General features: G+C 41.9%; 1 non-coding gene across 1 annotated transcript; it reads right to left on the bottom strand.

Annotated features, from left to right (window-relative positions):
- Positions 1–50,016: 50,016 nt before the first annotated feature.
- On the bottom strand, positions 50,017–50,091 carry Trnas-cga (transfer RNA serine (anticodon CGA)). Its single transcript has one exon. It is a non-coding gene; the product is annotated as a tRNA-Ser (tRNA).
- Positions 50,092–72,089: the final 21,998 nt, after the last annotated feature.

The raw sequence follows: 72,089 nt of genomic DNA, 5'->3' as shown, positions 1-72,089 counted from the left end.
GAATCATTGTATACACATAGGACACAGATCGTCATACTGATAAGTGGTATCATACCGACAAATTCCTTGATAATCTATCTTCATTTTGTAATTACTCAAATAACATCAAATACCCATCAAGCCGTGAAGCTTAATTTCACATCGGCCTTACCTTCTGGGTGTTCCACTTTTTTGTCAGGCAGTAAATACTGTAGTTGTGGCTGGTAGCTGAGATATTACAGCAATTTCTGGACATCAGATCGTGTGTATTATTCGACGCCTTGTCAAGCGAAGAGTGGTCTATACATTATACATTAATTCAAGGTGGAGGGCAGGGACCGGTGGAGATAGTCAAGGTGAATTAATGATGTCATCTGCATCAGGACATTAGCAGGATCAGCGACGACAAGTGAAAATGTGTACCGAACCGGCATTCAAAGCCAGGATCTCATGCTTACTAGCAAGGTGCGTTAACCACAGCACCATCCGGCACAGTGTTATCGCAGCTGTGCGGACTATCCTGGAACGCCTTACAACTAACTGAAATTCGCACTGAGCGCCACTGATCCACAGTCCCTGTCATGCTTGATACTATGAAATTCCCGCAGGAAGTCGGACGCACTTGTGCGCCCGCACTCAAGAAAGTGAATCCATTATCAATATACGCGAATCAGTTATATGAAAGCGTAGATCTGTTCTTTTGGACATGCCCGAAAGAACAGACACAGCAGTTGCGGTAATACTGTGTCCCAGATGGCGCAGTGGTTAGTGCACCTGCCTAATAAGCTGGAGATCCCGTGATGGAATCCCGGTCCGGTACACATTTGCAGCCGGCCGCTGTGACCGACCGTTTCTAGGTGTTCAGCCCGGAACCACGCTGCTGCTACTGTCGCAGATTAGAATCCTGCCTCGGGCTTAGATGTGTGTGGGGTCCTTAGGTTAGATAGGTTTAAGTAGTTCTAAGTCTAGGGGACTGTTGACCTCAGATGTTAAGTCCTATAGTGCTCAGAGCCATTTGAACCATTTGAACACATTTGCACTCGTCGTCGCTGGTCCCGCGTACTGTCCCGATGCAGTTGGCATCAGCAATCCCTTCCTTTTGCTTTTCTTTGTCCGCTCCATGATCCACCTTTACTTTGCATATGATGCATCACAGCTACGGGGTCCGCATTGTGTCTGTTCTTTCGAACATGTCTGATGGAGCAGACACCACAAATTCATACAAGTGATCTATACGTTAAGCACAACAGCTCTTGAAACACCGTAAGTCTTCAGTGACTGATGAGAGTTTCTCTTTCAATCAATCTCTATTCTTGCAGTAGGAGAACATTCCATGTATTTTGTTACATAAACTGTTCTCCCGATCCTAGTGTAATGTGAAGGCGCAAGCAACCGTAGTCAGTCCGAAGAACTTCTGATTTTAGGATACTCAATCTCCCCGAATTGCAGATATCGTGTACCTTAGTGGCTTCGATCAGCAGCTGCTGGAAACCGAAGCTCAAGATCTGTGGAATGGCGAGGGCGCATTTAGTAGTTGCGTTTGCTTGCGGAGCGGCATTAGTTCCGGACCTAGAGGCTGCCTAAAGGTCAGATACATTAACCCGCTACCCTGCAATTACAGGTGCTACGGGGAAGCGATAGTACATATACTGTAAATGCTCAACCTTTATTGTGACCATTCAAAAATCGTAGACAAGCATTATAAGCTGAAATAGAGTCGTGCTAATCAAAAATCCGTCGGTGCTTCGCCTAACACGATAACAATATTTAAAAGGAAAACAGTTACTAATATTCTGCTACATCGTGTTTACTCAGTCACGAACCGGCTTTCGGCTTGTCACGCCACCTCAGGTGACAACTGGATGTCGCAAACTCACATAAACGTAAACTGCGACTTACACAGATATTTTTACAGAAGACAGAAAAACGACAGAGTTTTTACATACGAAAACGTTACATTTTTGTGACGTAGAAATAATGAGAAATAAGAATTTTGCAGTCTGAATCTATCATTTGTAACGAAGGGGAAAATGGAAACTGAGTCTTATCATTTAATACTACACTGGCGTTCTGTGTTATCTGAGCGCTGATTCGAGGATTCCCTGTTGGTAACCTTTCTGCTTTCCTTCATAGCATGTAAAACGTCAGATTTGTACATCATATGAATGGTTTTTTTGCCAAAAGATGACCAACGAATGTCGAATCTACCTCCCATAATCTCCAGCTTCTCTCATTTTCACGTAGCCTAATAACTACGTATGACGGTCGTAACAAATATGTGACAGATTTTTTTTATGGGAGCTTACACTATCACGGATTCTGTACCAGTTTCCCATTTCGTCTCTCACTCTTGTTCTCTCGACGCTTTTGTTAGTGTTATAAAGTGTGCTAGTATAATGCTGTTAATTATCATGTACATGACATTACTGCAACAGAAGCTAACAGCTACGAAACATATTTGGTTCAACACGGTGTATTTAAGTCCGAACGTTACTCCAAAATACGTCAACATTACACAGAGGTGGCAAAACTCATGGGATGGAGAAATGCACATAATATACAGATGGCGGTGGTATCGCTTGCGCAAGGAGTTGTCACTTGTATTAGGATGATTCATTTAATACAGCTTTCGGTGTAACTGTGGCCACAGGACGGGAATTAACAGATTCTGAACGTGGGGTGGCAGCTGGAGGTAGACGCAAGGGACATAGCATATCAAAAAATTGTTTGGGAGCTCAGTATTCCGAGATCCACGTTGTCAAGAGTACGCCGAGAATACCATGTTTCAGGCCACTCTCACCAAGGACAATGCAGTGGTCGACGGCATTTACTTAACAACCGAGAGCAGAGGCTTTCGTGTAGAATTTGTTAGTGCTGATAGACAAGCAACAATAACAACGGAAACCAAGGTGGGAGGTACGACGAACGTATCTATAAACACACTGCGCCGAAATTTGGTGACGATGAGCTATGGTAGCAGACGATCGATGTGAGTGCGTTTGCTAAGAGTACGTCATCGGCTTAGCGCCTCTCCTGGGCTCATGATCTTATCAGCTGAATTTTACATTAATGGAAATCCGTGGTATGGTGAGACGAGTCCCGATTTTCGTTGGTAAGAGCTGATGATAGGGTTCGAGTGTGGCGCAGACCCCACGAAGTCACGGACCAAGTGAACATCAAGGCACTGTGCAAGCTGGTGGTGCCTCTATAATGGTCTGGGCTGTGCTTAAATCGAGTGGTCCAAATGAACCAATCAATGACTGGAAATGGCTATGTTCGGCTTCTTGGAGCCCATTTTCTGCCATTCAAGGACTTCTTGTTCCCAAACAACGACGACTTTTCTATGGATGACAGTTCACCATGTCATCGTGCCACATTTCTTCGCGATTTGGTTGAAGAACATTCTGGCCAATTCGAGCGAATAATTTGGCCACACAGATCACCCAATATGAATCCCACCAAATATATATGGGACATAGTCGAGAGATCAGTTCGTGCACAAAATTCTGTACCAGCAACACCGGGATTTTTGGTTGTAGAGGCAGCATGTCTCAATATTTCTGCTAGGGATTGGCAACGACTTGTTGAGTAAATGCCGCATGTAGTTGGCGCACTATGCCGGGCAAAAGGTCCGGCACGATGTTAGGAGGTATCGCTTGGCTTTTATCACCACCATCAATAAACAATTCCTCAGCTGCAGTGAAAGATTTAAAGTTGCCAGGAAGAATGCGTGATAACGTAAGTTCACATTTGAAAGTTTGTGACATGTCGTCGCCACACATCGTCAAACGACCCTCACACATTAGTGTGAGTTCGATCGTTCTGATCGCAATGTGTGCGAAGACATAAATGTAATTGTCTGCCCAATGTATCTACTGCAAAAAGAAAAACAAAATGTATACTGTTGGCAACAGCTGTTCACAACCAACAGTTTGCTGAGCGAATAACTAAATTTTCAAATATAGCAGTTACTGTGGACGAGCTCACAGTGATAAATAAAAGTATTAAATATGCTCCACATGCACAATCTCTGAAATACAGCTAGATGTGCTACAAGAGGATCTTGAATTCACGTTAGATGGCGTTGTTTCTACGAAACATTTGGTAGCCAACGATTGAGAAGTGGCTTCTGCTGTTAGCGACAAACTCTCACTCATCAAAATCAATAAGTTAAGAAAGTTCAAGAAGAAAATAATCTCCAATATTACCACTGCTATCAAAGTCAATAAATGAAACAGTTTAGTTTTTTTTAAGAAAGGTGATTACGTTACCAAAGTGAACAAGTTCCCTGATAGTTCCGTTTTCCAGTATCTACAAAAAGATCCGACTGCAACTTTCAATGAACAAACAGAAACCACCATGAGAACACATTAAGGTATTAAACATGAAGCCAACAGCAGTGAGCTAGTCATTATAAATTCCATCTTTCCCGGATTACATGACATACCCTAATTATATAAAGATCGCGTTTCAGTATGCCCAGTCAGTGTCAAATTTTCTGCGTCATGTACCTGCTAGCGAAAGAGCTTCATTATTTCATTAAACAGAAAACCATTTTTAAACCTTAGTTTGGGATCTGAAGTCCCGTTGCTCTTGCTGACGAAACAAAAGCTACACAGATCCCACCCACCTTCTAAATTAGTCTCGTTCGATGTCACTAGCTTATTTACAAATGCTCCTACTTATGAATCTAAACAAAACTTTTCCACAAATTCAAAGTAAATTTTGTAGAATTATATGGCGTATTCGATGCTATTGAAATGTGTGTAAAACATAGCCTAACTATGGATCCAGCTCTTACTCCTGTTCAACTATGTAGAATATGAAATTTTATATTCTGTCAAGCGAAGCAGAAATGGAAATGAAATGAGCGTATGGCATCGTTGGCCAGGCGACCCCATTCAGGGAAGTTGGGCCACCAAGTGCAAGTCTTATTTCAGTCGACGCCACGCTGGGCGACTTGCGATTCGTTGACAAAGATGAAATGTTGATGAGGACAACACAACACCCAGTCTCCGAGTGGAGAAATCTCCAACCCGGCTGGGATTGGAACCCAGGAACGCTCGTATGGGAAGCGAGCAGGCTATCACCCATCTACGTAGGCGGACAGCAAAGTAAAAAGCCAACCTTACTGTAAATGCAAGAAATCAATAAACACATTTACCCAGACTGCTAGCCTAACGTTAAACGATCAGACTCAGTTTCCATTTTCCCCTGTGTTAAATTTTCATTAGAAATACTAGACCTACACCGTATATTTGTTTTATTTGTCGTCAGCTGTTAAGCATATATCCACATAAAAACTTTGTTTACCTCCTTCATTAATTAATGTCATTAATTTCGTATGACAAACAAGTGTAATATTGTCCTATGTCAACACTCCGTCATTTGTAATTCTTCTGTAAAACATAATACCTGATGAAGCCATCCATCATGTCTGCCTGTTTTTGTGGCATTCAATTGTCACCTGAAGATAGCTTTAGAAGCCAAAATCCGGTTCGACTCTGAATAAATATAATTTTTCAGACCATTACCAAGTATTTTCGTTTCTTGATATTAGCATTAAAAATGGTAATTATAACAATGACAATAATTTCAGTATAATCAGGACTGACAAACGCTTGAATGCCAATTGGCAAGTTTAAGACCAAACATATCTTTCCCAGAGGGAAATTAACTTCTGGAAATGCTTCTCCCACATTAATATATTTAAGACAACAAAGTGACTCTTATCTTCACATATTTGAAAATATGCCTAGCGTAAGATACAATGGATCGGATTTCTTGCTTCCAAACTCTATGTAAAACAATCTGAACATCGAAAACGTTAGAGAAATTGAACCATTGTAAACGTCGCAAAATCAAAACAGTATGAGAGAAATTTTGGAATATTTGGACATGAAAACAAGACTGAGACCTGATGACTGACGCTCTCCAATCCTTCTCAACTGCCTCTGAGGAAATGTAATACGAGAACGTCAAAACTAAAATTTCAGTTCAACATTGCTCAACTAATGAAATCTGCAATAACTGACCTCGATTTCTGATGAATAATTTTTCTCTAATGTTTACTATTGTGCTCAATAAACTAGTGGAAAGCGCTGTTAAAATGTGCTTGGTACTAACACAAATGAAAGAAAACTGACCACTTTAACCTTGCGACAGAAGTCCGTTTAAGTAACACGTAAAGTATCTGTAACTGTTAATCTCTGTATTGGCATGAATTGGTAAGACACTACTCAGTTTGGGCTTCAGAGTTGCCTGTGTTTACTTGCTCTCTTGTGTCGTACTCAACTAGTATGGAAAAGTGGCAGTTCACAGTTACCAAACATTATGGCGGCAGAAGCTGGAAGAGGCGGTTCTGTATCCTACGTTTTTCACCTTTACTCTAGGGGTACTGAAATTCGGAAGCCGACTTTTGATGGAGAAGTACTCTTAAGATTTCCATATTCACTTTCGTTCTTGCTGCTTGCAGGTACGTCCCAAAAAGACTAAAAACATAGACTTCACAGAGACTGTAACTGCCAGCCACAGATCCAGCGAAAAGCTGTGGTATTCTGTCTCCATTATTACTCTAGTGGTATTTCTGACACAAAATTGCAATCTAAAAGACGAAATTAGGTATAAATTCCTTGTGGAATGCTTTTTCTGCTCTCAAAATCAAACTGTTAGCTTTATGTCGCATTTTGAATGAAAATCATGAAACTTATACCATAGAAACGATACGAAAAAGCAAGTGAATTTAGTAGGATTATTCTATGCCATCCAGGAAGTAAATTTTCAGTCCAGAGTTGGCAGACTTGTGCGTCAATGTTGCGGAGATTCAGTTATACAACCAGCAGGAAGAAGAACACCGGGATCAGAAGTAACTGCGGCTTGCATCTCAAAGATATGGCTACCAAGGTTCAGAATACCGAAAGTAAATGTCAGTTACTTTCATTCCCATTTCTGCAGCTAGGTTAGGCACTAAAGCATAGTCACTGATAATTCTTAGGTACACTAACTGCAAAATAAACGTTAAAACAATGACTGTTACAATTATTTTAGTTTTGCTATCATAAGTGTATGAAAACTAAAAAGCTCACTCTTGAGCTGGGTTCTCATTTTTTGAAGCGTTCCAGTGGTTATACTGTAAACATGTTGAGTAGACTATACCTTTTTTTATTCATTATAGAGTTCTATAAAGTTTTTCTTAAGAACACTTTTTGGCATCTTCCCCAAAACATAGGGAAGAAATGACTAGATGACAACGCAACATTGGTCGTAAAACGTGAATATCCACAGAGAGACGTTGTAAGTTAAAGTAACAACAAATCAAATTCCAAATCAGGGGAGTTTACTGTGCACGGTAACCATACGCCATGATTGCAAAAGTGGCCTGAGAAAGGAGTGGAAAAAATCTAATCCGCTAGCATGAAAGGAGAAGCAGTTGTTAACAGAACGTAGAACAAGGAACACAGAATGCACACAGTAGCCCTTATGCAAAACGGTCATTCAGACGATAAATACTAAAAGAATGGTAAAACTCATTTACTCATAATGTTTACAATATCATCAATTCTGATGCTTTGCCAATAAAAACTTCTGTTTTGAATATTTTTTCAACTTTCAGTACGGTTATAGAGGACCAAGATGAGCGTTAATTTTCTATACAGCACTGACAGATGCAGAGTGTTATTAATTTAGTATTTTATGGCTTGATACGAATGACGCCTCTAGGATACCACAATATTCATTTACCAAATATCTAGGTGTAATGAAGTGGTAGCAGATGGTTCTGACTCATGCTTGATGTCGGAAAGTAGCGACCCTGCCCCGTACGAGCACTTGTTGTTGGTCACCTGCATTTCCTGAGGGGAATATGTCATAGAAAACTTACCCATCCAAATCTCGATTAATTTCTACACAATCCTCCACCTCATCTCAACTCACATTGGACTAGTAAGGGAGGATTCGGTCCAACCCTTCCCTGGACGAATATGTCGGACTTTAAAGGAAGCACATCCTAGGAAGTGGAGCTAGGGGCTCGGAATCTCACACTGAAATGTCAGCCTCCTCCATGGATTCTTGGGGAGTGCAGGAGTCTGGGCTAGGAAGAAAGAGTGATTACATTAAACAACAAAATAAACACAAAGCAAATAGGAAAGACTTGAACAAAACCTTCGGTCTACGGCAAATAATATTCAGTCTACGAAGTTTGAAGAACATATTGGCTGTTTTAACGTAAATTGCAGAACATGAAATAGGATACACTCGGAATCAGTGAGACGAGGTTCAAATGCGAAGCGACTACTGTCCTCAAGTCTACGCACCACCTACTTTAGAGTAACTGGGATAGAAATTCGCATATTGGCGGTATACCTGTGCTAATTCGTAGCAGAAGTGAACAACTTTATCACCAGGACTATGTCCGTTTCAGACAGGGCGATCTACTTCATCCTTGAGTTGAGCGCTATGAATAGCTTTCAAATCATTTGTGCCTACGCATTTACTTCCACCTCAACTAATGAAGAATTAGAATAATTCTATGATGATCTGAGACCAGCAAAAACTGAGGAACTACCACCTTTTCCTTACTTTTTAGAAGGAAAACATGTTCCAAGTAGGTAGTCATCTGTTTATTATCTTTACAATCAGCCGATTTCAACTGTGGGTCATTTGCTAGCACGTGCGATACATTCATAAAATAGCGCTGCTTGTTTGTATATTAATTGTTTACATGCTCTCATATATGCTTCATAACTCAAGCGCCTTCGTATTTTAAGCTTCACGCATCGCTTCACATTTTACTACATAGCTGGTATATGTAGACAGGTGTACATCCGATTTCTGTGGTTATCTTGCAGAAAAACAATACATTAGTGTGCATGATAGCTCATTAGCCGAACACAGAGAAAGCTTCCACATCGTAGTACAGTCACAGCGGTTATGCTATGGCCAAAAATGTTTAAAATCCAATAATTGATGCAATATTAACTGGCATATGATGTTCGTTATCCACACATTTGCTATCTTATTGAAAGAAAAGGATCTAAACTCATGTCGTACCACGTGTACTATTAAAATTTACAAAATAAATACGAACTACTAAAGATTATGTTGGGCCTGGTGATGAGGCTTGCCAATCAGTCTATAAAATGAAACATTAGGTTAATAAATGAGTACACTGTCCATTGTAGGCTGACAATAGAGCCTACAATGGACATTGTGTGCATTTAGTAAACACTTAGTGGCTTTGGATTCCCACGGAAACAGTCCTTGCAACATTTGTGATTTAGTAACAAATGCTGTAAGATATTAACGAAATTTAAATTTTGTATGTCATGTGGTGTACTAGAAACAGTAACATTATACTTGTATATATATCATGCGCAGTTTCTTATATCCTTGTCTATGAATTGTATTGGCATTAGTGTTTTGTACTGTAAATTATAGTAGTAAACGTGGCATGGCATATGTTGTATGAGTTTCTATCCACTACTTTCAGTAAGGCAGCATGTGGGAGAATAACGGACATAATATGCCAGAGCATATTGCGCCAGCACCTTAATGATATTGTCTACAATCCGTAAATAGGATACTAAATATCTATAGTCATACCACAATAGCTGTGCCCGTACTACGATATAGCAGCTTTCTGCCGGTGTCTGCTAATGGACATAATCATAACAATATTGTGTTGGTTTCTGTCACATACGCAGAGAAATACGAGTATACCTATCTACATGTACGAGCGATGTAGTGAAATGTGAAATGATCGGAGCAACTAAAAGCAATATATATAAATCAATGTCACCATTTTATGACTGTATTTCTATTGCAAAAATGATTCACATTAAATTAGCTAATTAAGCCGATAATAAACAGGTTAAAGGGCACTAGGACCATGTTTTCGTTTTCAAGACAAGTTGAGACTGTGAACCAACCAAAAAAAATTTTTAAAAAGTCCTTAGTTCTTAGCGATTGTAATATAAGGGTGGGTGAAGTCCGTAGAATCAGAAATGTTGGTCTTTCAGCACTAAACCAGAATGGACAATGATGATTAACTCACTGAACGAAGAATGTCTATACTGCTTGAACAAAGAGAAAGAAGAAAGCCGCTGCAATCGTGGCCGATACGTTGGCTTTTCAATAGCAGAAGTAGTTTTTACATTATGACGCGGTAACAAACCCGGAAAACTTTTATGTCGACTGACTCTGGCCGCGGAAGCCTACACAATTATATTGCTTGAACAAAGTTTGCAAGAAAAATCCGAAAAAAGAGATTGACCTGGAGATGTACTGAAGGAGTGATTAAGAACGAAATGACCTATAAGCTCACATGGAACTGCCGAATTTGCTCAGAAGTGGCCGTCAGAAATCCCATCATTGCAGGTAGTGGCTATAGGCTACTTAGACCCAGAAGACATATTAGGACTCTGCTCGTGAGATAACATATGATGGAAAGGGAGAACCGATCTACAATACATGAGCTGAAAGAGAAAAAAAAATTGAGTTCAGCCAAGCAATTGCCAACGGAAAGGGAAGGGGAATGATACTCAACGATTCCTTGACAGAAATTAGCAGCACTATTCCAACCGCAATAGATGAAGTCAGCTCACTCCACAACCAGAAAAATCGGAGATTCGGATTCGAAAGAGAGCAGGTTACAGAAGAAAGAACAAGCAGTGACGGAGACGCATTTGACTGCGGAGAGCTCAACAAAAACATAAACAAGGCAAGAAAAAGACATCAGTGAACGCAAGACACAATACTCATGGAGGAGACAATCTATATAAACGCGGACATGACAGATCTTCGTTTACATTAATCAAAAGAAAGTTTATCATCTATAACATCGTCCCCTCCCCCATGAATCATGGACTTCGCAGTTGATGGGGAGGCTAACTTGCCTCAGCGATACAGATAGCCGTACCGTAGGTGCAACCACAACGGAGGGGTATCTGCTGAGAGGCCAGACAAACGTGTGGTTCCTGAAGAGGGGCAGCAGCCTTACCAGTAGTAGCACGGGCAACAGTCTGGATGATTGACTGATCTGGCCTTGTAACAATAACCAAAACTGCCTTGCTGTGCTGGTACTGCGAACGGCTTAAAGCAAGGGGAAACTACTGCCGTAATTTTTCCCGAGGGCATGCAGCTTTACTGTATGATTAAATGATGATGGCGTCCTCTTGGGTAAAATACTCCGGAGCTACAATAGTCCCCCATTCAGATCGCCGGGCGGGGACTACTCAAGAGGACGTCGTTATCAGGAGAAAGAAAACTGGCATTCTACGGATCGGAGAGTGGAATGTCAGATCCCTTAATAGGGCAGGTAGGTTAGAAAATTTACAAAGGGAAATGGATGGGTTAAAGTTAGATATAGTGGGAATTAGTGAAGTTCGGTGGCAGGAGGAACAAGACATTTTGTCAGGTTGTAAGTAGGCTGTTAAGTTTTCCAATTGGTAACGCGACGTAGTGCTCTGTATGAAAATCACTGGCTGTGCTGTGTGCAGTCTGTGGCTGGGTGGCATCGCCATTGTAGTGTTAGGCTGTTGGGTGTTAACAGCGCATAGCGTTGCGCAGTTGGAGGTGAGCCGCCAGCAGTGGTGGATGTGGGGAGTGAGATGGCGGAGTTGTGAGAGCAGATGATCTGGACAGAGACAGTAAATGTGTATGACTGGATGTCATGAACTGCTTTATATTTATTATGACTATTAAGGTAAATACATTGTTTGTTGTCTATTAAAATCTTTGATTTGCTAACTATGCCTATCAGTAGTTAGTGCCTTCCATAGTTTGAATCTTTTATTTAGCTGGCAGTAGTGGCCCTCGTTGTATTGCAGTAATTCGAGTAACGATGATTTTTGTGAGGTAAGTGATTTGTGAAAGGTATAGGTTAATGTTAGTCAGGCCATTCTTTTGTAGGGATTATTTAAAGTCAGATTGCGTTGTGCTAAAAAAATATTGTGTGTCAATTTAAGTACAGTCATATATAATTGTACAAAGGGGACATTTCAACGTGAATACAAGCTTATAAATACAAAATCAAATAGGGGAATTGCGGGAGTGGGTTTAATTATGAATAAAAAATAGGAGGTCGGGTAAGCTACTACAAACAGCAAAGTGAACGCATTACTGTGCCCAAGATAGATACGAAGCCCACACCTACTACAGTAGTACAAGTTAATATGCCAACTAGCTCTGCAGATGACGAAGAAATTGAAGAAATGAATGATGAAATAAAAGAAATTATTCAGATAGTGAAGGGAGATGAAAATTTAATAGTAATGGGTGACTGGAATTCGAGTGTAGGAAAAGGGAGAGAAGGAAACGTAGTAGGTGAATATGGATTGGGGCTAAGAAATGAAAGAGGGAGCCGCCTGGTAGAATTTTGCACAGAGCAGAACTTAATCATAGGTAACACTTGGTTTAAGAATCAGGAAAGAAGGTTGTATACATGGAAGAACCCTGGATATACTAAAAGGTGTCAGATAGATTATATAACTGTACGATAGAGATTTAGGAACCAGTTTTTAAATTGTAAGACATTTCCAGGGGCAGATATTGACTCTGACCACAATCTATTGGATATTAACCGTAGATTAAGTGTCTCATTTCCTAATCGAATTCCCCAGCATCACCCGACTTAATTCGACTACATTCCATTGTCCTCGTTTTGCTTTTGTTGACGTTCATCTTATATTCTCCTTTGAAGACACTGTCCATTCCGGTCAACTGCTCTTCCAAGTCCTTTGGTGTCTCTGACCGAATTACAATGTAATCAGCGAACCTCAAAGTTTTTATTTCTTCTCCATGGATTTTAATACCTACTCCAAATTTTTCTTTTGTTTCCTTTACTGCTTGCTCAATATACAGATTGAATAACATCGGGGACAGACTACAACCCTGTCTCATTCCCTTCCCAACCACTGCTTCCCGTTCATGTCCCTCGACTCTTATAACTGCCATCTGGTTCCTGTACAAATTGTACTTGAGGACAACATTATGGTAATGGCAGAGAAGGTAGATGAAGATGAAATGGGAGATATGATACTGCGTGAAGAGTTTGACAGAGCACTGAAAGACCTAAGTCGAAACAAGACCCCAGGAGTAGACAACATTCCATTAGAACTACTGACAGCCTTGGGAGAGCCAGTCCTGACAAATCTCTACCATCTGATGAGCAAGATGTATGAGACAGGTGAAATAACTTCAGACTTCAAGAAGAATATAATAATTCCAATCCCAAAGAAAGCAGGTATCGACAGATGTAAAAATTACCGAACCATCAGTTAAATACGTCACGGATGCAAAACACTAACGCGAATTCTTTGCATACGAATGGAAAAACTGGTAGAAGCCGACCTCGAGGAAGATCAGTTTGGATTCCGTAGAAATACTGGATCACGTGAGGCAATACCGACCCTACGAGTTATCTTAGAAGAAAGATTAAGGAAAGGGAAACCTACGTTTCTAGCATTTGTAGACTTAGGGAAAGCTTTTGAAAATTTTGACTGGAATACTATCTTTCAAATTCTGGAGGTGGCAGGGGTAAAATACAGGGAGCATAAGACTATTTACAATTTGTGCACAAAGAAGATGGCAGTTATAAGAGTTGAGGGCCGTGAAAGGGAAGCAGTGGTTGGGAAGTGAGGGAGACAGGATTGTAGCCTCTCGCCGGTGTTATTCAATCTGTATATTGACAAAGCAATAAAGGAAGCAAAAGAAAAATTAGGAGTAGGTATTAAAATCCATGGAGAAGAAATAAAACTTTGAGGTTCGCCAATGACATTGTAATTCGGTCAGAGACAGCAAAGGACTTGGAAGAGCAGTTGAACGGAATGGACAGTGTCTTGAAAGGATATAAGATGAATATAAACAAAAGCAAAACGAGGATAATGGAATGTAGTCGAATTAAGTAGCGTGATGCTTCGGGCATTAGATTAGGAAATGAGACACTTAAAGTAGTAAATGAGTTTTGCTATTTGGGGAGCAAAATAACTGATGATGGTCGAAGTAGAGAGGATATAAAATGTAGACTGGCAATGGCAAGGGAAGCGTTTCTGAAGAAGTGAACTTTGCTAACATCGAGTATAGATTTATGTGTCAGGCAGTCGTTTCTGAAAGTATTTGTGTGGGATGTAGCCATGTATGGAAGCGAAACATGGACGATAAATAGTTTGATCAAGAAGAGAATAGAAGCTTTCGAATGTGCTGCTACAGAAGAATGCTGAAGATTAGATGGGTGGATCTCATTAATAATGAGGAGGTACTGAACAGAAATGGGAAGAAGATAAATTTGTGGCACAACTTGACTAGAAGGAGGGATCGGTTGTTAGGACATGTTCTGAGGCATTAAGGGATCACCAATTTAGTATTGGAGGGCAGCGTGGACGATAATAATCGTAGAGGGAGACCAAGTGATGAATACACTAAGTTCATTCAGAAGAATATAGCTTGCATAAGGTACTGGGAGATGAAGAACCTTGCACAGGTTAGAGTATCATGGAGAGCGGCATCAAACCAGTCTCAGGCCTGAAGACCAAAACAACAACAAACGTACGATGAGGCTAAGGAGAAACTGTTACTGAAAGAGACAAAATCATAAAACTGTCAACGACTTTAATCGGAAACTCGACATTGAATCACTGTGCAACCAAAGCCTGCACGATGAGACATGAAAATGTGTTAACAGTTTGGGAGCGCAAAGTGGCAACACGAAAACTGAGATTTACAGTTTGACTTTTACCTGCCACTCAAACAGGCGACATTCCACAAAGCAATCAGTCTCTTAACGATATTCTAGCCGGCCGCACATTGATAAACATATGTGTGGGGTATAACGTCGGACAGCCGACATTCAGAAAAGCATTAAATACTTTTGACCATTTACAAGCCATATATAGTCTGTCAGAAAATTTTATGGGGTACAATGTCACACTTCACTTGGCCTTTAGACGCTCCCAGAAGGTCTTTGCCACTATCTAAACCGAGACGGTATTGAGGACGAAGAACATGGATATGGAAAACATCTCAAGCATCCTCGTTTCGCAGTGACAAAAATTTGTCAGAAACGATCCGACAGCTCAAATATCCTTCCCAAACTATAAACCTCAGTCAGGAGCCGTGTCGGTATTACGGTCTTCATCGAAAACCATGCTATGGATGTAGTAAATGAATGCCTTTCCCGGGGCATAAAATCCAACTTGGAAAAGATAAGCAGACAGTATAGATCACACGACGAATTATCCTCACCTGGATAACATTCAGGATACTTGGTTATTCCGTGTACCGACTATTTTCAAAAATTTAGAAAGAAAATTTTTTAACCAATGCGTCCTGCTCGTAACAACATACGTGCTCGAAACTATGACGCTTGTAACAATCAGTGCATATCGACTCCGCGTCTGTCAAAGGGCCATAGAGACAGCAATGCTTGAAGTGGGTTTGAGAGAAAGAATCAACGAATAAATAAGGAGAAGACCTTATTCTGTGACATAGTTGAGCGGGAAGAGAGTCAAATGGTACTGTGCAGGACACGGGGCCAGAAACAAATTCAGATGGACTACAACACTGCTGTAGTGATGCCCCAGGTAGTCAAAGTGGTTGGACGCCTTTTGACAACATGAAGGTATGTCGTCCAACAACACGCGGAATAAACCTTGATCCAGACTGTTCCTAAAGGATCTGCACAAAAACCTTCGGAAGCAATCTATGGCCAGGACTGATATCTAGTGGCTGAAAAGAAACAGAAGAAGAGCGCATCGGCAGGATGCACAGACGGTTCTAGAATTCGCTCAGACTATCCGTACGCTACCGAGTCATGACACCAATCTACCACTACTTTATTTAAACAGGGTCATTGTCAGCGGCATTATAGCCCAGACACTGAAAGAATTACACAACAATGTGTTGACAGCATCGGTGCCACTGCAGTCCACACACACCTCAGATTCATTATATGCCAGTTAATAGCAACAAAATTCCCTATGTCTGCGTCTTTCTGCAACGCACCTAATTTCTGCGACTACAGACTGTCACCTCATTGTGGAGGCGATAAACGAGTATTACAGTCTGCCATACAATCGTACACACCCACTTCCCTCCTCCCATCCGAACGTCCACAGTAGATGTTTCATAAATTATGACACCGGATGCACATTTATACTTACTTTAGCAGGTTTTCGTTGCCAACTTTTCTGACTGTGCATTCTGCTGTTACTCTGAAAATGCATATTTAAGTTAAATATGAATTTTCTATGAGTCGAACGTTTGATGTCTTCTTTGTTACAGCGCCATGATTCAAAATGTAGTGAAACTAAATATCTCAAAAGCGCCTAGTAACTAATAAGTAATAGTATAGAAATAATTCCTCATTTTTGGCATACCTTACATTGACTTCCTGCGGCTCCGCGATATTCAGTGTTGCAGTGTTGTGATCCATTTCAATATGTTCGTGCCCACATGCCCTGCCCAATGTCATAAATGTCTCGCTATCCTCGCGACATTGTCATAGACCCCCCCCCCCCCCCCCCCCCACCGACCCGTCCTCTCCTTATCGTTCTTCATTCTGTCTCTCACACTCAGACCAGCCATTGTTCTCCCTATTGTCATATGACAGACCGGGAGTCAATTAGCACTACTGGTCGAAAGTGTCATAGTTTTGAACCTGTATGATGTTACTGGCAGGATGCAAGCGTTATAAACATTAGTTTTAAAATTTGGAGAGAAACTCGTTGTGTTGAGCAACCAAGATTCCCTAATTACATTCTGCTTAGACAATTTCCTTGGGTGATCTCTGCTGTCTGGTTATCTATTCCAGTCTATGCTTTAGATACATGTTTTCATTTATTATTTCCAGAGCCTGGTTTTCAATCAACTGCGTAAAAGTGACACGTCTCATGACACTGGCCTTTTGAAAGTTAATACTGAGACGCAGATTTGAGAAGTATCTTTGAGTTGTTGTATCATTCCTTCGTTTGTGGCACTGCTAAAGAGAAAGTCGTCTGCAAACTACAAAGGGTTGGGACGTTCTCTATGTTGATACCTTTATGGCCCCAGGATAGAAACTTAAAAATTTCCTCCAGAGCCAAGGTGAATAACTTAGGTGAGAGTGTACGTCCTTGTCTGATGCTTCACGTTTCGGGGACCTATCCAGTGATCCAGTCTTCTTTTATTTTCGCTTGTAGAATGACAATGTCGTAAATGTAGCAAATTTATTTGATATATCTATAGTAAATGGAGACTCTGTTCGTCGTCCGCAGTACTTCCCCAGTTTCGATCGCGCTGAGAGCGTACTGGGAATGTGTGAAGGCCTTATGACGCGTGACATTACATCCCATATATACCTCTATCAGCGTGTGTACTCTTTGGATATGGTCAAAAGTACTGAATCCTTATCTGAATCCCGCCTGTGCGAGTGGCTGGTAAAAGTTCTGACTCAACCACTTCGTAATGATTTTTATCGGCACTGTGAAAATTATAGATAAGAGAGTAAGAGACCTTTAATTCTCAATGTAAGTGTTTCATCTTTTTTGCAGAGGAGAAATACTTCTGAATTTGCCGGGATTCTGGAATTTTTCCCTTTGTTGAGACATTTGTTTAGCAGGTTTAAGCGTGCATCGTCTGGCACGTGTTCTGATGTTCTCCTGGCACGTTACAGTTCTTGAGTTGTTTGAGAGCTGTTTCCACGTCGTTTTTGTCGGTAGATTCCAGTTCTTCCCACACCTCGTTTATAGCACATGAGGCCTTCGCCTGACAACAGAGCTTCCAATGAGAGTCTTCGATAGTTTTATAATTACGTGACTTGTAGTCGCTAATTGCGAATACGATATAACATCAACTGTGTGGCTTGCTATAGATACAAGAGAACCTGGGCCGAACCGGGACTCGAACCCGGATATCCTTATTATCGCAAGCGGTCGACTTAAGCACTCCTGTTATCCACTCACGTCCAACGGACCTTTCCAAACTTCCGTATGACGTAGTGCCGACGTCCTATGTTTTACCCGTTACTTTTTTTTTGCTTTGGCATGAAATGCAGTTAATACGATGTCTTTATTTGAAAGTGTCTGTATAATTCGAGGCACACGTCCTTCAGATGTACATTCATGCCAGACGGATGAGACACTGTTGACGATCTACAGCCGTATTACATTATGATATACACTGGTATCCAAAATTGAATGACCAAACGGAAATTTTGCAAGATTGCGTTTATATTTGGTTCAAATGGCTCTGAGCACTTTGGGGCTTAACCGCTGAGGTCATAAGTCCCCTAGAACTTAGAACTATTTAAACCTAACTAACCTAAGGACATAACACACATCCATGCCCGAGGCAGGATTCGAACCTGCGACCGTAGCAGCAGCGCGATTCCGGACTGAAGCGCCTATAACCACTCGGCCACAGCGGTCGGCAGACATTAAAACCCATTCTTTCTGCGGAGCTGGTCGGAAGTCTTGGACGGTAGTCGGTAGATGCTGACGTTATTCAACCAGTCTCCCTAGTGCATCCCACACAGGCTCTGTGGGATTCAAATCGGGAGAGCGAGCAGGCCACGCCGCGAGTGCAATATCTTCCGTTTGGAAGAAAACATTAACCACTAGTGCTCTAAGAGGTCGAGCATTATCGTCCATCAGTACGAAGTCAGCCCCCCCCCCCTCCCCCCAAGCACGTGGCAAAAACCGCAAATGGGGTTCCAGCACGCCGTCACGATACGTGATAGCAGTTAACCCTTGTCAATTCACCAGTACAATTTTATAGAGGCGTGTTCGAGTGGTCAACATAATCCCTGCCTACACTGTGATGCTGGCCGAGTCTGGAACCGCGCAACCGCTACGGTCGCAGGTTCGCATCCTGCCTTGGGCATGGATGTGTGTGGTGTCCTTAGGTTAGTTAGGGTTAAGTATTTCTAAGTTCTAAGGGCCTGATGACCTCAGAAGTTAAGTCCCATAGTGTTTAGAGCCATTTTTTTTTTCACCGTGATCCTGCTCGATACGGGGCTCTTTCCACAAGTTTTGGGTCCCGAAATCGTGTTCCAAGTTCTTCCTCATGCTAATCCGTCGTGAATGACTCTTTGCACCAAACAGGGACTCGTCTATGGAAAGAAAATTGGCACACCGCTCGACCGTTGAGGCGGCATTTTGACGACTCTATTGTAGAAGCTCCCTTCTGTGAAGACGTGTCAGAGGTACACATACAGCAGGTCTCCTACAATAGAGGCCACTTTGCTGAAGCCTTCTGTACGCCGTTCGCCTCGATACAATAGGTCCAGTGGCTGCTTCGAGGTCAGATGCTAATTTCTGAGAGTTGCTAAGGGGGATCGTCGTGCCCTTGCAGCCAAATAACAATTCTCCGTTTGTGATGTCACGCGTGGTCGGCCCTGTCCTGATCTTCGGGATACAGTTTCTGTCAAAGAAACAACAGAACAATACACATTAAGCCATCGGGACACTTCAATTTGCGGCTGTCCTACTTCCATTCCTCTGACGGCTCTCCACAGCAGAGAGTGTGTATTTGTCTTGTCTGTGCCATACTGCCTCGTCTGCGACTGTGAGCACAGCGATTGTGGATGTGGGGCTACCCGACAAACACTATATTGCTTCATGGTGCCCTGACGTCATCGTTGGCGTGGTTGTCCGTTGACCGTGATGCAGTCTTCCATGGAGAACACGATCGTACGAGCGTTTGTTAACAGTGTGTAAGGTTAAATCTCGAACTAAACACAGGGCGGAGAAATTGGGGTTTATTGCTTTAATTCTGGATTGCGAATACAATATTACATCAGCTGTCAAGTTCACTGTAGACGTATGAAAATTTGTGTGGAGCAGAGAATCGAACCCGGATATCCCGAAGTTCACTGTAGACGTATGAAAATTTGTATGGAACAGGGAATGGAACCCGGATATCCCGGTTATTGACAACACTCAGGCGTTCTCGTGGAGACTAGTGACCAGACCACTTCAACTGACAGGGATCTTCGTTACGCCAAAGCGACTGTAGCAGCCATTAAATATTTATATTCGAATTGTCTAAGCTTTCATTCGGCGCTGAGCCTGACTGGAGTGACAAAGTAGCCAGTTCCTTTATGATCGCTCCCATCAGCCACCGCGCTGAATGTCAGCTTCGAGTTCGCGAGTAGTGCAGTATCTACCGGGACCAAGTTGTTTGCTAGCTGAACGGACATCCGTTAGGAGTTGTTGTGTTGAAAATGCGAGATTTGGAAAGAAGTCCGAGAAAATCGGTGCGCCATTTAGCACTTTAGGCAGGTGAATCACTAGCATGTTCTCAGAGCATTGGACTGTATTATTCATAGGCCAATCAGAGCTACAGTTTCGAAAATTCTCATCTGTTACCTGAAGAGTCCCTGCATGATGTGAAAAACGATGTTTTCATAAAATCATAACTCTTCAAGGTCATTTTATGCAGGACATTGCAAACTCAGAAACTGGACATCCAGCTATGTCAGTATTACTATATGTTTTTTGATGATAGGATAGTTGACTGGCTTCCTCGTTCCTCATGTGTAAATACTTGTGATATCATGTTTTGAGTACGTTGAAAGGTAAGGTTTACGCAAACAATCTACCTATACTCGAGGTGTTAGGGGAAAGTATGTCAGAGTTTTGTACTTTGGGACTGTACTATCGACACCTATATTTTATTCAAAATAATATTCACGACAGCACTGTATGTAGAATGTGACTGAAATTTTATCCTATTCTCGTAATACTAATAAAAAAGACTTCGACATTAATAAAATAATAAATATTGTCAATGACGTAATTTAATATTTTGAATAAAAAATTATCGCCTACAATATCCATGTAAAAATATAATGAAAAAATCAATCTTTTGTTAGCTATGATTTTTGTAGAAAAATCCTTCTTCTTGTTCAAACTGTTGTACTCATAGGATGTGATTTATGTCTCGTAACACAGAGGTCTATAAAGAACTGTATTACACGGCTAACCGATACTTAAAAACAGAATTTACGTGTTCTTAAAATGAATCTTATTTGTTTTTAGTTTTATTTCGTAGTAGTTATCGTCCTATATAAAAGTTAAGTTTTCTGCTAACCTACAAAGGAGCGCAGCCATTAGCGCTACTGATGTACAGTGCAGCTTATAAGACAATGATGAATATTGATCTATTAACATTAAGAAATATTTTCAAATGTTAATGCATATAGTGAAAGACATTATCTTATCTAGTGATGTGTGAAGGTTGGTTATTTCGTAACAACTTTTATGAAATATTTTGACAGGTTCATTGGTGTTGTGTAAGTGTGGTATTGTGTGACAAAACTTTCGATTTTGTTTAAAGGAAAGTGTTGTCACCTCGAATAACTGTAGCGTTAAATTCGATAAACGATCTGCAACTAGCACTCAAAAACTAAAAATTATTACTCTTGTTTAGTTCAGATTGCTTGTCATACATTTAGCTCGTTTGCTGGTTATAAATGATAACGTTTGTGAATAAAATTAATAACATTTACACTGCTTGACAGACATCATGCTACACGTTTACAGGGGAAGATTCCTTTAAAAAAAATACGACCATTTGCCTGGAAAAGCAGTGATTGAATAAAACCTCATGTTACGTTAATAATAAGTAACTAGTTTTATTGTAATCTTGTTGAAATTCTATTACACAACACACACAGTCTCATAACAAGCCACACTGGTGCAAAGCCCCCCGGGGCCACAATACACAACTTTTATTGTAGTACTGTAATTGTTATAGGTGTAGTGTGCTATAATAAAATATTAATACGTATGATATTCTCTTTCCATGTGTGAATCTGACACGTGCTAACTGCGTTTGAGCCTGGAATATGAATATCTGTTCCTATCTTTGGTCCGGTTGTTGGAGGACAGATTGCTACACTTTAGATGCCTATAATTCCAATATATTATTGGTATCTGAAGTGTTGCAAGCAGCAGCCCTGTTAACTGCATGTGTGTGTGTATGTGTATGAGCCTGGAATATGAATATTTCTTCCTATCTTTGTTCCGGTTGCCAGCAGACAGCAAACCTCAATTGTTCCGGTTGTTGGCGGACAGTACAGCTCGATCACTGTTGCGTGTATGCAGTTAGAAACAACAGTTCAGTTAAACTGATAGCAGCCTTAAATATCAAAGATTCAGTATTTCGGCTGCGAATGTAGTGCTTTCAAATATAATTTTCTCGTAGATATTTCGTGTTCACATTCCACCCATTTGGCCACTGATATTTGTATATGTGTTATTTGTCATATATTTCATGGAATTTATTGTTACTGCCAATGGTATATTTCAGTTTATTATTTGTGTCAAACGTTGTTAAACCGAAGAAGGAAGAAAATTCAAATGAACATGCTGATGCAGAGATGCTTCAGGCCCTCAAATAGATCAACTTTCGCACACCTCAGTGCGAGCCCTTGATAATGTAAATAAAGATGATAACCGTTTATTATCTGATATGTAGTTGTTGTTGTGGTCTTCAGTCCTGAGACTGGTTTGATGCAGCTCTCCATGCTACTCAATCCTGTGCAAGCTTCATCTCCCAGTACCTACTGCAGCCTACATCCTTCTGGATCTGGTTAGTGTATTCATCTCTTGATCTCCCTATACGATTTTTACTCTCCACGCTGTCCTCCAGCACTAAATTGGGGACACCAAACTATTTATCGTACACGTGTCACTTCCATACATCGCTACACTCCATACAAATACTTTCAGAAACGACTTCCTGAAACTTAAATCTATACCCGATGTTAAAAAATTTCACTACTTCGCCGGACGAAGTGGCCGTGCGGATCTAGGCGCTACAGTCTGGAGTCGAGCGACCGCTACGGTCGCAGGTTAGAATCCTGCATCGGGCATGGATGTGTGTGATGTCCTTATATTAGTTAGGTATAATTAGTTCTAAGTTCTAGGCGACTGATGACCTCAGAAGTTAAGTCGCATAGTGCTCAGAGCCATTAGAACCATTTATTCTCTTCTTCAGAAACGCTTTCCTTGCCATTGCCAGTCTACATTTTATATCCTCTCTACTTCGACTATCATCTGTTATTTTGCTCCCCAAATAGCAAAACTCCTTTACTACTGTGTCTCATTTCCTAATCGAATTCTGCAGCATCACCCGACTTATTGCTTTTGTTGATGTTCATCTTATATTCTCCTTTGAAGACACTGTCCATTCAGTTCAACTGCTCTTCCAAGTCCTTTGCTGTCTCTGACCGAATTACAATGTCATCAGCGAAACTCAAAGTTTTTATTTCTTCTCCATGGATTTTAATACCTTCCTTTTTGCCTGCCTCACATACTGCATTGTTGCATTTTCTCCTTTCATCAGTTAAATTCAGTATCTCTTCTGTTACCCAAGGATTTCTAGTAGCTCTCGTCTTTTTACCTATTTGATCCTCTGTGCCTTCCCTACTTCATCCTTCAGTGCTACCTATTCTTCTTCTACTGTATTTCTTTCCCCCATTCCTGTCAATTGTTCCCTTATGCTCTCCCTGAAACTCTGTACAACCTATGGTTCTTTCCGTTTATCCAGGTCCCATCTCCTTAAATTCCCACCTTTTTGCAGTTTCTTCAGTTTTAATCTACAGTTCATAACCAATAGATTGTGGTCAGATTCCTCATCTGCCCCTGGAAACGTCTTACAATTAAAAATTGTTTCCCGAAATCTCTGTCTTACCATTATCTAATGTATCTGAACCCTTCTAGTATCTCCAGGGTTCTTCCATGTATACAACCTTCTTTTCTGATTCTTGAACCAAGTGTTAGCTATGATTAAGTTATACTCTGTGCAAAATTCTACCAGGCGGCTTCCTCTCGCATTTCTTAGCCCCAATCCATATTCACATACTACGTTTCTTCTCTTCCTTTTCTTACTGTGGAATTCCAGCCACCCATGACTTAAATTTTCGTCTCCCTTCACTATCTGAATAATTTCTTTTATCTCATCATACATTTCATCAATTTCTTTGACATCTGCAGAGCTAGTTGGCATATAAACTTGTACTACTGTCGTAGGCCTGGGCTTCGTGTCTATTTTGGCCACAATAATGCGTTCACTATGCTGTTTGTAGTAGCTTACACGCACTCCAAATTTTTTATTCATTGTTAAACCTACTCCGGCATTACCCCTGTTTGATTTTGTATTTATAACCCTGTATTCGCCTGACAAAAAGTCGTGTTCCTCCTGCCACCTAACGTCATTAATTCCCACTATATCTAACGTTAACCTATTGATTTCCCTTTTTAAATTTTCTAACCTACCTGCCCTATTAAGGGATCTGACATTCCACGCTACGATCCGTAGGACGTCAGTTTTCTTTCTCTGGATAACGACATCCTCTTGAGTAGCCCCCGCGGGGAGATCCGAATGGGGGACTATTTTACCTCCGGCATATTTCTCCCAAGAGGACGCCATTACCATTTAACCATACAGTAAAGCTGCATGCCCTCGGGAAAAATTTCGGCTGTGGTTTCCCCTTACTCTCAGCCGTTCGCAGTACCAGCACAGCTAGGCCGTTTTGGTTAGTAATACAAGGCCAGGTCAGTCAATCATCCAGCTTGTTGCCCCTGCCAACTACTGAAAAGGCTGCTGCCCCTCTTCAGGAACCATACTTTTGTCTGGCCTCTCAACAGATACCCCTCCGTTGTGGTAGCACCTAGGGTACGGCTATCTGTATCATTGAGGCACTCAAGCCTCCCCACCAACGGCAAGGTCCACGGTTCATAGGGGAGGGGGGATTATCTGATACTCAGAGCGAAAATGAAACGGAGGAGTTGTCAACACAGATGGCCATTCCTGCAGTTCAACATTTAGAAGAGAATGGTAACATTTCTACCCGGATAGGGGCAGAAATCAGCAATTCCCAAGCTATGCTATTACTGCATGGTAAATTGCTAGTATTATAATTTGAAAAGTTCAGTATCATGGAACAGGAAAAGGAAAAGCGTAGTTAAGAAAAGGCTGTAAAAGAACAACAATGCGAGCTCAGGGAACAGCAGCATGATAGGGAATTTATGGAATAAATAAACAATATTTTATACAACCATATAAGGAAATTGTCCAGAGAATTAATCAGGTGTTAGTCGATCGCGATACAGCAATTACTACTATTTTCAACAACGAAATCAGTGCAATAAAGACTAGTACTAAACCGTTCGCAAACATACCAACTCAAGTGAATAATCTTGAAACCGAAGAAGGTAAGTTAGAAACGCATTACTGGAACCAATACAGAATGATATCCACCCATAAGTGTAGAAATAAGTCTGAACGGAAGCAGTCAAGGCACTGAACATTGAAAATCACAATCTTGAAACAACGTCAGCACACAGCGATGAGGACGCTGGTACTGACAGCCAAAAGAACATAGAAAATTTGTCAACAACCTCTACTGCAGCGCATAATACAGCAAGTTTGGGTAGTCTATCTGTATTACCTCATTTTATTTCACCAGGAAACCTGAATTTTGAAGCAGAGTGTACTTGCAATAAAGTCAGTACACCGCCACTAATGGCAAAAACTCCAAGCACTTAAATACATTAATGCATGAAGAGAGCTTGACTAAACACCGCCAATTCCAAGTATTCATCGGAGGAGAGTAAAGAGAATATTCATCCCGTAGTTGTTATTACAAACTTTAGAATTGTTTTTCCAAAGTCTTGGAAAGAGGAACAGGAAATGCAGTTTCTGGTTTCACGCATTTCCGGCGACGCATCACTACGAACGTTGAACGCATCAAAACATGCAAAAGATTTAACGAATTTAAGAAGCTGTTTCTTGAAAAGTTCTGGTCAGTGTCGACTCACAAACAACTAGAGAAGATTGTATATAATGCAGATATACAGTATGTATACCGAAGACAGGCTCTTTGAGGAAATACATTGAAAATATATTAATATGACGACATACGTGGAAGAATCAGTAACCACACGAGACCAGTTAAGAGTACTGAAGGCTACATTGTCAGTAAATATTACAGAGAAGCTGTTAAACGTCACAGACACTGATCTTAAGGAATTCTGATCTGTAATAGACTATTTATACTTTGTCCAAAAAGACGCCAGAGAGAATTCTTGCGCAACAAATAGTGCCATCTGTTCTAACATAAAAGGTTTCTGGAACGGAAGCAATAGAAATAGGCGCGAGGAAAAGAAACAAAACCCATGGAAATGAAAGTATAATAAAAGTAAAACTCATTACAACTAAAAATCTGATCACTCAGCAATAATAGTAATTACCAGTGAACCAATGACTACCAGCATTCGAATGGTAAGCAAAGGCAATGTAGTAATGAAAATGCCGACAATAATAATAGTTCTAATCATAAAAGACGAAATGAAAATAAATGTAACAGTCGTGCAAGCATAAATTTAAAAAATTTGCGTGGTGACAACGAATATTGGCAACAACCAAGGTCAAGTCATTGGCAGCAGCAACAAAATTTTGTGAATCCGGGCCAGCCAGTAAATTACCTATGCCGAATAATCTTAATTCACAATGGTGGGACCCGAGTAGACCAGCTCTAACTGTAGAAACACAAAATGTGAAGATATTGGAGGTATTCTCGGACCTGAAAGAGACTATACCAAATTCAACAAACCAATCTCTGCCCCTGTGGGCCTTCGCCAGGGGACCGAGACCAAAAATGTAGGCAATATGTCTATGCAAGAGGACGTCAATATGATTCGCTACCTAGACGGTAAGAAAATCGAAGATGATCTCTATCTAGTGTTTACCTTCGCTGATACGGAAGAAAAGGAAAATATCCAGTTAAATGTCAATGGAACCATCAACGGCGTAGCAACCATTATCCTCCTCGTCCCAGGTGCGAGTGTTTCAGTGATGAATGCACAGTTTTTCAAGAAGGTAACGCAAATAAATAGACTGCCGATTTATCCTGCTACAGATTGCATTTCCTCTGGAAATGATAGCGTTATATGCACATTCCTATTAATGGAAAACTTGTAACAACCGGTGTTACTGGGCCTTGAGATTTTATGGGATAGTTAGGCTATAATAGATCTCACCCGGGGAACGTGTACCGGCAGCGACAAACAACGGTGAAGCTGAATCGGGAGTTCGGTGCGAGCCTTCCACTGGCAAGAGGATTAGACCTATTTGCCGGCAGACAAAAGTAGCTGGTGTTACAGTATGATCACCCGCAAAAGTGTCATGCTAACCGAAACAATAATACACCCAATACCGTGAGTGACAATGGCGCAAGGATAAAGCAGTAGGTGGAAGAGGCATCTTGCATTGACGCTTAACAGGCTGGATAATTAATAAAATTGCTATCAAGATACCACGAAGTATTTATTGATCGACTAGGTATCATATTATATGTTGATGATATGTATGTTCATCCCCATAAGACCCATTGTGGAGCTTCATTCTCGGTCCCCTGGACAAATAAAATGGGAATTACTGTACGGAGGACTATTTAAAATAATCTCAATCCCACATGACGGATGTCATGTAGTAGAAGGTGTCAGTACAGGGAACCTAAAGGGACTTAATTGTCATAGAGACATTGCAAAATATTGTCAGTAGGAAACCACTTTTGTGTCTCTGTAAAGAGAATAACACGTCCAGTGCAAATTCACAGTTGCACAATTGGAAATATGTAAATAGTAGTTGTAGTGAAAATGTTATCATAAGTAAATTCATAAATTCATTTGTACTATTCTGTAAGCTTACATGTCAGTACTTACACTGTAGTATTCATGAAGTGTAAATTCCGTAAGGGGAGAATAATATTTTTATGATAAAAATTTAAATTATTTCGAAACAGTCATTTACTCGGTAGAAGTTATTGTAAATACTACCTCACAGTCAGTAAGCATAATTTTCTTATCTTTTTTTATAATGGTTGTAGAAATTGCCATATACTGTGTTTATTCATGTACGAGGGTGAATGAGTCATGAATGTTTCTATGACCCTCACTTATGTAAACACGTATACGTGACGGATGTTAGTTGCGTGTTAGTTCGCGTGTTTGTCTGTATCCGCATTCGCTCATTATGGAACATTTTCTTTTTCGTGTACCGTTTTGGGTGCGTTTTCCTTACGCGGTTGTCTTTGAGGTTTACTCTCGTGAGTTTCCCTCTTGTTAGGTGAATTGGACATGGGTATCTGTCCCATAATTTGGTACTAATTCCAACAAGAATAAGCTAGCCGCACGACAACAATATAATGCAACGCTGGCTCCGCAAAGTGGCTGCTACATATGGGGAGTGCACGGAGTACGCCCCCCCCCCCCTCCCCACCCTCTTGCGGGGCCGACGGCATTGCCACCTGCCCCCCCCCCCCCCCCCCCGCCAGTCAGCCAGCACGCTATTCGTTCGTTTCTTTCGCCAGTCGACTCGAGTTATTGAGTACTTTTACTTTCCTATGTAGCACGTGCGTCAGCGTGTAAGGTGTCAGGCAAATCCAACACCTTACATGAAAACCCTGACATGATAAGCAAATCCAGTAGTATGTCACATAGCTCCGAATAAATCGTGACATTAAATTAACCAAAGTAATACGAGTAACGAGTGAGCAAATGGAATACCGCAGACTAACACAAGAATGCCTAAATGCATGTCGTACCTTCCCACCGTGAGGCAGACGCAGTTCCGAGGGGAGAAACGAGGACAGAAGCCGAGAGCAGAACCGTGTTAAGCTAGATAAGGGAGGGGCTGGGCACCCACGCCCCGAGCCTACCTGTACAACTATACAATCCGCACGTTTTAGCGTGGGGCTTTTTCGCGTCTCAGGTATGTCAAGGACAACCCCCAGCCCATGTTAAAAGCTAGAGCCCTCCAGAAAAACAGTATAGATCTTACGATAACACAAAAAGGGCCACTACCACCCGCAAGTTTTAGCGTGAGACTTTTTCGCGTGTCTGTTACATTAGGATCACTCCCCAGCCCATGTTAAAAGATAGAGCCCTCCAGAAGAGCAGTATAGATCTCACGATAAAGCTAAAAGGACCACACTAGCTGCAGGTTTTAGCGTGAGACTTTTTAGCGTCTCTGTTACGTTGCAAACTTTAAAAACATTGCCCCACCACGAAAAGTATAACGTTTCCCATTGTATAGACAGAATTTTTGTAGGCGGAGCGTAAGGTTAACATTGAGACCCTGATTGGTCAGATGAAAACACAGCCAGATAGCTTTTTTAAACTAACTTCGGTAAATTGTAGTAAGGAGAAGTTCGAGAGTTGGTTCCGAGACGGCGAGCTGGATGGCTGCTGCGCCGGCCGCTGCCGCCCTGACGCTGCTTAAACACCGACAAGGTAATGAACGCACGCGATGCCGCATTTTTGAGCGCATAAGGCTTCACTCAGAACTGCAGAAGTCTCATCTGTTACATCCCGTTTTTGAGTAATACTAGTGACGATCGTTAATTAAAACTCATGGTGTTCACATTTGCCACTTGAAGTAAAGATCTGAAACGCGATGATTTTTCTATTTTTATAGTTATTGAGAAGCCACATCAGCCACTGTAATTTACGACAAGTTAGATAAGTAATTGAAGATAATTGAGGGTCACTGTAGACCATTTTGATAGTTTTCTCTTTTGTGAAACTTAATTTAAACCTAGATTATAGATGTGATGTGGCATAGGTCATCCTTCGATCGATTGTAGAACTTGGAAACCCATTTAGGGAATATTCGTTCACATTTTTGTTGAACGCTGTTGGTTTTTACCATCCTGTATTAAAACATTTCCTTTTATCAATAGTGCAATTTATAAACGATGTTTTATGATTAGAATAAATTTCCAATGGTAAACGTAACTGCTTTTTCGACGTTAATTTACCAGCTAACTAAAAGTAGGAAAGCCTTGAACCCTTTCCACTATATTTAGTTAGTATTAAGATTCTTTTACAGGGAGTGCAGTGGAGCTGACGCTGAGATCATTTAGTATTTGGTTATATCATCGCTAGTCTCACTGAACTCTTCTGAATTCTACATGTCATGTGTGGTCTGGCGCCTCCTTACCAGCAGCAGGTCCCAGGTTCAAACTAGTTAATTCCCTAAAAAACACGCTCAGAGCGTCGTTGCGCGAAAGTGGTAGGGAGACACGATATAGTACAATCAGACACCACCATGAATATTTAGAAGCGTCATCGTATTTTGTGTTTCTGCCTGCCACATAGATAGCTAACATATACCTAGGACAGGGGCGGGCACACGTTGTGGCAGTGTAGTACCAGGCTATGCTGCGGAAAATGCACAGTTAATGAAGGAAACGGAGAATTGGAGATTTGCTGTCTTTTGAATAGGAATGGGAGAATCATTTTTTCTTTGTGCAAAAACGTGAAAATTCGATATGTTTAAATGTGGCAGTATTCTCTCTGGTCAGCGGATGTTTGGAATTGAACGCCATTATAATACATTCTACAAGGACGAGTACAATTTATTGTCGGATTCTGAGCGGATGGCGAAATTGACAGAGCTTCAGAAGAGTGATCTGACGATACTAGATGGAACCGACGTAAGTTGCTGTTGTCACGTGAGATCTGAGACTTTCTTTCGTCATATCTCTCATCTAAGTGATTTAATATTTTATGGAGCACTGTTTTCAATTTTTGAGGACGAGAACAAGGACAGCCCATCTTACGTGCAAGTTATAAGACTACGCTTAATACAGCGAGAGCTGGAAAACCATTTGCTGAAGGTGAGTTTGTAAAGAAGTGCATCAGTGACGCTACTGATTTACTTTGTCCACTGAATGCAAATCAGTTTCGAGCTATCACTCTTTCTCGGCGGACTGTAAGTCGTCGTATAAATGCCATGGCAGGTGACTTTTACCGTCAATTAAGGAGTGCAGTGCAAGAGTTTATTGCACTTTCCATCGCACTTGATGTGTCCACAGGTATTTCAGACATCGTGCAATTAGTGATTTATGTCCGCGGCGTGGACACTGCTCTACACAAAACAGAGGATTTTTTAGATATGATATCTTTAAAACGCACGACCACTGGCGCGGATATCCTGAAAGTCGTTGAGGAAGCTGTCGAATCATATGGCTTAAACTGGGAACGTTTGGTGTCAGTGACAACAGACGGAGCACAATAAAAGGGGAAAAATGGGATTTCTTGGATTACTAACAAAAGAGCTACAACGTACAGAAGAATCATTGTTCAGCATCCACTGCATTTTGCACCAAAATTACTCTGTGCAAAAGCAGCAAAACTGGGGGACGTCATGCAAGTGGTTATTCGCGCAGATAATTAGTTGAGATCCCACCGGCTTAGACATAGACAGTTTCACACATATTTAGTTGAATTTGGGAAAGAGTACGGTAACATACCACACCACAGTGAAGTCCACTGGTTTAGCCGCGGTAATGTATCCAAAAGATTTTTTGAGCTAAGAATACAAATAAATCAGTTTTAAAGAACAAGGAAGGTACGACCCCAAGTTAGAAGATCCAGAGTGGGTGTAAACTCCCCACAAAATATATTTCCGTAACCTCCCAACAAAATAAAAGAATATGAATAATATTCTCATTTAGTGTAACCTCCAAACAGAATAATTCCTAAACCTCTCAACAGTAAAAAAATATAATTATGTCGCTCACATTCAATATAACCTACCAACAGGAAAATTGCGTAACGTATCAATAATAAAATGTGACTAATCTCTCAATAAAAAAAATGTGGGTGACTTATAGCCTTTCAATAATTGACTGTCAATTTAACCTGGTAAATTTTGGACGTCAGCAGTGCTGCGTCATGGTCCTGATACATCATTCTGAATCAACTGAAAAATCTTACCTTAATTAGGTCGCCGGATAACGCGTATATATCTGCTCCTATAAGAAATTTTCCTGGCGAAGCTAAGTGCAATGCTGACCGATAGATTCGTCTTATATAAAAGGAAAGAATTGATTTTTCTTTTCAATAATCGGGATGGCCAAGGATTGGAGAATTTAGTGAATTCTTTAAATTGAGATGAATGTCAAAAGTTACTTTTCATGAGAAAGATTATTATTAACAGATTTTTTTAAAAATATTTACATGGGACTTTATGTAACAATACTACATATGCGCGAGGCTGCTTTTACCTTATCCTACAACGCTCAGGCTCCGCCATCGCTGCACACGACCGGCCCAGCCAACACGATACACCAGACACGATTGCTCGCTAGCAACAACTTACTCCTACTGCTACACAAGTTCCTACTGCAGTCAATACTGCTCTTTGGTCTCAGATTCCCTTCTAGCTTACATATTGCAGGCAGCGCGTGAGCAATACATCGAAATTACATCTGCTCGACTGCACTGGCAACAAATTCTTTAATTATGGACCTCTTACATGGGTTGTCGACCTCGCATTTTTAGTGGACATTACCGGACACGTGAATGCAATGAACACAAGTTTGCAAGGGGAAAATCAGATAATTTGTGAAATGGCTGAAAAGCTGGAAGGTTTCAGTAGCAAGCTTGAGCTGTGGGTACGACATCTCTCGTCAAGGAATGCAGTGCATTTCCCTTTGTGAGAACAGAATTGCAAAGAATATATTTCCGTACTTAGTGCAAAAAATAGAGGAATTTCTCAAGCGATCTGGAAATATATCATATTTATCCTAAGCTTTTGAATGGTTCTCAAGATCATTTGCTGTTTCTGTAGATGATATTCATCCCAATATGCAAATGGAATTAATAGATCTACACTGTAATTCTCGTCTGAGAGACAAGGTCCTTTTGGCAAGACGTGTAACACACTTTTATCACGACTTTCCAGAGCAAGAGTTTCCTCGTCTCCATCGTGAAGCCGCGAAGATAATGTCAATGTTTGGCTCGACATACGATTGTGAGAGATTTTTTTCTTTTATGAAAATTAATGAGTCTTGGTTAAGAACAAACATCAGTGATGAAAATTTACGTAACTATTTGCGTTTGTCTGTATGTAGAAATTTTGTTCCAGACATTAAAGTTATTGTAAACGCCACCAGTGATAATTAAATAAAACGTATCGTAGGTAACTGGTACTCTTTCAAACCATGATTACTTTCAAGCACTCCTACTAACCTTATTCCTTCATTCAAGAAAGCTAGCTAGCAAACAAAACGCATTAAAGAGGAAGGAGTGGTGAGAGGGTATGGTGGGGAGGGGAGAGAAGCGGGTGGACAGCTTGCTCCTGTGTGCACGCAGAACGCCTGTTAACTGCACATGCGCAAGTGCACCGCACACGTGCAGGGTTCCTGCCCGCCCCTGACCTAGGAGATAAGTCCCTGCTATTCTAGTGATCTGGATACGTTATGCTGCCTGGTATTTGTTCGAGAAAAGTCGCGAATATTCTACTGTTTTCTTGTACAGAATACCTTCGATACGTAGCGTTATGAATACGGACTATTCACCGAAGAGGAAGCTAGCTTACATTCAGAAGTAGAAATATTAAGACTGAAGAATGAATAAAGTAAAATGTCCTAGAGGTAGCAAGTGCAAGTGTGAAGATTACACAAGAGTGGGAGTGATTAGTTGACTGTGCAGGATTAGTAATAGAAAATCATAGTAATTTCTCAGTAAAAATATTGTTACGAGACTCGTAGCAATATTTTTACTAATAACGTAACGATAGGTTCCCATACCTAACTCGTAATACGAGAAACTATTGATGCGTTTGTCTCCGGTAATAGTGACTTTGGAGAAGATTCCTAAAACGCAGCGTTACTACGTAGACCATCTATCGAATGCACTAGAAAGGTACGGAATCGACTATAAAATTCCACACACATAAATTGCCCGATGACGACATTATTGGAAACTCGCCCTTATATTATACGTCGTTACGTACATATTGGCTTGTCTCTTTAAAATTAGATATTTGTTCACACCCCATAAAACTCTGGAAGCAAACATTCTGGCAGCGAATGTTCTCGAAACAACCGAGCCACCACATATATAAGGAAGCAGAGTCGCTGCCAAGCAGTCAGTTTGAAAGCTACAATCGGCGCGATAACTTGGAGTGATAAAAAGTGAACAGCGGCGATTATTGGCTGTTATCACGGACTTCAGTCAGTGTTGTATTTTTGACATGAGAAATACGACGATTGTGACCGTGTGTGTTTCAGTGCTAAGTGTCATAGTGTAGCATTTTTCAATGGGAGTAAAGTGTTTATTCGAGAATATTTGGAATCTAATTTACTTGTATCCTAAGACTATAATTAAAGTTGATCGGTATGTAATACCCAAAAGAAAAGTGGAAACATCTGAAGATTGCGGTCACCATTCAGCTTCAAAACCACCACCAGATCTACAGGCAGAAAACAGCACATCCTCAAAACTTCCACAACAATGTTCATCGACTGATTCCTTTAATCGCACGGAAATTGGCAGTTATTGGGATATATTAGCATCAGGAAATATTAGTTGTTTTATCCGGATCCCTCTGCAGCTACTGCCGGATTTAGGTGTTACTATTAATTTGGCAGTGTTCGTGTGCAAAGTGTGGCCAGAGGCCCTTCCTAACGCCACTGCGAATTACCCGGGATGGAATTAGTGTACCCCAGCTGTCTGAGTCTAGTGTAAGCCATGTAAGAGCGCGAACGTTTTCAAATGTCCGCAAGTCGTGTCACTGAGGCGGAACGTGGGGACCAGCCCAGTATTCACCTAACAGGACGTGAAAAACCACCTAAAAACCACATCTAGGCTGTTCTGCCCTTATCATTAATCCACCGGGCGGATTCGAACGGGGACCGGCGTGCATACAAGAGTCGAGGAAGCAGCGCATTAGCGCTGTCGGCTCTCCAGGCAGGTACGAAATATTAGTGATGATATAAAAGCACAGGTTTCTCACAGCTCCAAGAGAACATGAAAAAGTTTCTATTTTTCCTACTTCCGAGCACAACAGGAGGAGACGGGTTGAACGCAGATAAGTCCACGATAATGACGTCGAACAGTATCCATGGCTTGTGTTCTAACAAGCTCTTTGCATTAACTGTTCAGTTTTGGTAAATAATAAAATGTTTGGAGGAAAAAAATACACTATCGCCAAGAAACTTGTGACTGAACCACTAACAAAGTTTGCCAAACTAACTGGTAAAGATGGTGACCTTCAGACCCACTCTTAGCTCAAGTATCACGCTGAAGCGTCAACATATACCAAATTATTTTTGGCGACATGAGACAACCGCGAACTTGATGTCTATGTCAAGACAGAGAATGGAAAACATTAGGGAAAACAGAGACCGTCTTATAACTATAATAAAAACAATCATATTTCATGGAAAGCAAAATCTACATCTACATTTATACTAAGCAAGCCACCCAACGGTGTGTGGCAGAGAGCACTTTAGGTGCCACTGTCACTACCTCCCTTTCTTGTTCCAGTCGCGTATGGTTCGCGGGAAGAACGACTGCCGGAAAGCCTCCGTATGCGCTCGAATATCTCTAATTTTACATTCGTGATCTCCTCGGAAGGTATAAGTAGGGGTACGCAATATGTTTGATACGTCATCCAGAACGCACCCTCTCGAAAACTGGACAGCAAGCTACACCACGATGCAGAGCGCCTCTCTTGCAGAGTCTGCCATTTGAGTTTGCTAAACATCTCCATAACGCTATCACGCTTACCAAATAACCCTGTGCCGAAACGCGCCTCTCTTCTTCGGATCTTCTCTGTCTCCTCTGTCAACCAGATCCGGTACGGATCCCACTCTGATGAGAAATACTCAAGTTTAGGTCGAACGACTGTTTTGTAAGCCACCTCCTTCGTTGATGGACTACATTTTCTAAGGACTCTCCCAATGAATCTCAACCTGGCACCCGCCTTACCGACAATTCATTTTATATGACCAATCCACTTCCAATCGTTCCGTACGCATAATCCTAGATATTTTACAAAAGTAACTGCTACCAGTGTTTGTTCCGCTGTCATATAATCATACAATAAAGGATCCTTCTTTCTATGTATTCGCAATACATTACATTTGTCTACGTTAAGGTTCAGATTTCACTCCCTGCACCAAGTGCCCATCCGCTGCAGATCTTCCAGCATTTCGCTGCAATTTTCTAATGCTGCCAACTTCTCTGTATACTATGGCATCATCCGCGAAAAGCCGAATGGAACTTCCGAAACTATCTACTAGGTCATTTATATATATTGTGAAAAGCAATGGTCCCATAACACTCCCCTGTGGCAAACCAGAGTTTAGTGCGGGGGCATAGAGATGATGGGAGTCTATTAGAAAACAAAAATCATCGTGAAGTACAGTGAGAAACGAGCCCACTTTAGAACTCTTCTAAGATTTAGAACTGACGCTGGAGACTTGCAAATAAAACATCACCTAGAGACCACGAAAGCGAACCACACTTAGACAAGTAAAACAACGTATAGCGAACTTACTTCATGCTGTGAAACAGAGATATTATCGAGAATATTGGAGGAAATGGAAGATTCTCGTTATTACAGTATAATCTTCGATGAGACTACGGATATAGCGGACATCGCCCAACTGAGTTTAGCTGCAAGGTATGTTGATAGTGACGGCAAATTACACGAAAGATATTTGGATTTCTTTTACATCCATAAGGACAATGATTGTGGTGAAAACGTTGACGCTGAATCTCAAGAGACTCAAGACGAAGAGCGTAGGGTTACTGCTAAAGTGTTAGTTACTACGGTTCTAAGGAGAGTGGAATGCCTTTCTCTGTCACTGGAGAACTGTGTGGATATAGGCTGTGATGGTTTCTCAGTTAATATATCAGAACTGAAAGCTGTGGCTAAAATAAAAAACAAAAGGTATCAACGTGCAAGTAGCACCGTGTTCAAATTATCGGCTCTACCTCGCTGTCTCTCGCAGTTGCAGGGAAGTTACGAGTGTGAGAAACTCGGTACTATTCGAGAAGTAATATTGTTCTTTATAGTGTCCAGCAAGCGGTTCGCAACAATGAAGAGTCATCTAAAACACTCACTGCAGTCACATATTCAAACGAGATGGGTTCTCCATCTACATGGATACTCTGCAAATCACATTTAAGTGCCTTGTAGAGGGGCTGAGCGACATGATGCTGATATTGGAACAGTTTGCAAAGTTCTTAAAGAAGTACAGTGTTGGAGGGATAGAGCAACGGCTGCCAAAGCCAATATTCTTCGGCGAGCTCTCTGTAATTGCGAAATGATTTTCACTCTGTTTACTCTGAATGACATTGTGAGCATAACATATCCAGTAAGCAAAATCTTACGTGATCCTAGCTTGGACGTCACGATGGCAAAAGCCAAATTTCATTCGACGCTCAAGGTGAGCGACGATATGAGAGCTAATGCTAATAGCCACTTTGCTAGTATTGTTGAAGAGGCGAAGGCCGTTATCGAAGAGTTAGAAGGGGAGATGAGTGTTACTCATCTTATAGGGAGACAAAGACACAGGGAAAACTGCGATCATAATGATGATGCTATGACATATTAGAAAAGGACTGTTTTTATTCCGACACTGGACCATGTTACGACTGACATGGGAGAACGTTTTCCTGAAGAAAATATTTATCATATAAAATTCTTTATACTTTTGCCCTCACAGCTACTGAAACATGACGGTAATGATTTGACACAGAAATTGAATCAGCGCGTAACTGAACTACAGTTATTTGAAGAAGAATCACTCTTTGTGATTCAAAAGAGCCGAATGAGAGAGATTCTTCAGTACAAGCAAACGAGCATAAACGCCCTCAATTATCGTGATTCTGTTATGCAAGCGTTGTCTATTTGTCCTAGATCTGTCTATCCTACTTTGCACACGTTGCACAAAATATTTGCTTGTCTACCTTCACCTATTTCTACAGTAGAAAGAGGTTTTTCAACATTGCGGGTTAAAAAAGCATGGCTGAGGTCGACAATGAAGAAGGATCGACTTAACGGCTTAGCTCTGTTGAGCACTCATCCCGCCATTGATCGTCCTATTGACGATGTAATTAAACAATATTCCAGGCAGAATAGGCGCATAGAATTCATCATTTGGGAAAGAAAACCATAATCGTAACGTTTTTTTGTATCGTAAGATGGCATAGTCTTGTATATGTGTGTAATGAGTTTAAATAAAACTTTCTTACACTTTGCATGCGATTTGATTATCTTATATTACAGTAAAAGTAAAGAAAGGTAGCTCAAGATATCTTTAGCGTCCCTCCTTGAGGTTTTTCTGTATCCACCGCTGGCTACGCAGCCTCTCGCGCAAATGTTAGCTTGTTGTTATTGTGGTCTTCTGTCCTGAGACTGGTTTGATGCAGCTCTCTATGCTACTCTTTCCTGTGCAAGCTTCTTCATCTCCTAATACGTACAGCAACCTACATCCTTCTGAATCTGCTTAGTGTATTCATCTAGTGGTCTCCCTCCACGATTTTTACCCTCTACGCTGCCCTCCAGTACTAAATTGGTGATCCCTTGATGCGTCAGAACATGTCCTACCAACCGAACGTTTGTTCTGGTCAAGTTGTGCCACAAACTCCTCCCCAATTCTATGCAATACCTCCTCATTAGTTATGGGATCTACCCATCCAATCATCAGCATTCTTCTGTAGGACCACTTTTCGAAAGCTTCTACCCTCTTCTTGTCTAAATTAGTTATTGTCCATGTTTCACTGCCATACATGGCTACACTCCATACAAATACTTTCAGAAACGACTTCCTGACACTTAAATGTATACTCGATGCTAACAAATATCTCTTCTTCAGAAACGCTTTCCTTGCCATTGCCAGTCTACATTTTATATCCTCTCTACTTCGACCATCATCAGTTATTTTGCTTCCCAAATAGTAAAACTCCTTTACTACTTTAAATGTCTCATTTCCTAGTGTAATGCCCTCCGTATCTCCCGACTTGATTCAACTACATTCCATGAAACTCATTTTTCTTTTGTTGATGTTCATCTTATACCCTCCTGTCAAGGCACTGACCATTCCGTTCAACTGCTCTTCCAAGTCCTTTCCTGTCTCTGACAGAATGACAATGTCAGCGACGAACCTCAAAGTTTTTATTTCTTCTCCATGGATATTAATACCTACTCCGAACTTTTCTTTCATTCCCTTTACTGCTTGCTCAATATACAGATTGAATAGCATCGGGGAGAGGCTACAACCCTGTCTCACTTCCTTCCCAACCACTGCTACCCTCTGATGTCCCTCGACTCTTATAACTGCCATCTGGTTCCAGTACAAATTGTAAATAGCCTTTCGCTCACTGTATTTTGTCCCTGCCACCTTCAGTATTTGAAAGAGAGTATTCCAGTCAACATTATAAAAACTTTCTCTAAGTCTACGAATGCTAGAAACATAGGTTTGCCTTTCCTTAATCTTGCTTCTAAGATAAGTCGTAGAGTGGGTATTGCCTCACGTGTTCCATCATTTCTACGGAATCCAAACTGATCCTCCCCGAGGTCGGCTTCTACCAGTTTTTCCATTCGTCTGTAAAGAATTCGCGTTAGTTTTTTTGCAGCTCTGACTTGTTAAACTGATAGTTCGGTAATTTTCACATTTGTCAACACCTGCTTTCTTTGCGATTGGAATTATTATATTATTCTTGAAGTCTGAGGGAACTTCGCATGTCTCATACATCTTGCTCACCAGGTGGTAGAGTTTTGTCAGGACTGGTTCTCCCAAGGCGGTCAGTAGATCTAATGGAATGTTGTCTACTCCCTGTGCCATGTTTCAATTTAGGTCTTTTAGTCCTCTGACAAACTCTTCACGCAGTATCATATCTCCCATTTCATCTTCATCTACATTCTCTTCCATTTCTATAATATTGTCCGCAAGTACATCGCCTTTGTATAAACCATCTATATATTCCTTCTACCTTTCTGCTTTCTCTTCTTTGCGTAGATCTAGGTTTCCATTTTAGCTCTTGATATTCATGCAAGTGGTTCTCTTTTCTCCAAAGGTACCTTTAATGTTCCTGTAGGTAATATCTATCTTACCCCTTGTGAGATAAGCCTCTACATCATTACATTTGTCCTCTAGGCATTCCTGCTTAGCCATTTTGCACATCCTGTCGATATCATTTTTGAGACGTTTGTATTCGTTTTTGCCTGCTTCACTTACTGCATTTTTGTATTTTCTTCTTTCATCAATTAAATGCAGTGTCTCTTCTGTTACCCAAGGATTTCAACTAGCCCTCGTCTTTTTACGTACTTGATCCTCTGGTGTCTTCACTATTTCATTCTTCAAAGCTACCCATTCTTCTTCTACTGTATTTCTTTCCCCCATTCCTGTCAGTTGTTCCCTTATGCTCTCCCTGAAACTCTGTACAATCTCTGGTTCTTTCAGTTTATCCGGATCCCATCTCCTTAAATTCTCACATTTTTGCAGTTTCTTCTGTTTTAATATACAGTTCATAACCAATAGATTGTGGTCAGAGTCCACATCTGCCCCTGGAAATGTCTTATAATTTAAAATCTGGTTCCTAAGTCTCTCGTGATTACTGGGTGTTCTATGATGTCCTTAGGTTAGTTAAATTTAAGTAGTTCTAAGTTCTAGGGGACTGATGACCATAGATGTTAAGTCCCATATCTGAAACCTTCTAGTATCCCAGGGTATGTTTGCTTACTGCAGAAAATAAACAAAGCGCACGTTGGGCGCCAGACTGTATAACGGTGCAGTCTCGTACATGTGCATAGCTAATGAAAGTTGACAATCAATCACTACATTCAAGTGGACGGTGTTAAGATTTAGAACATGGTACAAAAAAAAAAAAAAAAAACTGAATGGATCAGTGTGAATGAAAGTGAAACTGAAACTAACACTTCTTCCACAGGACGAATTTCATAATTACCTGGTTCCTGAGAACCCTTTCCGGCATTTCATGTACACGCCTTGTACGAGAGGGACGTGGAACGAGAGAAGCAGGACCTGCTGCAGTAGTACTTCCAGACAGCAACACATCCAGACCAGGGTACGGCCGATGGCAGCCGACGCTCCATCCAAGCGGTCGGGGGTGTTCCAGCAGCGGTCTCCACCTGCCTTCGATCCAGCGGCTCGACGCGGAGGTGGTTACACGACGACGCTGGGGACTCGTCATATTAACTTTTCTTATTCTGAAACTCATGAAATTTTAATTTTCATATTAAACCAAAGTGAAAGAATCTTTTGACCTCTAATATAACTCAACAGAAACAAAAATTCTTATGTTTACGTTATAATCATGCCAAGCCTGACACATAAATGTAGGTATATGTATTCTCTTGAAGCCCCTTGGATGGTTTCGTTCCTGGTTTTCCGGATCCAGTAAACCCATGTATAGAAGGGGGGGGGGGCGAATAAGTTAATCCGGGAAGTCTCCGCTGCCCTTTGCAAGATTTTACAGTTATGGAAATTATTTACACAATCACATAATACACTAATTGTCATTGTCACTCAGTGTTAAATCTGTTATATCTGAACATCTGCATAATGAGGAGAGTGTGTTAATGAAGTGAAAATGAACAATAAGCAACGTGGATATGCCGGTTTCACAAAAAAATTATACAATACATAAACTAGTTTTTTTTTCTCAGCCCAGGGGGAAATGTAATATCCACGCTTATATTTTATTGAAAATAATATTGACGATAGCACTGAATATGTAACGTGACAAAATTTGATCCTTTCTCGTTATACTAAAAAACGGACGTCATCGTTGATAAAATAATAAATAATTATTGTCAACTACAGAATTTAATATTTTGTAAAAATTTATATCTCAAACAATACCCAAGTAAAAAGATAATGAAAATCTCAGACTTTTGTTATCTATAATTTATGCAGAAAAATCCTTCTTCTTGTTCCAACTGTTGTACTCATATCATGTGATTGATGTCTCGTAACACAGAGGTCAGCAAAAAACTGTATTGTGTTGCTAAACGATATTTAAGAACAGAGTTTTTGTGTTACTGAAATGATCTTTGTGGTTTTGAGCTTTTATTTCATTGTAATTCTCGTCCTATTTAATGTTAAGTTTTCTGTTCGGCTGCAAAAGAGCGGAGCCATTGGCGCTATTGATCAATAGTGTAGTTTATTAGTAAATGATGAATATTAAGCTTTTAACATTGAGAAACATTTTCAAATGTTAATTAATATAGTTATGGTTAAAAAACATTCAATATATAATTTATTAGGAGTATAACACAGCCTGAACCGGAATCGATAAGTGATTGTCTTTATGTTAGGCGCCATCTTAGTGAAATATTGCAGCGGCAGTTTTAAACTGATCTTCTATACATATATAAATATTGTAGGTCATAATTGCAATCATAATTGTGTATTGGTGGCAGAGGACCCACTCTGGGGTAATAAATTCCAGTTAGACTGTGAATGCATCGACATTCCATGAATGAAAACAGCATCTTACATATAAATTCTTATCTGCTGATATATGAAGGCTGGTTATGTCGTAACAACTTCTATGAAATATTTTGGCAGGAAAATACATTAGTTTTGTGGAAGTGTGGTACTGTGTGGCTAAACTTTTGATTTTGATTAAAGGAAAGTGTTGTCACCTCGAATTACAGTAGCGTTATATTAGATAAATGATCTGCAACTAGGAAAGAGTCTTTTAGAGAACAGCACTGAAATTACTGAAAATCATTACTCTTGTTTGGTTCAGAATTCTTATCATTCATTTAGCTTGTTTGTTGGCATGAGTATGCACTTCTCAATTCTAGAATAATGGACACTCTGTATTTTGCCACTAACAAAACTAAGTAGTTTCTAATAATCTGAGTTTTGTAAAAATGTAACACAAAAGTGAATAACACTAGTCTGATTTGTACACGTAATACTGTTTCTTAAGTGCTGTACCATGGTTTCAAATTTCAACATATTATTGCACCAAGTCAATTCAGTTATGTGTTGCAGCAGAGAGTAGCACTTCAGAAAACAAGCGTATGATGTGTTAGCTGTAATCAACAGCAGTACACAACAGCACCCTGATAAAGGATAAACTGTAAAGTTTATGTATGTAGTATCAGTGTCAGACCACTGTCACGTTCAGGTTTGACTGTCAGAGTAATTAGTAGATGAAATGGCACACCAGTAGCTTTGTGAGCATTGAAAATATAGAAACTGAACTCGTTGTAAACACTCACAGGTGCGTGCATTTCATCATGTTGATATATTTAATTTCCAAATAAAAAAAGACGAGCCGACCTATTGTGTGCCAGATCACAAGATCTCAGTGGAACACTATCTGGTCTACACCCCGTCCAAACTGCAGCCATCCACCTGAAACAGCATACTGTGTGAGAGGGAGAATGGATGTGTAAAGCCTGGGACAGTTTGATACAGCAATGCTAATATCACGTAGTACTAGGTCGAGGCTGTTTTGCAGAAACAGAATTAGGGCCCCTGCTTGCGGAGATGGTGGTGGGTAGGTCGTGGCATGTAATCATGTCTCTAGAACTCTTGGGTCATGTTCAGTCAAAGCTGGTGAACGAATGACACACTAATATCTCCTAGGTTTCCTCGTCGTGACTGGCTGATAGTGTACATTCTGGTATTGAGCCGAGTTCTTGATTCCATTTTTTCTGCCTGATACTTCGATGACCGACGCAGTCGGCTTCTTAAAGTGCTCGGAACTGTGATATTAACCATACTCACGGTCTTTACTCCACCCACAACGTGAAATTCAGATCAAGAAATCGAAGAACCTAATAAACTGTAAGGGAAGATTCGATTTTAGCGAGGCTTTAGATCCGCCACTCCGTTGTTAAGACCCCCTAGGCCGTATCACAGGTAAGAACAACGAGAGAATGTGCGATTCACAGGATAACAATACGCCCTTTGAAAACTGATGAACATCAAAGAACGTGCCTGGCGCCGGGAGTCGACCTCGGCTATAGATACCAGGGCTTATGAAATGATGGTCTTTTAACCGAATGAGAATATTTTATTTAATTCTTGGATAACATTTTAAAAAATCTGTTTTTAAAATGATTAAACCTTGTAAAACACTCTAGTGCTGCAATGATATTCGTTTCTTGACTCCGTTGTCCATAGATGTAGCGAAATAACAAAGACAATCAAGTTGTCTATATCTAGATGACTACTCTGAAAGTCATACTTAGATGCCAGACAAGGGTTCTTCGAAGCACTTTCAGACAAGTTCCCTGACCTTCCACTCTCTAACAGCGCGTGGAAGAAATCAACACCTTAAATACTTCCGTACGCGCTCTGATTTCTCCTATTTTATTGCGATGAACGTTTTTCCCTGTCTTTATAGGCGACAATAAACGTTTAAACTTTTAGAGGAGAAAATTGTCGACTGATATTTCGTGATAAAATCTCCGCGCCACGAAAAACTCCTTTGTTTTAATGTTTGCCACTCCATCTCACTTATCATACCCGTGACAATCCCTACCCTAATTTGTAATATGCTGAATGAGCTGCCTTCTGTCAATGCTCTCTGGTAAGGATAACATACCGCACAACAATACTCTAGCTGAGGTCGGGCAACCGTAGTGTAGGCAGTCTCTTTCGTACATCTGCTGCCTTTTCTAAGGTTTCTGCCAGTCGTTTGTTTGACTTATCCGAAACAGTATACATATGATTGTTCATATTTAAGTTGTCCGTAATTGTAATTTCTAGGTACTTAGTTCAATTGACAGCCTTTATATTTGTGTGATCTATGGTGCAACCGAAATTTGACTATCTTTCTGTTTCAGAGTCATTTGCCACTTACCACACCAGATATTGTGTCTAAGTAATTTTTCAACTGTGTTGCATCTTTTGATGACTATACTAGACGGTAAATGTCAGCATCTTCTGCAAACAAAGAGGGATACTCAGATTGTCTCCTAAATCGTGTACAGAGATTAGGAACAGCAGAAGACCTGTAACACTTTACTGGGGAATGTCAGATATCACTTGTGTTTCACTCTAGACTCTCTAACATAAATCACAAATGAAGTCTCGCAACTGAAACGATACTTCAAAGGCACACCGTTTATTAGTACTCTCTCTTGAGGAACGGCGTCAAAAACTGTCTGGGAATCTAGAAATAAGGACTCAATTTGAGATTTCCTGTCAACAGCACGAATTGATGAGTGCTAGTTAAGAGGTATGTGTGTTTCACAAGATCGATACTCCCTGAATCCGTGCTGTGTGTCAACAGATCGTTATTCTCGAAGTAATTCATACTGTTCGTACATATGTTGTTCTGGACGACTAGTCGTTGGTGCTGCAAAATATCTGCGTTCACAGCTGGACCGAAGAAGTTGTCGATCACCCACAATTGCGTTCTCCGTCTTGCAAAGTGAAGCGTCCTAATTTAACATAAACTGTAAGGGATATTAATACATCTAACTAAGCCATCTCGTTACATGAAGTAAAGATTAGTATTCTGTCCTTCTTTAGGGAGTGTTGACGTAAATAATTAAATAATAAGCAACCAAATGCTTATTATTTAATTATATGAAATAAAGGGTAAATTTTTGTTTCATACATTACATACAACGAAGTGTCCGAAGTCATGGGGTAGCGATCTGCACATATACAGATGGCGGTATTGTCGCATACACAAGTTATAAAAGGGCAATCAGTGAGGTGGCGGAGCAGTAATTTGAAGTCAGTTGAATCATGTGAAAAGGTTTACGACGTTGTTTTGTCAGCATTTCGGGAATTCAGAGACTTGGAACACGGAAAACTATTTGGAGCCAGATGCGTGGGACATTCCATTTCGAAAATCTTAGGCAATTCAATATTTCAAGTTTCACAGTGTCAAAAGTATGCCAAGAATACTAAATGTGTGGCATTTCATCTCACTATGGACCACGCAGTGGCCGACGGTCTTCACTTATCGACCGAGAGCTGCGGGTTTTGTGTACAGTAGTCAGTGCTAACAGACAAGCAATACTGCGTGAAAAATACGCAGAAATCAATGTGGGACTTACGACGAACGTGTCCCTTAGGACAGTGCAGCAAAATTTGGCGTTAATGGACTATGGAAGTAGATGACCGACGCGACTGCCTTTGCTAACGGTTTCTACATCGAATGGAGCACCAGTCCGTGGCTCGTGACCATAACAGTTTGACTCTAGACTACTGGGAAACTGTGGCCTGCTCAGAAGAGTCCCAATTTCAGTTGGTAACAGCTGATGATAGGGTTCGAGTGTGGAGCAGACACCATGGTCCCAAGTTGTGACTATGCACTCTGGTAGAGGTTCCATGTGGGCCGTGTTTTCATGGAAAGGACTCGATCCTCTGGCTCAACGGATAATTAACTGGAAACGGTTATGTTCGACTACTCGGAGACCATTTGCAGCCATTCATAGACTTCATGTTCCCAAACAATAGTGGAATTTTTATAGATGACAATGTGCCATGTCACTGGGCGACAATTGTTTGCGTTTGGTTTGAAGAACGTTATGGAACGCTTAATGAAGCAAGCGAATGTTCTGGTTACGCATATCGTCCAACGGGAATCCCGTTGGAAATTTATGGGACATAATCGAGAAGTCAGTTTGTGCAAGAAATATTGCACCGGCAATACTTTCGCAGCTACGGACGGCTGTACAGGCGGCATGGCTCAGTATTTGTGCGAATATTCTCCATCGCTATCTGGCTGACCGCAATAGTAGCGCCTGCCACAAACGCTGTTTTTTTAAACACTTGACCGTCAGGAGCTCTCATTTCTCTCACTTTCATTTCTGACCAAGTCCTGCATGTACTACCAATTTAGATGAAGTAGGGGATTTCCAATGACTTGTTGAGTCCTTACCATTTCTAATTGCTGCACTGTGCTGGATAAAAGGACGTCCTAGACGACATTAGGAAGTATGTCATGACTTTTGTCACCTCAGTGTATAATCATAACACAAATTTACATTAATACTGCAAATAAGGGAATAAATTTCTACTTTACTGCCAATTTTATATCGACGGAGAAAATACTCCATACAATAAAGTGAAAAACTAGAACATGAGCAAATAACACGTTAATTAAAGGCAAAGGTACAAACAGCAAATCACCCGTTGTAAGGGTTTGGTTCTTGCAAGAATGTCTTTGTTTCAGCACTTCCAGGGGAAACGGAAACTTTTACATCAGATGGAGTTCTGTGTGAAATTAGTATTACATCGAATAGGCAAATCATTTTACTTTATTATTTGTACACTTGTTTCTTCCTTCTATCGATTAAAGTAAGTGATTGGTACCAATAATTAAATGGGCAACAGCGGGAAGCCAAGCACTAGTTTTGTATACTGTCGTATCTTCCGCTAAAATGATGGGTGAAAGAAATAAATGCTTCTAGTATCATGTAAGGGCTGCGGTCCGATGTGAAAGGGGTACCTCAGGTTTCAGTCTGGAGAAGGCAAAGAAGTGAATAATCGTGAGTGAGAACAACATTTACCGTCTGAGGACATCTGCGTCGCAGTGCGATCTGCCCTTATCGCCATTCGCCATATCAGTGCGTGCTCTTGCTGGCGCCAGTTTTGACTGCGCCACTGCCCTGCCGCCCCCGGTCGCAAGGCTTATTAGTGCCGGTTCAGTGGCCCCCCCGCCGCCACCTACTCCACCCCCGCACCTGGCAGGCGGACGGCTGCAGTCAATAAGAGGCAGCCGCCACGGTGACGCCACGCGGACGAGACGCGATGCCGGCGGCGACGTCGCCCTCGGAAGCGAAGCGGCGCTCCGCATCAAAGTTGCACGGGGCTTTAGCCGGTCGCTATCGACTGCCTCCCCCTCCACCCCCGTACCCCACCCTAGGCGTCACCCTGCTTTACCCCCACCGCCCAGATAGGCATGGCGTGCCTGCCCTGCAGCCCTTACCTGCGTAATGCCGCGACCTGGTTCGTGGCCACTGCCTTATCACTGCTCTTAGTGACGTTTATTTATTTATATATAAATGCTACAGAGTGACCAACCGCCTTAGTAATTATGGTGGGTCGTTTGCTACTAAAAACTAATAATAAGCTTCAGGGACGCACTCTTCGTCTTCTTATCCAACTCTTCTCTATGTGGTTGTTTCTATTGTCCTTACATAATTACACTGATAATTAAAAGAAATGATAAATGAAGTACATTTTGAAAAATAACCTAGATTTTCTCTGTTCTTGATAAGAAAGTATAGACAACAGGAAAGAGTTAGATAGTTAAACAGGCTCCTTTATCTGTCTATTTAAAGCGGGAGGGCTTCGGTAAACACTTTGAGCCGGTATTCTATTCTGTTATGGTTACCGCTTAATAGTTCAGGAGTAAACTACACACAGGAGGCGGCTACAAGGGTAGCGGGGTCTTAGTGACGTTTATTTATTTATTTATTAATATATAAATGCTACAGAGTGACCAACCGCCTTAGTAATTATGGTGGGTCGTTTGCTACTAAAAACTAATAATAAGCTTCAGGGACGCATTCTTCGTCTTCTTATCCAACTCAGAGAAGAGTTGTTTCTATTGTCCTTACAAAATTACACTGAAAATTAAAAGAAATGATAAATGAAGTACATTTTGAAAAATAACCTAGATTTTCTCTGTTCTTGATAAGAAAGTATAGACAAAAGGAAAGATTTAGATAGTTTAACAGGCTCCTTTACCTGTCTATTTAAAGCGGGAGGGCTTCGGTAAACATTTTGAGCCGGTATTCTATTCTGTTACGGTTACCGCTTAATAGGTACAAGGGTAGCGGGGGCTGTGTGGAAGGGACTGGGCGGTTTTTTAGGTTGAAGGAACTCAAGGAACCACAGAAGGGGCGTCCGTCAGAAAGTTGGCAGGTAAAACACAGTAAGGTAGTTGTAGAAACGATTGCTATTGTAGCTGTAAATTGTCGTAACTGTGTTGGGAAAGAACCAAAGCTCCAAGCGCTAATAGAAAGCACTGAAGCTCAAATAGTTGTAGGTACAGAGAGCTGGCAGTTGCTGCTAGGCTGAATACCTTGACACCTGCAACCATCAAAAACAAACGCAAAGTATATCTATTAAAAAGAAAGCTGATACAAATGCTCTGAACGCCTTTTTAAGAGACAGTCTTCACTCCTTTCGATCAAAACATGTAAATGTACAGGGTGTTTCAAAAATGACTGGTATATTTGAAAAGGCAATAAAAATTATACGATCAGCGATAGAAATACACCGTTTGTAGCAATTTGCTTGGGACAAGAGTACATTTTCAGGCGGACAAACTTTCGAAATTACCGTAGTTACAATTTTCAACAACAGATGGTGCTGCAAGTAATGTGAAAGATATAGAAGACAACGCAGTCTGTGGGTGCGCCATTCTGTACGTCATCTTTCTGCTGTAAGCGTGTGCTGTTCACAACGTGCAAGTGTGCTGTGGACAACATGGTTTATTCCTTAGAACAGAGGATTTTTCTGGTGTTGGAATTCCACCGCCTAGAACACAGTGTTGTTGCACAAGACGAAGTTTTCAACGGAGGTTTAATGTAACCAAAGGACCGAAAAGCGATACAATAAAGGATCTAGACTGAGATTTTCACTCTGCAGCGGAGTGTGCGCTGATATGAAACTTCCTGGCAGATTAAAACTGTGTGCCCGACCGAGACTCGAACTCGGGACCTTTGCCTTTCGTGGGCAAGTGCTCTACCAACTGAGCTACCGAAGCACGACTCACGCCCGCTACTCACAGCTTTACTTCTGCCAGTACCTCGTGTCCTACCTTCCGAACTTTACAGAAGCTCTCCTGCGAACCATGCAGAACTAGCACTCCTGAAAGAAAGGATATTGCGGAGACATGGCTTAGCCACAGCCTAGGGGATGTTTCCAGAATGAGATTTTCACTCTGCAGCGGACTGTGCGCTGATATGAAACTTCCTGGCAGATTAAAACTGTGTGCCCGACCGAGACTCGAACTCGGGACCTTTGCCTTTCGCGGGCAAGTGGCTACCAACTGAGCTACCGAAACACGACTCAGGAGCGGTACTCACAGCTTTACTTCTGCCAGTACCTCGTCTCCTACCTTCCAAACTTTACAGAAGCTCTCCTGCGAACCATGCATAACTAGCACTCCTGAAAGAAAGGATATTGCGAAGACATGGCTTAGACACAGCCTAGGGGATGTTACCAGAATGAGATTTTCACTCTGCAGCGGAATGTGCGCTATATGAAACTTCCTGGCAGATTAAAACTGTGTGCCCGACCGAGACTCGAACTCGGGACCTTTGCCTTTCGCGGGCAAGTGCTCTACCAACTGAGCTACCGAAGCACGGTTGGCAGGAGAGCTTCTGTAAAGTTTGGAAGGTAAGAGACGAGGTACTGGCAGAAATAAAGCTGTGAGTACCGGGCGTGAGTCGTGTTTCGGTACCTCAGTTGGTAGAGCACTAGTCCGCTAAAGGCAAAGGTCCCGAGTTCGAGTCTCGGTCGGGCACACAGTTTTATTCTGCCAGGAAGTTTCAACAAAGGATCTGTTTGAAAAATTTCAACAGACTGGGAATGTTATGGATGAACGTGCTGGAAAGGTAGGGCGACCGCGTACGGCAACCACAGAGGGCAACGTGCAGCTAGTGCAGCAGGTGATCCAACAGCGGCCTCGGGTTTCCGTTCGACGTGTTGCAGCTGCGGTCCAAATGACGCCAACTTCCACGTATCGTCTCATGCGCCAGAGTTTACACCTCTATCCATACAAAATTCAAACGCGGCAACCCCTCAGCGCCGCTACCATTGCTGCACGAGAGACATTCGATAACGATATAGTGCACAGGACTGATGACGGCGATATGCACGTGGGCAGCATTTGGTTTACTGACGAAGCTTATTTTTACCTGGACGACTTCGTCAATAAACAGAACTGGCTCATATGGGGAACCGAAAAGCCCCATGTTGCAGTCCCATCGTCCCTGCATCCTCAAAAAGTACTGGTCTGGGCCGCCATTTCTTCCAAAGTATCCATTGGCCCATTTTTCAGATCCGAAACGTTTACTGCATCACGCTATCTGGACATTCTTCGTGAATTTGTGGCGGTACAAACTGCCTTAGACGACACTGCGAACACCTCATGGTTTATGCAAGATGGTGCCCGGCCACATCGCACGGCTGAGGTCTTTAATTTCCTGAATGAATATTTCGATGATCGTGTGATTGCTTTGGGCTATCCGAAACATACAGGAGGCGGCGTGGATTGGCCTCCCTATTCGCCAGACATGAACCCCTGTGTCTTCTTTCTGCGGGGACACTTGAAAGACCAGGTGTACCGCCAGAATCCATAAACAATTGAACAGCTGAAGCAGTACATCTCATCCGCATGTGAAGCCATTCCGCCAGACACGTTGTCAAAGGTTTCGGGTAATTTCATTCAGAGACTACGCCATATTATTGCTACGTAGGGTGGATATGTGGAAAATATCGTACTATAGAGTTTCCCAGACCGCAGCACCATCTGCTGTTGACAATTGTAACTACTGTAATTTCGAAAGTTTGTCTGCCTGAAAATGTACTGTTGTCCCAAGCATATTGCAACAAACGGTGTATTTCTATTGTTGCTCGTTTAGTTTGTATTGCCGTTTCAAATATACCGGCCATTTTTGAAACATCCTGTAGAAAAGTTGTGGAATATTTTCAAAGAGATAGTATCAACAGCAATTCAGAGATACATACCACATAAATTAATAAGTGATGGTACTGATCCCCCATGATACACAAAACGGGTCAGATCGTTGTTGCAGAAGCAACGAAAAAAGAATGCCAAATTTACTATAACACAAAATCCCCAATATTGGCAAAGTTTTACAGAAGTTCGAAATATGGCGCGTACTTCAATGCGATATGCTTTTAATAATTTCGACAACGATACTCTCTTTCGAAATCTGGTAGAAAACCCAAAGAGATTCTAGTCATACATAGAGCACATCAGTGGCAAGATACAATCAATACCTTCACTGCGCAAAAACAACGGTGAAGTCACTGATGACAGTGCCACCAAAGCAGTTATTAAACACGGTTTTCCGAAACTCCTTCACCAAAGAAGACGAAGTAAATATTCCTGAATTCCAATCAAGAATAACTGCCAAGATGAGAAACGTAGAAGTAGATATCCTCGGTGTAACCAAGCAGCTTAAGTCACTCAATAAAGGCAAGGCCTCCGGTCCAGATTGTATACCAGCCAGGTTCCTCTTAGAGTATGCTCATAAAATAGCTCAATATTTAGAAATTATATACAACCACTCGCTCACAGAATGATACGTACCTAAATAATGGAAAATCGCTCTAGTCACACCAATACCCAAAAAGGGAAGTAGGAGTAATCCGCTGAATTATAGACCTATATCACTAACGTCGATTTGCAGTAGAGTTTTAGAACATACACTGTATTCGAACATTATGAAGTACCTCGAAGAAAACGATTTATTGACATATAGTTAGCACGGATTCAGAAAATATCGTTCTTGTGAGAAACAACTAGGTCTTTATATTCATGAAGTAATAAGTGCTATCGACAGGATATGACAAATTGATATCGTATTTTTAGACTTCCAGAAGGCTTTCGACACCGTTATTCACCAGCGTCTTCTAATCAAACTGCGTGCCTACGGAGTATCGTCTCATATTGCGAATGGATTTCTGATTTCCTGTCAGAAAGGTCACAGTTCGTAGTAATAGACGGAAAGTCATCGAGTAAAACAGAAGTAATATACGGCGTTCCCCAAGGCAGAGTTGTACGCCCTCTATTGTTCCTGATCTATATTAACGACATACGAGACAACCCGATTAGCCGTCTTGCATTGTTTGCAGGTGATGCTGTCATTTACCTTCTTGTAAAGTCATCAGATGGTCAAAACGACTGACTTGCAATATGATTTTGATAAGATATCTGTATGGTGCGAAATGTGGCAATTGACCCCGAATAAAGAAAAGTGCGAAGTCATTCTCATAAGTACTAAAAGAAAAAAGAAGATTATGCGATACGTCATACAAATCTGAGGGCTGTAAATTCAGCTAAATACTTAGGGATTACAATTACAAATAACCTAAATTGGAACGATCACGTAGATAAAATTGTAGGTAGAGCAAACCAAAGACTGCGATTCATTGGCAGAACACTTAGAAGGAGCAAAAGGTCTACCAAAGAGACTGCTTACTCTACGCTTATCTGCCCTATTCTGAAGTACTGCTGTGTGGTGTGGGATCCGCATCAGGTGGGACTGACGGATGACATCGAAAAAGTACAAAGATGGGCAGCTTGTTTTGTATTACCACGAAATAGGGGAGATAGTGTCACACACATGATACGTGAATTGGAGTGGCAATCATTAAAACAAAGGCGTTTTTCGTTGCGACGGGATTCAGTCACCAGTTTTCTCCTCCGATTGAGAAAACGTTCTGTTGGCACCCACCTACATAGGGAGAAATGATCATCACGATAAAATAAGAGAAATGTGGGCTCGCACGGAAAAATTTAAGTGCTCGTTTTTCCCGCGTGCCGTTCGAGAGTGGAAAGGTAGAGAGACAGTATGAGGATGGGTCATTGAACCCTCTGCCAGACACTTCATGGTGAATAGCACAGTGGTCACGTAGATGTAGATGTAGATATATGTATGAATCCTGATCAGTTACAATATTATGACCACCTATCTAATTGTCGGTATGTATACCTTTATAACGGATAACAGCGGCGAAGCGTCGATACATGAAAGCAATGAGGCCTTGGTAGGTCGGTGGAAGGAGACAGCACAACTTCTGCACACATGTCATCTAATAACCGTAAATTTCGGGGAGGATGGCGATGAGCTCTGACGCCAAGTTCAGTCATATCCCAGACGTGTTCTATCGGGTTCAAATCGGGCGAGTTAGGGGGCAGAACTTTAATTGCAGCTCGCCACTGTGTTATCTTACTGAAAAATGCCACTATCATCGGGAAACATGATCGTCGTGAAGGGTATTGTGTGAATTTGAAACCAGTATTCGATACTTCTTTGCCATGATGCTGCGTTGCGGAGGCTCCACTGGACCCACGGATGCCCACGTGAATGTTCCACAGAGCATAATGGAGCTGCCGGCAACTAGTTTCCGTCTCGCAGTGCAGGGGTCAAGGAGCCGTTCCTCTGGAAGACGGCGGATTCGATCCTCTAATCTGCATGATGGAGAAGGTATTGGGATTCATCAGACCATTCACTGTTCTGCCACTGCACCAAAGTCTAGTGCCGATGGTTACGTGCCCTTTCCAGTCGCACTTGCCGATGTCGTGTTGTTAACGTTGGCACATGCATACGTCGTCGACTGAGGAGGCCCATTGTTAGGAGTGTTCGGTGTGATGTGTGTTGAGACAAAGTTGTCCTCTGCCCAGAATTAAATTCTGATGTCAGTTCGGCCACAGTTCACCCCGTGTCCTGTTTTATTTCTGCCTAGCCCCATGACGTCTGGACGTGGTTTCACCCTGTTTCCGCCTCGTGTTGAAGACACTCACCACGGCACTCCTCGAACACCCGACAAGCCGTGCAGTTTCCGAAATGCTTGTGCCGAGTCTCTGGGCCATCACAATGTGCTCCCGGCAAAAGTAAGACAGATGGTGTGCCTTCCTACTATACACACAGACAGCACGCTTATTGGTACTACATTCACTGTGTGAGAGGTTGACGCAGTCATTTCTCGCTAGTTGACGCTGCTAGCGCCTGTAAGGGCTCATGTCGATACTAGGTCGGTGGTTATAATGTTATGGCTCATAATTGAACGTCGCGAGATTACGTGTCTTGTGAATGAGGAATGATAGTACTATTTGCTACTGCAATTACTTTCTCCATTTCCCGGGATTGTCTCCCTGAAGGGAACTTATTATCTACAGTGTGCGTTCATGCTTGTGTAGTTCAGTCTTATATTGCGTATGTATATTTATGTACAATATCATATAGTTCACATGTTTTAGAGTTTTCATATTGCACAGTTTACATATTAGATAATTACGTGTATGAAAGTAATGAACCTAAGAGCTAAATAATTAGTTGTATTACCTTGGACAAACAAAAAACTCGTGGTTTTATTTCTTATTACTTACGTTTTTCTAAATTCCGTGTATATATTACTTGCAACATTGTTGCATTCGTGTGATCTGCTAATACGCAGTACATGTATCTGTATCTACATCTACATTTATACTCCGCAAGCCACCCAGCGGTGTGTGGCCGAGGGCACTTTACGTGCCACTGTCATTACCTTCCTTTCCTGTTCCAGTCGCGTATGGTTCGCGGGAAGAACGACTCCCGGAAAGCCTCCGTGCGCGCTCGAATCTCTCTAATTTTACATTCGTGATCTCCTCGGGAGGTAGAAGTAGGGGGAAGCATTATATTCGATACCTCATCCAGAAACGCACCCTCTCGAAACCTGGCGAGCAAGTTACCCCGCGATGCAGGGCGCCTTTCTTGCAGAGTCTGCCACTTCAGTTTGCTAAACATCTCCGTAACGCTGTCACGGTTACCAACTAACCCCGTGACGAAACGCGCCGTTCTTCTTTGGATCTTCTCTATTTCCTCCGCCAACCCGACCTGGTACGGATAGCACACTGATGAGCAATACTCAAGTATAGGTCGAACGAGTATTTTGTAAGCCACCTCCATTGTTGATGGACTACATTTTCTAAGGACTCTCCCAATGAATCTCAACCTGGTATCCGCCTTACCAACTATTAATTTAATATGATCACTCCACTTCAAAACGTTCTGCACGCATACTCCCAGATATTTTACAGAAGTAACTGTTACCAGTGTTTGAACCGCTATCATATAATCATACAATAAAGGATCCTTCTTTCTATACATGTTCCTTTATTTCCATATCAGAATCTCTGTTTGAGTCTATGTTGTCTCATGTATCCTGTTGTCGCATAGGGTGCGTGTCTGGTCGTGATGTTGTATATGGTCGTATCTGGCGACACTGGTGTCTTCATGTCACCATGCGTATATGCATGTTCATTTGTTTCCATATCATAATCTCTGTTTGAGTCTTTGTTGTCTCATGCATCCTGTTGTCGCATAGGGTGCGTGTCTGGTCGTGATGTTTTATATGGTCGTTGCTGCTTATAAATCTTATGCAGCACTCTAGATATTTCATCAGTGATGGGGTTAAGCATGCTCCATGTATGGCTTGGTTCAAATGCCTCTGAGCACAATGCGACTTAACTTCTGAGGTCATCAGTCGCCTAGAACTTAGAACTAATTAAACCTAACTAACCTAAGGACATCACACACATCCACGCCCGAGGCTGGATTCGAACCTGCGACCGTAGCCATCGCTCGATTCCAGACTAGTACCGCACGGCCACTCCGGTAGGCGCTCCACGTATCAGGGCCTCTTAAAGCTCGCCCTTTGTCTCGATTTCTGTTATCGGTTTTACGTATGTGAGTGTCACGTGGTATTATTACGTGGCCGGGGCACCTCTTTACCCCATATCCTCATGCATCACTTGGGCTAAGGCCAAGGCGGTGCTCATGTATAGGGTAGGGCCATAGCCCATCAAGAAGTGTACCATATCGTAGTTTCACTGCGAACAATAATCCAGTTAGGTTCATGGGACACATGCGTTCCACTTCATCGATTTTCAAACTCGCTCAGCTTAAAAAATTTCTGGGAGCGATTGTTGATTATTTGTCATGAAGGAAGAGGTTTTTTGACATTTATTGTTTAATAAATGCTAAATAAATTTGAACCGTAAAAGGGTTATGGTCCTAAGATCTTTAAATTCTTTTAATAAAAAGGTTGTTGTTACATATACATGGTGGATCACGATCAATAATGAGAACTGATACAGCGAAACTATGCGATTAACAGAAGAAAAAGCGCGAGGCAAATTTAGATCCGAAAAGTAGCCATTTGCAAGATAACTGCCAATGGCTGATTATGAGCCGGTACTGGATTTGGTACGAAATATTTTCCTAATTTGAACAAATATATTTGAAATGTAGACCCTTCGATGAAGTCCACTTGTATTTGGGCTCAAATGTCACCCATAGCCTATCTTAACTTGTGCAATGTTAAGGAAAGTAGTAAGCACATGATGGGGCAAAGGCACATTTGCTCTTGATATAAGACGAATCTAACCCGCCAATATGGTCCAAGATAGAGAGGTCAAACACAGCTTGTACCTTGGCCTCCAACGTAACCTGCCCTCAATTTTTTTTTTATTTTTCTCTATTGGGTCCTCTTGGAAAAGCAGCGTACAGCATTTCCGTTGATAGTGTTGAAGAATGGAGCAGGGAATTTTAAAGCCATGAGAGGAATTAATAGATGATACGGGGTTGTTCGAAAGAATTATTGACTCTACAGAGAGACTGGTGCCGTATTGCCTTGAAATGTGAAGGCGACACATGAAACACCTTCTTTAATAGATAAGAATGTGCAGTATTCTGAAATTGTATGTATTTCTAGTTAAAGTCGGACTTGTGAGACATTGCAGCCCAATTAGTCAGAGGTGGTCGGTTATCATGTGGTATGTGTCACGGGACACTGTCGTGGAAGTTCCTTTCGAATCGATACCCTGCGGAAGAGGTAGGAGCCCTGGGCACTGAATTTCGTACCCTTTATACCCCAAAGGGCTTATAAATTTAATGGTGTATTCTTCCTACCTTATTGCATACGCACAATAAGTATCATTTCGTTCTTCACCATCGTTTGTGGTGTTTTAGGATTAATGTCCACCAATGAAGTAACTTGAAGGATGAGCAGGACAGCACATGGAATAGTGTAAAGAAGATGAAACGGAAGATAACTTCTTTGGTAATGAACGCACTGTGGTTATGAAAGTATTGGTATTTATTCCAGCGCTTCTGTACTTCTTCAACTAAAATCAGTCAGTGAAAATCGATAAAACGGTTATTTTGCCATACCTGGTATACAAGTTAACGTTATTGATCCGTACCAGTTATTTTTTGGTACCATTTACTTTTAACAAGTACTAATAACTGATATTTATCTGATACGTGACAGGTTGACTGAGAACTGAGCGAGTGGGCACTATACTTGTCTGCATAGTTATGAAGCGTGATTTGTATATTTTGTGGTTTCAGTGTTTTAACTTAGGAGGAACAATAAAAGTGTTGTTTATGTAGTTCTAAGGTGTACTGCCAGACCCGATTCAAACTCGTATACGAGGTGCATTCAAGTTCTAAGGCCTCCGATTTTTGTTCTAATTAACTACTCACCCGAAATCGATGAAACTGGCGTTACTTCTCGACGTAATCGCCCAGCAGGCGTACACATTTTTTACAACGCTGACGCCATGATTCCATGGCAGCGGCGAAGGCTTCTTTACGACTCTGTTTTGACTAATGGAAAATCGCTGAGGCAATAGCAGCACGGCTAGTGGATGTGCGAACACGGAGAGTGCCTTTCATTGTTGGAAAAAGCCAAAAGTCACTAGGAGCCACGTGAGTAGGGAGCATGAGGAATCACTTCAAAGTCGTTATCACGAAGAAACTGTTGCGTAACGTTAGCTCGATGTGCGGGTGCGTTGTCTTGGTGAAACAGCACACGCGCAGCCCTTCCCGGACGTTTTTGTTGCAGTGCAGGAAGGAATTTGTTCTTCAAAACATTTTCGTAGGATGCACCTGTTACCGTAGTGCCCTTTGGAACGCAATGGGTAAGGATTACGCCCTCGCCGTCCCAGATCATGGACACCATCATTTATTCAGTACTGGCGGTTACCCGAAATTTCTTTGGTGGCGGTGAATCTGTGTGCTTCCATTGAGCTGACTTGCGCTTTGATTCTGGATTGAAAAATGGCATCCACGTCTCATCCATTGTCACAACCGACGGAAAGAAAGTCCCATACATGCTGTCGTTGCACGTCAACATTGCTTAGCAACATGCCACACGGGCAGCCATGTGGTCGTCTGTCAGCATTCGTGGCACCAACCTGGATGACACTTTTCGCATTTTCAGGTAGTCATGCAGGATTGTGTGCACAGAACCCACAGAAATGCCAACTCTGTTCAACAGTCATTCGGCGATCCCCCAAAACAATTCTCTCCACTTTATCGATCATGTCGTCAGACCGGCTTGTGCGAGACCGAGGTTGTTTCGGTTTGTTGTCACAGGATGTTCTGCCTTCATTAAACTGTCGCACCCACGAACGCACTTTCGACACATCCATAACTCCATCACCACATGTCTCCTTCAACTGTCGATGAATTTAAATTGGTTTCACACCACGCATATTCAGAAAACGAATGATTGCACACTGTTCAAGAAAGGAAAACGTCACCATTTTAAGAATTTAAAACAGTTCTCATTCTCGCCACTGGCGGTAAAGTTCCATCTGCGGTACGGTGCTGCCGTTTCTGGGACGTATTGACAATGAACGCGGCCTCATTTTAAAACAATGCGCATGTTTCTATCTCTTTCCAGTTCGGAGAAAAAAATTCGGCGGCATTAGAACTTGAATTCTCGTATAGTTATTTCATACTTCTCGTGTGTACTGCCGGAACCGATCGTAGAAAGTGCACAATATATCGGCGGACAATTGCTCTGCCATCGTCAGTGGTGTTAGTGGAACGAAGTGTCCCTGCCTGTCGAGAATTGAGACCTCGTCAGCCCTGCACCTTACTCCGCGGTGTGCCAGTGTGCGTCTCCGACGGTGAACGGGGAGTCTCAGCTGCTTTGTGCCCTCAATCCCTTTCGCATCACGCTTCCTCGTGTCACAGTTTGCTTTGATTGAACTTAGTACTGGCTCTCATAACTAGCTCAGCAGGAAGCCAGTGTCCCTATTGATTAAACGGCCGGAATAATTTAATTGCTTCTTTGAAAATGCAGTTCCAAAATGTATCGGTGGTAGCCAGGACTATCGTTTCCTGATAATTCATTTTACGTCCATTTTCAGTGGCATCTTCTACTGTAAGTAGTTGCAACCGCACGCACCCTCGCCACACTGCACGATCTGGTGGGGCCTAAACTCGAGCTTGGCAGACATAAATAACGCGATCCCGCATCTGACACTTCATTCCATCAACGTTGCCTGATAATGTCGGAACGGTTGTCCTCCGAAATGTCGTCCACTTCGGGTGGGCCGACCGAAGTGGCCGAGCGGTTCTAGGAGCTACAGTCTGGAACCGCGCGACCGCTACGGTCGCAGGTTCGAATGCTGCCTCGGGCATGGATGTGTGTGACGTTCTTAGGTTAGTTCGGTTTAAGTAGTTCTAAGTTCTAGGGGACTGAGGGCCTCAGAAGTTAAGTCCCATAATGCTCAGAGCCATTTGAACCATTTTGAACTTCGGGTGATCGGATCTGCCAGTACACACGGGAACAAGGGAGGCAGCATATATGCCGGGAAAGCTACACATCACAATAAAATCTTATTTCTATTGGCAGGCCCAGTAATGATCTGTAAGGAATGTGTCGTTTTTGTACGAATTTTTAATAAAAAAATAGAAACGAAAAAGGCAAGAAAGAGAACCTTAAGCATACTCCCGACATAATGTTATCCTCCAATTACGTGTCTGAAAGTTCATATCTCCACATTCATTTTACATGGACGGTGCTGATAATTTCGACGAAATCACCAGTATTATACTTAAAGCTATTCGCATAAATGTTAACTGTTTACAGTAAGAAACATTCCTTTTGGAAGAACATCCGCAACTGAGCTTATTACTAGAGGTAGAAAATCCACTTCAGCTGTAAAATTACTTTATTATCACGACTGGGTTCGGGCTGTCATAAGCCCATCATCAGGTGTCGCAACTGTGCTGTGGCCCCCGAGGGCGGCCGTGGACATTCGAGGAAAAAAAAAAAGTTCCCTAACTGGTCCTGCCTGTATGTTACAATGCGTTCGTGGCATGAAAATGCTTCAGGCTAGAATTTAAACACAAGATTGGCAATAGCTGTAGCTCTAACTCCCTTAACGTTCATCATAGAAACATGCTTTAAGTTGGAAGTAGCTCGACTCACTGCCACCGCAATTTTTATAGCATATTTGGTTTCATTTCGTCATGTTTGTATGATCTGTAACGTAGTTTCCCTAAAAACGCAATTGCCATCTTTTGTTTCACCGGCTGGAGTCTCCACTGTGTGCTCTTCAATTTAATCATCCTTGTCTAGTGGACTAGCCGAGCAAAATACCATGCGCACTGGTCACCCTGCTTACCTGTGGCCAGCCTCGCCTCACTTCTGCACCGACCGTTAATCCACCCCCTACAAGCCAGCTACACTTAAGTAGTGGGACAGAGTATGTGTGGCCCCACTCTCCATAGTTGCCACATGTACCCAAGATGGCGTCGACGACGTCATCCAAGATGGTGGCCGAAAGACATGGCAACAGTGCACGACATCATTGAAGATGGTGGCGATGACGCCATCCAAGATGGCGGATTTTGGTGGGAAGTCTGAATTTTGGCAGCAAGATAGGTCAATTGGGCTCTATTAACCTAAGAAAATGATGGGAAAGAAAGGGCACTTGGGCTACCTCCACTAAGTCATCTGACTGCCACCTCTTCCTAGGGATTGCTGATAAGAGGACCCAGGTTGGGCTGGACATATGTCTTCATTTTGCATGCAGTCTTAATTTAAACCATTTGATGCAGTACAGCCATCCAGTGTATTCATCATGAGGTCTGGAGTCCAACTGACCTAGTACACAGTAAAACCACCAGTGGGTGCTATCATCCCTCCCATTACGTAATCCAAGATGACAGTAATGACGTCGACTGATGAGGTAAGTACCGTAATCCAACATGGCGGATTTTGGCGGTAAGCTGTGTTCACCACGGTGTCTGGACCTAGTACACACTACTGTCATCAGAGCACACTGTAATCCCTCGTATTATGTAATCCTAGATGGCTGTCTGGAGGGGTAATGGCTTGAAACATTGTGGTCGCCATGGGGTCCAGAGGCCAACTGACCTAGTACACAGTACTACCAACAGAGGGCACTGTCATCCGATCTGTGATGCAAAACAAGTTGGCTGTCTGGAAGGGAAAACAACTGAGCCTGCACTGGGCTGCTGGAGAGAAGAAGGAGTGTACTTTATTAATTTCGCTACAATTCATTTATGGATGGTTATTAGATACTAAATTTATCACAGTGATACATAACACACGCTCTGACAGGCTTGGGGTCACGCCACACAGCCTACAGACCTGTAAAGCACTCATAAATAACTGAAATAATCCACTACAGACACACAAACAACTCCTAAATTACCAAACTAATTTCAGTACACAGCACACAGACATGCAACCTCCTCATAAATAACGCAGTACACTATTGTGCAGACACGAAATCAACTCATAAACTGTCCAAATAATGCATAGGACACCTTACAGACCTGTTCGCAAAATAATGGTACAGACTCGCAAACAAAGTACACAGGCACCACCTGCCACCCCCTGTCCACTGGACCGGACAGGAGGCTAGCGCACACACTCCCAGAAGACAGGATGCACTGGCAGTCTGTGTGAAGTGATGCGGCTGTCAGCTGCCAAGCCGCACACAGGTGCCCATTGAAGTTCCTCAAGCATGAGGCGGCGGCAGCTCTTTCATACTTGACACCTGAGAAATTCCTCTTCAAATACATGATCTACTAGGCACCATTGCTGACGTGACCGGACAGAGCAAAGACCTATTTGCAGAGTGCAGATGCTGCAAGGGCACATGCACATCTACACTGCCTGAGCTGCTGCCGGACGCAAGCCAGCATGAGCCATCGCTCTCACGCTACTGCTGCCTGCAGCAAGCGGGGTAAAAATTAGTCTATTTTCGGGTATACAGTTACAGTTCTTCGAGTGTTATACTGATGTCGCAGAACTCAAACAGATGCTCAAGCCAATCCCATATTCGAGACGCCTCTGGGCAGCACAGGTGTTTACCATTGCCGACCTGATATCTGTGGATACTGATGTCACAGAAAAGCACAGGGTGCATTGTTCGTGGAGATCCTAATGAGACATGCGAGCTCTGTCTCGCCATGTACGCGTACCCAGTGTGGCTGACACATCGCGCACAATGTTCGTTCTGCTATCACTATACGTCTCAAAATGTTAAAAGTTCTCAGAGCTGAAAACATGTGCACGCTCAAGAAAACACAGTTACTCATAAAAGCATTCTTGTTGTTTGGAAAGAGAGCACTCCCTAAGCACAGATCGGGGAAATCAGAATAATTACGCAAACTCAATTCAATGCACTGTGTTACTGAAGTGAAAAAAAGGATGCATTTTTCGGTATCATACAGCTACAAGTCTGGATATCTCCTAATGCCACAGTGGCGGATGAGTGATGGCATCGCCGCCAGAGATGGATGATTTGCTTGATATTGTCTTTCAACACTAGCTTTCTCAGAACTTTCCATACATACCTCGACTCCATCTGGTCTGAATCAGTTTGTAGACCCTCCTACATTCTAACAACAAGGATGTCTTGTGAATGGATAGAGAATTATGATCGTATTTTGCACAGATCACCATACTGCACTGACAATTAAACCCTGCAAAGGGGCCTACATATCGTCGGATACTCAAAGACTCTTACTCAATTACACTGCTCTCCCACTGAGTAGAGGAGCTTGAATATTAGGGCGCGAAACAGATCTTCAACCATGCCATATATCACCGTGTATCGTATCGATGTCATACAAAATGTGTCCTTTTACATCATTTGTACATATACCGGGAAGACAGACAGCATCGTTTACACTCCTCGTAGCACTAGATATTTCCCTGTGAGGTCGGCTGTCATCCAACCTTGACAGGCGACCAGAGCGCCCACTGTGGAGCGAAGTCTCTCTCGGAACTGTTCTACAAATTCGGGCTCGTCAACCTCGGATCAAACACGGTAATGTTTCTGGTCCGGATCTTCTTGCTTGCTTGCTTTTTCTACACCGATCTCCAGACTTTGGGATTACAAGATGTTATGTATTTTCGCATGGTTTGCCATAATATTATACATTTTCGCTGTACCTCTCGATATCAAGCGCACAGCAGTATCCGACCAATTGCTCGTGCAACATAATTCTGATGATAAAGACTGGAAATTATTTCTTTACAAATCTGAAACTTTAGCTAGGTGGGATGTGCTGTAAACCACTGACTAACTAGAAACTTGTCATGTCTCTGAAGGCATTTAGGCAGAAACTCGAAAAAAATAGAAAAAACTAATGTTTCCACTCATGAATACTGATGTCGGTGATGTAGCAGATTCCAAATCATCTGTGTAATTTACAAGGTCAACTAAGGAGCTGCTCATGTCTAGAGAACCGGCAAATGTGTTTTACACCTGCTAAATGCACACACAACAATCGATCTTCTCTAAACTATATAAAGGCGCGAAATGTGCAGAAGCACTCAACTGAACAATTTACATGGGAGGGAATAAAGATCCAGTGCAAACACACTTCCATATTCAATTTTCTCAAATTTCCACGTGATTATGAAAGCTATTCAACACATACTAAGTATTTGTTCGCTATTCGGTCGTCTAGAGGACAACACAGTAAAGTTATCTACATTCCTATATTCCAACAGGCCTGTCCATTCAGATAGCTCCTACTGTTAACAGGAAACGTGAATCATCCCGACATAGGGCACCAGCGCTGCACGCCAAGCATGCACAAGTACAATCATCATCCTAAGAAATTGGTCACATATATATTCATCCCTGTACTTACAACTAAATATTATTATCGCAGTCTCAGATGAAAAACATTTGACAATAAGCGAAGCATCAGAAATACACCCTGTTGACGGTTGTGGCTCTGGAAATAAAAATATCAGTACCATTCTTGTGACTTGACATATTCTTCCCTTTGCTATCACAGTACTAGACGTCAAATCCATATCATATTTACGAATGGAAATAGTTATTTCCTTTGCACATGTCGGAACACAAGCACATACTTTAAAAGCTGGTGCTTAAGCCGAACCTATTACGCACCCCCTACTGCTAAGTATAATACCTCGTCAATAGCTGACCACTGGTGATACGAAATAATACTGACCGAAAATCAACGATGGGTGGACATGTCTCATAAGTTTTTCTTGCGAATGCTACCACCATGTCTTAGAAAGAGAGGTTCAATCGTCTTAAAAACCACCAGCTGTTAAAAACCTCGATTCCAACAACTACTGTACGGCACTGTCACAAGCGGTCTTGGTTCTGCATGTGCACACAAGTATTTGTGTTAAAAGCTATATCACCTTTATAAATACACGTATCGCAATACCTACACATCATGTAGTTTTTGAAGATAAATACCGAGACGGTGATCGTAGGAGTGAAATTATCAGACCAGCAGTCCGGTTACAAGTAGCCCATGGTGCAACCTCTTCATAAAATCACTGAATTTAGAAAGTGCTTCGGCTAAGAAACGGGGTATGAAACCGCTATTTGCAACCCCCTCATGCCACCGCCACTAGATATTTCCCTAGTATTGGTCTCGATACCATGTTAGAGGCTCTGCGATATATCCACTGAGTTATAGGCTCAAAAATGGTTCAAATGGCTCTGAGCACTATGGGAATTAACATCTGAGGTCATCAGTCCCCAAGAACTGTGAACTACTTAAATCTAACTAACCTAAGGACAATCACACACATCCATGGCAGAGTCAGAATTCGATTCTGCGACCGTAGCGGTCGCGCGGTTCCAGACTGAAGCCCCTAGAACCCCTCGACCTCACCGGCCGGCTGAGTTATAGGCGATGACTGATTGAGAAGGATCACAAACAGTAGCAGATGGTGTGCTGATTGAGGTCGTAAGAAATGTACAATAGCTTTCCACATCTCTCGTGTTACGCTATCTGCTAGAAATGATTTCTACGATTTGGAATCAAGCCTTCCCGTTCAACCACATAACTGCGTTGGTGCTATGGAGAAGTCCTCTGATGATTACAGCCCAAGTGAATCATATTTCTGGCAATCTCATGTCTCGAAACGCGTCACCTTTCTCGAATCGGTCTGCTCCAGTAAAATTCCAACATGGTTTTAGTCAGTCGCTATGCATCTTGCGACTGCTGCAATTTCCGCAGCCTTGAGCGTGTGATCGTTCCAATTAAGTCGGAACTGGACAGAAGTCAGAGAAAGCCATATCCACTACGTTCTGCAACCCGTGTAGATACAGACCTGCGTTAGTGCGACAGGACCGTGTTTGGACCATTCTGTGGAAATAGGCGCATTGTGGTGTGTCCCCAAACTACATACAGATACTAGAGGTTGAATCATATCCACGTCACTCACGTACCATTCACGTCTATCAGCCCAGCATGCTACCATCGTTATCCTGTACCATCCAACAAAGAAAAATTACGAAATATAAAAGCTCCACTAACTTTATCGATGTAGAACTGGATAAGACTTTTACTGCAGCTCTCTCCTCCCACTGGGCGACGTGTGTGCCGGTGATGAGGAAGAAATGATGATGAGAATAACGCAGCACCCAGTTCACGAGCGGAGAAAAATCTCCAAGCCTGCCGGGAATAGAACGCGGGCCCGCTGCGTGGGGGGCAAGCACGTTAACACTTTTTTATCTCACTTTATTCGTTAATGTCCGTTGCCTTTATTCGGAGCGGACGTCCCATAACACCCTTTGAAGTTCGTTGTTGATCCATTTACTCACTTTTTTTTATTACAGAGGGCTGCTAACCCTGAGCTACCGTGCCGGCAAATGGGTCCGAACAGCGCCAACGATCTCTTATTCTTTTCTCGTCTGCCGAAATACAAACCTCTGTGGGCATCCATCAGAGAAGGAAGAATGTGTATGGAGAAGCATGCCTGTCGAAAACAACGACAAGATGTGCTGCTGCTTCATGATAACACACATCCCCATTCCGCAAATGTCGTAATGCAGAAGTTACGTCAGCTCAAGTGGGGGACACAGGACCATCCGCCCTATGGTCCTGATCTCTCCCCATGCGATTATCATGCCTTCAGTCGCTTCAAAAAGACCTCCCTGTCGGACGAGAACATATTGGCAGGCAGTTACGGACTTCTTCACGCGGCACGACGCGATATTTTACCAAACGGGTATCTTACACATCGTGCGTCGCTGGGATGATTACTTCAATTTTTGACTTATTCGTATACCGATTCTGGACTGTACTTCCTTCAAACGGACTCATTTTCATCGCTATAGATATTTGTCTTACCTGCTCAACTCGTTGATAATAGCTCTCACAGTCATCTAAGACGGAAGGTAGATGCTTAACAATCCATTTTACATCTTCTTCTACAATTGGCTTTTGTATGTATCAGTTCAAACCTAACTCCTTCTCTAAACATTTGTGAACTATCTTTAAGCTTCTTGTGAGTTTTCTTTATTAAACAGCGAAGCAATGATTCCGTGCTGCATATGCCTTGACCGATACCTAGTCAAGAATACTGTTCTAAAATCCATGTACAACGACATGTACAAAGCCATGTATGATGGACAGACACCATTGAGGATTCTACAGCCGTATGTACACGACGAAACAGAAATTCTGACATCAGCTGCTAAAGAGCACTGAAATAAATCCAACGGCAACAAATGAAAATTCAAGTCGGTTAAAGTCTCGAACCCCTTTATCGTGAAAGGTCGCGAGCACGTTTCCGATCCAACCCAAATTCCCATAGGTCGCACACTACTTACGTAGTGTCCCTTAGCCATGAGCCTCATTGCTCGCAGCATCGCCTGACTGCCATAAGAGGAAGAACAAAGAGCGTATCCGCACTGAAGGTGCTATTATTTGCCATCGAGACCCATGTATTTATGTGTGTGATGTCTGTTCTTTCGTACATGATTATAATGGACAGGGGACACTATGCATGACACTTCACATGAGAATTTGGACTGGACAGGAAGCGTTCTCGGATAACCCAAGCGGTGAAGGTGACCGCTTGCAATAAGGGGGAAATCCGGCTTTGAGATCCTACCCGGCACAAATTTTCACTTGTGGCCATTGGATTTATTTTAGTTCCCGAAAGAAGTTGATTTCGGACTTTCTCTTTCGTCACCATAAGAAATGTTCGCCTCCTCTGCACACTCTGGGAGCAACACATATATAAAATTTTAATTAAAGCTGTACGTTAGTGTCTGTCAAACTGCATGATCTGCAAGGAACCTGTCTACTTCATCTCATCGTAGCTTAAGTAATGATTGCGGACTTACGATTGTGTGACGTCGCCCCTTGGTTACAGTAAATTCTACACCAGTTAAACTTAATTTCGTGACTCAGCCATGCATGTTCAAATGTTCAAATGTGCGTGAATCCTGAGGGACCAAACTACTGAGGTCATCGATCCCAAAACTTACACACTCCTTAAACTAACTTACGCTAAGAACAACACACACACGCATTCCCGATGGAGGGCTCGAGCCTCCGGTGGGAGGGGCCACGCAATCAGTGGCATGGCGCCTGAAACCGCGCTGCCACTCCGCGCAGCAGTCATGCATACAATGCTCGTTCAAGGTCACACTCTTCGTGCCTTCTGTAACAAGCGCATTAGTTTATGAAATTTATGCAGCTTGCTCGCCCTGTTTCAAGGTCACTTCCCGCTTCGCGCTGGTGACTTCCAATGCCCCAGTATGTTTTGCATGTCCCTATCGCACTGTCAGTTTCAGCTGAAAACTCATTATGATTAGAGTTCTGTTTGTGTTATAAATTTGCGAGATCTTGCACTGTTCTATTAACTAAATATTTTAATTTTACTGAGCTTAATGAGTTGCCTCCTTCCTCCTGATACCGAAGAATAACCTGCCTTTCTTTTTTGAACGGCTAAGCAATAACTTCCTGAAATTCTGCCTTCCTTTACTGAATTTCTTGAAACTGGTCGTTAATCATTTCTTGACTTTCTTTGGTTCGTTTGAAACCTATATTCTTGACTTCATTTCCAGAAATAGCTTAGCTTCTGCAAAAGCAATTAATCATGCTAGAGGCATCTCCTACTACCACTTTGTCTTCTTTCAATTCTTGTTAACTAATTATGTGCAGTGGTATGGACACACATTGATCTACTTTATGACTGAACTATTCACGTTGAAATTAATTTTGAATTATATATTCACGTTATCCGCAAAAACTGAGCTTTCGTTTGTTGTTCTCAGTGTTCATTAATTCAATGGCTCGTAAATGAGCCATCTTTTTACTGCCATCCATCTCGGATTTGTTTCTACCTGACACACAAAAGACCACAGCGCAGCACAATACTTGGTTTATCACAACACTGTTTTAAATAACTACAGCACACAATTCACTTTTTAAATGGCAGTTAGTAGCAATTCAAAGCCAGGAACGTGTTATGCGACCTTTTTTTCCGGAACTGTCCCATAACTGATGTAAAACCTGAATGAACTATCCTTCGTGGGGGACCAACGTAAAGTAGTATTTTTTGAAATAAAATTCCGCCATTTGACTGTTAATCGTGCATTTATTTGACGCAGTCATCACTGTGGTGTCTTAGCCATTCTTAAGTGCATGTTGAAGTGTCAAAATATGTCTACGTGTTTGTAACAGGTCGTCGTCGAAAAAGTATATTTCTGATCTTATAGATCAGTTGTGGTATTACAGGATATGAGTACATATCGAAGATACATAATGTGGCTTAAATTATGGTTGTGGTTTTTCACTGCGCGCATTGTCAGCCATATTACGTAACTTCATATCCTGTGTATGAGAACGGGTTAATGAGATTACAAAGAATTTTTTTCAATGATGACATGTCACAGACAGGTCAGACATGTTTTTACACTTCAACATGCACTTGAGAATGGCTATAAATCCGAAATTATGATTGGGAAAAATTATTACTAACAGTCAAATGGTAGAAATGTCTTTAAAAACAGGAATAGAATTAGAAACACAAATGAAATCTGACTATTTAATCCCCACCAATAAGTGAAAAAAGTATTGGTACCAGTGATTACCAGTACTTAACTAACGTGAATGACACTTTTATACATAACTTCTTGTCACCCGAATAATTAGCCTCGCCGACTGCATCTCTTACTGAGCTGTAGGCGGGCGAGTACACACTGCAGGCCGTAGAAGCCGGCGAGAGAAACAGCCCTCAGCCGAATAAGCAGAAAGCCCTCAAGCTCACGTGTGAGGGTCCTCCCCAGGAGGTCAGACAGGCCGTTCGTTGAGGCAAACCGCCCTCTGCCTCAGACACTGAAAGTCACAATGCAGATTGTGTTTCTAGTTGTCCTGGAATAAAGGAGCCTGTTTTTAATGGGCTGTTTGTGGACAGGGGGTGTTTTTAGCAGTGTCTCAGAAGAGTGCTATTGTAGATAGATTAGCAGTATGTCAGACCACTGACGTTTACATCTGGAACTAGAACGAGGGATAGCAAAGTTTAGGAGGCGCTTGAAGAAGGTGGAACGCAGCCACCGATCTCAGGCCCTGCAAGACAGAATATTTATACTATAGTGTGAAAACCACGAGTGGGAAACAGCAGTCTAATTTAGCAGTGAGTGAGTGAGAGAGACAGAGAGAGAGAGAGAGCGAGAGCGAGAGACAGCTGTGGTTACAGAGGAGCACTCTCGTTGCCTATAGACGGAGGCAGAAAAAGAGATGGATGCTGTTTTTGCAACGCCAAGTGTTGCGAAGATTGTTACTGTTTAACTGCCTGAAATGAGAGTAGGGAAGGTGGCCAGCGGCTTTTAAGACAAATTCTTAATGGTCGGCTCTTGGAATATTTACGATTTTGCGTTACCTGAATTATTCTGAATACAATCTGGCATCGTATTGAGAATTACACGAGCATTATAAATTCGTATTTATCCGCCGACACAGGGCAACTGACTTTCAAGTAGAATGTCTCACTTGTACGGGAATATACACTATTGGCCATTAAAATTTCGTACAACAAGAAGAAATGCAGACGATTAATGGGTTGTAAACGTGATGGTACGCATTTCTCCTACTTACACGAGGCATCACAACAACTTTTCATCAAGCAACGCCGGCCAACTGCTGTTTGTGTATGAGAAATCGCTTAGAAACATTCCTTGTGTCAGAACGTTGTAGGTGTCACCACCGGCGCTAACCTTATGTGGATGTTCTGCAAAGCTAATCATTTGCCTATTACAGCATCTTCTTCCTGTCGGTTAAATGTCGCTTCTGTAGCACGTCATCTTCGTGGTGCAGCAATTTTATTGGCCAGTAGTGTAAATAATTGGTGTGTGAGTACAGGTTGTATACTTGTTTTTGACTACCTAAGGAATTTTAGGTTTGACCAGGAGTCGTGTACGGATATTAAAACGGTAAGGCAGCCTCCAGTGGTAAGCGGGAAATCCGGGTTCGAGACCCGGTCCGGCACCAATTTTCGTTGTCATCATCCCATTCTACTGCTCATGGTTATCGATATTCCCAATCACGAATACATATCCTGTACTTTGAATATTTGTCGTTCAGCCAATCAAATTCGTATGATGACAGGAAAACGCTGAGAGCCAAGCATTCCTTGCAGGAACCAGATTGCACAAAATTACTCTGTAGCAAGGGTCCTGCAAGGGATAACGTTTTCGGACGAACGCTCCCCCAGCCAGGCTCCTCTTCGAACCGACCTGATGAGCAAGCTGGCTGAGATGAACATAGAGACAGACGCAAGCCGGTGGTACGAAACGAATGACAGATTCTAAAACTACTTCAGTTTTCACGTGCAGATTAACATAGTAAGATCTAGCCGCTACAGGGAGACGAACCGCAGGGAAGGTCGAGTCATTTTTACCTAGATTAATTAATTTAAAGCTTAGATAAAGGTTCAACAAACTTTAAACTATGACTATACAGAAAAACTCGTACTATCTATTGATCTTTATGGCTTCAAACGACAAAACTTCGACAATCACGTTTTATTTTGATACATGTTCATTTGAATCATATTTTAGATGCCTTGCCAGTTTTGCCAAGGCATTAGATCATTATTATCAAATTTATTCAACCAATTTGCCATGCATTTTAATGTAATGCACTGAGTTAACTGTCAGTCTTTTTTAATTTCGTAAATAATGAATTCCTTTATGATTATTTTAAAGAGCAACGATTTAATAATGTCAGATGTACAGGTCTAGTTTTATACCTTCAGTTAACACTGCATGGTTTGGAATGCGCTCCTCAACACTGTGACCATTTGGAAAATTCTATGCCCCCACCCCCGTTACGTGTGACACTGTTTGCCAATGGTGATGTTCCGGCAGTTATTGAGAAGTAATTCGGATGCATATGATGAGTCGTCAAGGTCTATCTGCAATAAAACCAAGAGCGACGAAATTCATCAAACATATGCGCAATCGTTGTTTAAGGCTGTTATTCACTGCTCA

This window comes from Schistocerca gregaria, chromosome 4, assembly GCF_023897955.1.
Source record: "Schistocerca gregaria isolate iqSchGreg1 chromosome 4, iqSchGreg1.2, whole genome shotgun sequence".
Taxonomy (NCBI): domain Eukaryota; kingdom Metazoa; phylum Arthropoda; class Insecta; order Orthoptera; family Acrididae; genus Schistocerca; species Schistocerca gregaria.
This window is presented reverse-complemented; position numbering and strand designations above follow the sequence as displayed.